Genomic DNA, 72,089 nt, shown 5'->3' with positions numbered 1-72,089 from the left:
ATTTACTACTTAAAGCTACAGTGCCTGTAATTGTGGACTTCAGTTATCGTTTACTACTTAAAGCTACAGTGCCTGTAAATTGGAATTAAAGTCTTTACCTTTTACTTTCTTTAATAAATATTCAAACTATACGAAATCTGCAGTTGTGTTCCTTCATAACAAATGTTTAGACGTGACAGAATAATCCAGCCATTGTAATGGATCCAGCAGATTTCGATTCTACTATAGCTACGCTGAATCAAAGAGTTAATGCACTAGCCCAAAGTGTGCAAGACCTGCAAGTTACTAATGAAAGACTTCTCACTTATATCAGAGATTTACAAACTCATACTCCTCATACTACTCTGCACTCGGCTAGTGATCCTGCTGTGTGTAACCCTGAAAAGTTCTATGGAGATCGTTCCAGATACAGGGAGTTCCTCAACTCTTGCAAACTTTTAATTGCTTTGAAACCTAGATCCTATCCTACAGAAAGAACTAAAGTTTGTTCGGTTATTTCCTTTCTAAGAGGTGAACCTATGTCATGGGCTCATTCCTTTCTGGAAAACGATGACCCCATTTTAGATTCACTGGATGAATTTTTTGAAGCCATGTCTCTTCTCTATGAAGATCCTAACAAACAAGCTACAGCTGATTTAACAATCAGAACACTACAGCAAAGAAATAGACCCGTTGAAGATTACATTGCTGAATTCAAAAGATGGGCTATAGAAACGCAATGGAATGACATCACATTGCGCAACCAATTTCGAATTGGTTTATCGGAAGCTGTAAAAGATGAATTATCTAGAACAGAACTCCCTACTAATTTGAACGCTCTAATTCGCCTATCAATCAGCATTGACAGAAGATTAAGAGAAAGAAATGCCGAAAAAGCCCTTTCACATTCAAAAGACCGCAAACCTTTCACTCCCTCAAAAGCTCCAGATAAGACTTCCATACCAAGTGAACCTATGGAAATAGGGATAATAAGAAGTCCCCTCACTCCTGAAGAGAAAAATCGAAGACGTCAATTAAACCTATGCATGTATTGTGCCTCTCAAGTTCATTTAGTCTCTGATTGTCCTTCATTGAAACGGATAAAAGGCAGAAGGCAGTCTCATGCCTCTTCCATCCTAAGTGTACTTCCCTCTACAGCAAATACTCAAATGTCCCCTATCGTTCTTGTATTACAGTGGGACAATAAAAGAATTATAACCAAGGCTGTTATCGATTCCGGTGCAAATGGAGTATTCATCGACTCAGCCTTTGTAACAAAGAATAAAATTCCTCGTGTTCGTAAACGAACTTCTGTACCTGTTAAAGTGATTGATGGGTCCCTCATCTCATCGGGACCAATACTTCATGAATCCATCCCTCTAAAAGTAACCATCAATCATACTCATACGGAAAGTCTTATATTTGATGTTGTCTCATCACCATTATTTCCTATTATATTAGGGATCAACTGGTTAAGGAACCACAACCCTCAAATCTCATGGTTTCCCTTCTCTCTTGCATTTGATTCTGATTATTGCAAGAAAACATGCTTGCAACGTATTCCAATTCTCCAGTCTACGAAAGAACCAGCTAAAACCTCATGTTGTTCTGACACCGAACTGGAGTCTCCTCCTCCTACAGTCATTGGAATCCTATCTTCTCTTATCGACGACGTTAAAGGTCTCAGTGAAGACGCTCTTGAACTTCCTAAATCAAGTAAATTATCCAAGAAAAACGGTCTCTACTATTTTAAAGACCGGATTTATGTACCTCCCTCTTTCAGAATTAAAGTACTTGAAATTATTCATGATTCTCCTCTGGCAGGTCATCCAGGTATGAAAAAGACCCTTGAATTGTCTAAAAGATACTATTGGTGGCCTCGTCAAGACCAAACTATTGAATCTTATGTCAATTCCTGTTCTGTATGCCAAAGATCCAAACATCTGTCCTTGCTAAAGCCTTATCATCCTGACCCTTTCCAAAGAAATGTCACTACTTCTCCTGATCCCATATTGGTCCAGGGTGAAGAAGAATACGAAATTCAAAGTATACTGGATTCAAGGATCCATCGTGGCTCCTTACAATACCTCATCAGATGGAAAGGATATGGTGTTGATGAAGATACATGGGAAAACTCCTCTGTTGTTCATGCTAATAAATTAATTTCCAAATTTCACAAGCATAACCCTTCTAAGCCAACTCAATAGCACCCAGAGGTTGCTCATTAGAGAGGGGGTACTGTAATGCCTTAACTATGGTATCCTCTTACTTCCTGGTTCCACGGAGCCTAGCCACACCCCTGTATGACACGGTCTGCCTATTTAATCTGACTGCACCAGCTGATCAGGGCTGGATTATTGAACTACGTTCCTTACTCACAACCCGGCTACAACTTCGTTGTGAAAGCCTCTGCTACCAGACCGGACTGAAAGACTCTGCAAAGTTCCCTTCACCTCTCCTCATCCACGACTAAAGATTAAACACTCTTCATACGCCTCTGAGGAGATCTTGGGAACCAGTGTTCTATTTGCCGGAAGCTAAGTAAAACCAATGTGATAAGAGTGCATCTAAAAGCTGTTATTACCTGTCTCCAAAAGTCCTTCGGTAAAAACAATCCCGTTACAGCTAACTTAACTCATACTTCATATCAGTTATCTGCATCTGTCTTGCTTCAGTTAAAGTATGGAACAGCTATTGTAATTACTTATCACCTAAACCGTTAACTCTACTAAGAGACTCCTTATTGATTCAGTGTCTGCAATTTACTATCGTTTACTCCTTAAAGCTACAGTGCCTGTAATTGTGGACTTCAGTTATCGTTTACTGCTTAAAGCTACAGTGCCTGTAACTGTGGACTTCAGTTATCATTTACTACTTAAAGCTACAGTGCCTGTAATTGTGGACTTCAGTTATCGTTTACTACTTAAAGCTACAGTGCCTGTAAATTGGAATTAAAGTCTTTACCTTTTACTTTCTTTAATAAATATTCAAACTATACGAAATCTGCAGTTGTGTTCCTTCATAACAAATGTTTAGACGTGACACATTCAGGGATTTGGCCATGGCGCTATATTCAGGGACAAAGCATCTATAGTACCTTTGTTTGTATTTTTACATATCCTGCTGACAAGATACGCACTGGCCTATACTCCCATCATATACCTGAAGTGGGGGAATAATACCACTGCAAGCGCTTTATACTAGAGCTGGTTTTAAGCTCTATCACATGTGAGTAGGCCAATTTGGATTTCCTTTTGCCTAAGCTTTTACTATATTTTAAACATATTGCACTACTGGAACTTTTCTCTTCTTTTTTATGTCCCTGGACTTCAACTATCTGGAAGACATACTCACCTGGAGATAAAGGCAAACTCTTATAGACTTACCTATACGTTTATACCTCATTTTGGACTTTTTAGCTTGTTCGTTTTATGCATATATGATCTTATATAATTTTACTGACCACATAAAATGCTCCCTATGGTCTGGTCGTTGCTTACCACATCCTACACGATGGCCCAGATACTGCACCTCCGCCATAACAATATGACACTTATCTGGCTTCAAGGTTAAACCAGCTCCCCTAATCCAATCTAATACGATCCCTACATGTTCTAAGTGTGCCTCCCAGGTGTCGCTATAGATCGCGATATCATCCAGGTATGCACACGCACAATCCTGGAAACCATCTAGGAGGCGATCCACCATCTGTTGGAAGGTGGCTGCGGCGTTCTTCCTCCTGAAGAGCATAACCCTGAAGTGGTATAGGCCGAACGGGGTGACGAAGGCCGATATCTGGATGGCCTCCTCGGCTAGGGGAATCTGCCAATAGCCTTTACATAAATCTACGGTGGTCAGATACTTTCCCCTAGCTATACGGTCCAGCAATTCATCTACTCGGGGCATTGGGTAGGCGTCTGTGACCGTCTTATCATTGAGTCGCCTGTAGTCCACGCAGAACCGGGTTGTACCGTCCAGTTTTGGCACAAGTACTACAGGCGAAACTCAAGGACTTTCAGAATGCTCAATGACCCCTAAGCGAAACACCTCTGTTATCTCTTTCTGAATTGCTTCCCGGACTGCCTCAGGAATGCGGTAGGGGGGATGTCTCGAGGGGGCATGGCCCGGGGTCTCTACCTTATTGTTCATTAAGTGGGTATACCCTGGCTCCTGTGAGAATGTGGCCTGTTTGGCTTCCAGCAGGGCAATCGGTTGGGCTCGCTCTTGCTGTCCCAGTTGATCCCCCAACTGGACCAACTCTACAGCCCCTTCTCTATGGTCACTCCCTAGCAAGTCGGGTAAGGGTAGGGCATCGGGGTCCTCTGGCACACACAGCCACCACTTCTTCTCTATCTTTGTACTCCTTGAGCATGTTGACGTGAAACGTTCGTTTCACATCTTCATTTTCACAGCTGGCTACCGTGTGGTCAGAGTTGTGGCAACTGACATTTAATGTGGATAAGTGCAAGATAATGCATCTTGGACGTAAAAACCCAAGGGCAGAGTACAGAATATTTGATAGAGTCCTAACCTCAACATCTGAGGAAAGGGATTTAGGGGTGATTATTTCTGATGACTTAAAGGTAGGCAGACAATGTAATAGAGCAGCAGGAAATGCTAGCAGAATGCTTGGTTGTATAGGGAGAGGTATTAGCAGTAGAAAGAGGGAAGTGCTCATGCCATTGTACAGAACACTGGTGAGACCTCACTTGGAGTACTGTACACAGTACTGGAGACCCTATCTTCAAAAGGATATTGATACCTTGGAGAGAGTTCAAAGAAGGGCTACTAAACTGGTTCATGGATTGCAGGATAAAACTTACCAGGAAAGGTTAAAGGATCTTAACATGTATAGCTTGGAGGAAAGACGAGACAGGGGGGATATGATAGAAACATTTAAATACATAAAGGGAATCAACACAGTAAAGGAGGAGACTATATTTAAAAGAAGAAAAACTACCACAACAAGAGGACATAGTCTTAAATTAGAGGGACAAAGGTTTAAAAATAATATCAGGAAGTATTACTTTACTGAGAGGGTAGTGGATGCATGGAATAGCCTTCCAGCTGAAGTGGTAGAGGTTAACACAGTAAAGGAGTTTAAGCATGCGTGGGATAGGCATAAGGCTATCCTAACTATAAGATAAGCCCAAGGACTAATGAAAGTATTTAGAAAACTGGGCAGACTAGATGGGCCGAATGGTTCTTATCTGCCGTCACATTCTATGTTTCTATGTTTCTATGTTCTATGTCTATGTTTCTATGTGTCACTTACCTGCCCAATAATCGTGTACGGTCCCTGCCAGGCCACCTGTAGTTTGTCTTGTCAGACCGGCTTGAGTACCTTTTGTCCGACCTAAAAACTGCAGTGCCTGGCCTTCCGGTCGCACCAGACCCGCTGGCGCTGCTGGGCCGTCTGGAGGCTCTTGCGCACCGTCTGAGCCAATGCCTCCATTCGGTCCCTCAACTCCAGCAAGTAGGGCACAATCGTGGCCCCTGCCGCCCCTGTGACCCCCCCCCCAGTGCTCCCGGATAAGGTCTAAGGGCCCCCCTCACTGGCCTCCCGTATAGCAATTCAAAGGGTGAGAACCCAGTGTATTCCTGCAGCACCTCTCTATAAGCAAAGAGGAGGTGAGGCAGGAATCACTCCTATTCTCTGCAAGTGGCCATGAACGTCTTCAGCATCTGCTTCAGAGTCCCATTGAACCGCTCGCACAGACCGTTAGTCTGGAGGTGATATGGGGAGCTCACCAGGGGTTTTACCAGGGCATCCACCACTGCCTCAGCCTCAATGTTAGATACAGCCACAGTCTCTAGGTATCGGGTGGCATAGTCTACTACGGTAAGGATATAGCGTTTACCGGAGCAAATCGGTTGGGCCAGGGGTACTATCAGGTCCACTGCTACCCAGCTAAAGGGTTCTTCGATTATGGGCATAGGGACCATTTTAGCTTTAGGGTGGTCTCCCCTCTTACCCACCTTACCCACCTGTTGGCACACTTCGCAAGTTTGGCAAAATCGTTGCACATCATTGGATACTGCAGGCCAAAAAAAGTTCTAGGTTACCCGGGAAGATGATGTCCGCTGAATTCCCAAATGCCCAGCTAAAGGCAGATCGTGCCCCACTCATCAATTCCAGACAGTATTTTGACCCGGTACAACCTGCTACCCTCCCACACAAACCGTTCCCCCTCCAATCCCCCCTGATCTAAAAAGGCTTTCTCTCTATACTTCTGCAATGTGGTTTCTCCCACTACTTCCTTCCCAAAATCCTCAGGGGTATCCCAGGGTGGGGGCTCTATTGTCAAGGTCAGGAAAGTGAATCTTACCTGGGTCTCTGGTGAATTTGAGCGATTCTCTACAGCGTGACTTTGGGCCCGGGTGGCCACGGCTTGAACTTCCTGGCTGGTGGTGGGTATAAATGCTAGAGGCCCCAAATCATTGCCGAGCAATACATCGGCAGGTAGATCCTTCATGACTCCAACATTTACAGTACCAGACCCTGCACCCCAATCCAAGTGAACTTGAGCAGTAGGGAGCCTATAAATCGCCCCCCCCCCCCACCCTCGGCTACCCAAACTGCGACCGACTTTTCGGATCTCTTGTTATTGCTGATTAGGTGTCTCTGATCCAGCGTGATGGTGGCCCTGGTGTCTCAGAGGCCTTGAACAGTCTGGCCATTAACCATTACTAATTAGCGGTGATGCTGCCGGTTGTCTGTTCTGGCCACCTGCATGGGGACAGCCTCATGAAGGAACCCAAGTGGGGACAGGGTAGTCAATGCAGTGGACAGCCGCCTGTGGGTCCGGATCCCCTTGCCGGTTCCAATTGGGTCAGAGTGACCCTGCGGTAGTGTCGCACTTGCTTGCATCAGTAACAGCGGGGCCCCATCGTCTGTTGTGGTCGATATATCGCTGGAGTGGGTCAAGGAGGGGGTTGATAGCTCCCCCCTGTGGTCGTGCGGGGGACTGAATTCGGGGAGGTTGAGGTCTATATTGAGGCCATTCCGGCTTGCGAGCATCAGTGTATTTATCTGCAAGCCTAGTTTCCTCTGGTAAGGTGAGGGGATTACGGTCAGACTTAGAGAGCATGTGTATAACATCAGAAGAGGCTATGAAAAACATTCTCTATCTAGCCACTTCAAAATACACCACAATAGTGATCCAACACTACTCGCATATTGTTGTATTCAGAAAGTGGAAGTATCATGGAGGGGAGGAGAACTAAGCCAAATTCTAACATATCGAGAAATTTTTTGGATTTATAGTCTGAAAACCCTGGCACCTTTGGGTTTGAATGTGGAAGTGGAACTAGCAAATATATTGTGATACAATAGTCATTTTCCCCAACAAAAATGCTAGGGTGCGCAGAATAATGAAGATGAGATCCTGGAGTACCAGTAGTAAAGCTCCTTTTACAATTATAATATCTTTGAACGTCCATACAGTAGTGGGAGTTTTAGATATGAATGCCACCGGATGTGAGGTTTTTTTTTTTTGGATTGAGCACTATTAGACCAGGTTCTTGCTCCTTGATACGGGAGGTACCTGTCAATGTGCCTTCTTTATGTTACAGCAACAGGTTCTTGTGTTTTTATTCTGTTTGAATTTTGATTTGGATTCTGAGTTTATTTTGTTATTTTTTCACATATTCCACTTAGAAAGTATCCTGGACATATAACAGAAAAAGAAAGTGTGGTGGAATCTCGGTAAAAATAAATTTAGTAGGCCGAGATTACCACGTGGCATGTGTACGTGCATATGCTGACGTATCGATCAGTTGGTTGCACGAGGCAAGATACGATCAGTAGTGTACGGAGCATGTGCAAGAATACAGGATGTAGTATTCCCCTCCTCCATTGTGCTGGACAGGCCATGCGGTCAAGCAGGAAGTTAATTCTTATCTGTATTGATTGGTCAAGAGAATGTGCGGGTGGAGCTTAATATGGGAGGAGTTAGGTGCCTATATAAGGAGCCTGCACTATTGTCCGGGGCTCAGAACTTGCTGTATTTTGGTGACGTTAGTCCCTCTGAGTCCCGATCGGTGATCCAATAAAGAATCTCTTCCTTCCTGAAGAAACCTGTGTCCATCTCTCTGTGCTTCGCTTCCGTCAGTTTCTCCGGTATCATTTGGTGCATTGGCCGGGAAGCTCATCGTTCAACGGTAGCTGAGAGGCAGAGGCGTGAGAAGGTCTATTTTTGCCCACGTTCTCTACGGCTGCACCCCTGAACTTCTGCGTGGACCTCCCTTCGTCTCGGCGCCACTGGTCTGTTGTCCAGGAGATCATCGCCTCTACGTAAGAAGTGCTGGGGTGTCCCCGTCGATGAGTGTGAACTCAGGTTCAGGAACGAGGAGGTAAGACAACTGCTGTTTTAGACGGCAGACCCACTAGGGGTATACCGATTGTGCGGTAGGCCCATAAGGGGTTATTTGTGTATGGAATCTGCCCCCTCTGTCGGAGGGAAGGAGCGAAGGCGCACCGCTCAATCGAACGCTCTTTAGTCAGACCGTTTGATTTGGTTAGTCAGGCGGGGTCCTGTGTAAATAGCCCTAGCCGGACACCGGTGTCTTGTCTAGACTAGCGTTCTAGGGTGTATATTACGTTCGCTAGGTCGGAGGGACCGGGAGACTAAGCGGCGCCTGTGTAAATTCGGTTCGCTAGCTCTCAACCTATCTTGGCTAAGTGGGAAGGCGTGTAAATTTGGAACCCACTAGATTTTTGATAGTAATCGACTAAGAGGCGCCTGTGTAAATTCGGTCCTCTAGCTCGCTATATGTGGTGCTTGGGCAGTGTGGCTAACCAAAACGGGTGTACATAGTTTTAGGTAGTCCATTCAAGGTACTGGCCAATAGTTTAGTTGGGAATTGTAAATGTGTTAAAGATTGTTAGTAAAGTGTATATCTTGTTAGATAGCGCGAGCTCAGCCGTCTAGCGAGAGTGTTAATAGTGTGTTACTGTATTATAGTGCACGGTACCATAACCCTGTATATTTACTGACACTGTATATAAGTACTAATAATTGTCGTCCATTGCATGTTTAACACCATAACCACTAATAATTGTATTGTGACCTTAAATTGTGCTTTGACCTATGCTAACCGTACTGTAACCGCTATTTGTAAAAGACGATGTTACTGGGGTGTGTTATAGACGGGTAATTCGTATATAGAGAATTATAGCGTGGGTGACTGTATAGTTTCGCCAAAGGGCATAATATTGATTATCTAGTGACTGGTGTAACAGCTGTGTGTGTACGGGAATTCCCTGAGTGTTTATTGTGTTATTGTGTACGTTTCACTTGGTAACCGTACCACGTGGTGCTGTTGCCAGAGGAAACGGGTGTGACTGTTGAATAGTACGCGTGCATAGTATTCGTTGTCAACGACGTTCCATTGATAAGTATGGGCGCGTCACAGTCAACGATTCCGGATCCCTTAGGTTGTATAGTGAAGAATTTTAAAAAGGGATTCAAAACATGTGATTTTGGGGTTAAAATGTCTCCTGTACGTTTGGTCACTTTGTGTACTAGGGAGTGGCCTACTTTGGTTGCGGCATGGCCGCCACGTGGCAGTTTGGATCCAACTCTGGTACAGCGCTTACACGTGGCTGTATCGGGTAGGCCTGAACTTTACGGGCAGTTTCCTTATATTGATTGTTGGAGACAGGCCGTAAATGACTCGCCAAAATGGATCCAGACGTGCCACGAGGAGCAATGTCGCCTCATGGTGGCTAGGACTTGTTTGTCCACTAGGACTGGTGTTAGGCCCATTTTGGACACGCCCCCTGAGTCCGAGATCCCTTTGCCGCCCCCTTACTTTCCTTTAAGAGGAAGTGACGCAAATGCAGGAAGTCCTGCAACCCTTCCCTCATTGCCCTCATCCACTTCCGCTTCCTCCTCCAGTACAGAATCCACCCCCTCTCGTACTAAATCTCCCCTTCCGGAATCAGAGCCAACCCCCATTAGATCTGAATATCCTGATTTGGCGCCACTTCAGACTTCCGGTCAAGCTTCTTCTAGCTCGGCTCGAAGTGTTTTATTTACTACCTTTTCCCAAAATCAAGCTCCCACATCCTCATGCCCTATTTCTCCCCGACTGGAACCCATAACTGACGCCCCTCCACGTAGCCCCATACTAACCCGACAACTGACCGGTACCCAACAATTAAAACATTATCAGATGCCTCTTCGTCTGAATCCCGGGTCAGCCTATATTGATGCCGCAGGTCAAATGGCACATGCTGACCCAGTCTTCGTATATGTCCCGTTCACGACAACCGATCTCCTGAATTGGAAGACCCACAATTCCTCGTATACTGAGAAACCACAAGCTATGACTGATCTGTTCACCTCAATAGTTCAGACACATAACCCGACATGGGCTGATTGCCAGCAGTTATTAATGACTTTGTTTAACAATTAGGAAAGGACAAGAATTAATCAAGCGGCCATTAAAGCGCTAGAGGATAGAGCCCGTGCTTTGAATCAAGCCAATCCAGCAGCATGGGCCGCAACACATTATCCTAACACCGATCCCGATTGGAATGTAAATGGTGCTGATATGGTTCAACTCAGAGCCTATAGAGACGCTATAATTGCTGGCATGAAAGCCGGAGGAAAGAAAGCCATTAATATGTCGAAGACAGTTGAGGTGATTCAGAAAAGTGATGAAGCGCCCAGTGTCTTTTATGACCGATTATTGGAGGCATACCGCTTGTATACCCCCTTTAATCCGGAAGACGCAGATAATTCCCGAATGGTGAACTCCGCCTTTGTCAGCCAAGCTTACGGAGATATTAAGCGCAAGCTACAGAAGTTAGAAGGGTTTGCAGGAATGTCTATCACCCAACTAATGGAGGTAGCGAATAAAGTGTATATGAATAGGGAAACAGAAAGTAAGAAAGAGGAAGAGCGCAAGATGCGTAAAAAGGCTGATATGCTAGCGGTAGCGATCGCAGGCGTAGATAGACGGGGCCCAGATAGAGGCGATAGTAGATGGAATAGGGAGCCTTTGAGTAGGAATCAGTGCGCGTATTGCAAGGAAGAAGGACATTGGAGGAACGAGTGTCCACAAAGAGAGCAGTACGAGAGAGACCAACCCAGGGCAGGTTACTGAAACTTTAGAGGCAGAGCGAGAGGTAGAGGAGGCCCCGGAGGGAGTAATGGTAATAGAGGGAGCAATGGGAACAGAGGAAGTGTTAGGGAAGATAGGTATTTCCCAGCAGCGCAAAGGTCCCGCGATAGAGAAGGTAGGGACTTTGTAGGATTGGCTGACACGGTCATGGAGGACTATTGATACCGACCGAGCTCCATCCCCCTTGGTCGAGCGGAGCCTATGGTCGATGTATCAATAGGGGGAAAAAGGAGTGCGTTCATGATCGACACTGGTGCTGAACATTCAGTGGTGACTAATCTAGTTGCTCCTCCATCTGGAAGGACTATTACTGTAATAGGAGCAACTGGAAGAAGTGCTGAAAAACCGGTTCTTAAAAGTCGACTCTGTACATTGGGAGGCCACGTAGTAAAACATCAATTCCTTGATATGCCTGAATGTCCAGTCCAATTGCTGGGACGTGATATGCTATCTAAATTACAAGCGCAGATTACGTTCCTACCAAATGGAACAACATCCTTAAAATTTAATGGACCTTCAGGTATTATGACATTATCCGTACCAAAGGAAGAAGAGTGGCGACTTTATACAGCGTTGACTAGCCAAAACCCTAGGAGTGATGAGTCCTTATTCAACATACCAGGAGTTTGGGCAGAGAACAACCCACCAGGACTGGCCCGCAATATTCCACCTATTAAAATTGAACTAAAACTTGGGGTTTATCCAGTGAGCCTAAGACAATATCACATCCCGCAGAAGGCTAAGAAGAACATACAATCTTATCTGGATAAGTTCATACGGTATGGTATCCTAAAATTCTGTACTTCCCCCTGGAACACCCCATTGCTGCCTGTTCAAAAGCCCGGTACAGATGAGTATCGACCTGTGCAGGACTTGAGAGCAGTCAATGATGCGGTTGTTAGTATACACCCAGTTGTACCCAATCCATATAACCTGCTTGCTTTAATTCCGGGCGGGGCTACTTACTTTACAGTCTTAGACCTCAAAGATGCCTTCTTTTGCCTCCGAATTGCCGCAGAAAGTCAATGTATTTTCGCTTTCCAATGGGAGAACGCTGTAACGGGCTCAAAACGCCAAATGACCTGGACAAGACTGCCCCAAGGGTTTAAAAATTCACCTACCCTATTTGGTTCAGCTCTAAGTCAAGATCTACTGGATTTCGGGTCCATCCCAGGAGAGTGTGTATTGTTACAGTATGTAGATGACTTGTTGATAGCAGCAGTTACAAAGGAAATATGTCAGCAAGCAACGCACGATCTACTACACATTCTCTGGAAGGCAGGATACAAGGTGTCTAGAAAGAAGGCTCAGTTGTGTTTGCCAACTGTCAAATATCTGGGATTCCATATCTCTGAAGGTCAAAGAATTATGGGGCCAGAGAGAAAAGAAGCTGTGTGCCAAATACCGATACCCAAGAATAGAAGACAAGTGCGAGAATTCTTGGGGGCAGCAGGCTTCTGTAGGATATGGATTCCCAGCTACGCGATACTGGCAAAACCTCTGTATGCAGCTATCAAAGGTACAGAGCACGACCCCTTCTTATGGACTCAAGAACAGCAAACGGCATTTGAAGATGTGAAGAAGGCTTTGATGAGTGCCCCAGCATTAGGTCTACCTGATCACACACGACCATTCTACCTGTATGTACATGAGCAAAGAAGAATGGCTGTGGGAGTATTGACACAGTATTTGGGATCATGGCAAAGACCTGTTGCCTACATGTCTAAGCAACTGGATGCAGTGGCCAGCGGACTTCCACCTTGTCTAAGAGCAGTAGCTGCAGCCGCCCTGCTAGTAGCTGAAGCCGATAAACTCACTCTGGGTCAAGAACTTTATGTACGAGTCCCACATGCAGTACAGACGTTGTTGGATTACAAAGGAAATCATTGGTTTAGTAACAGCCGTATGACTAAGTATCAAGCAATGTTGTGTGAAAACCCAAGAGTGCATTTAGAGACTGTAAACACCTTAAATCCAGCTACCCTTTTGCCACAACCTACTGAAAGTCAACATGATTGTTTGGAAGTAATGGATGAAGTATTTTCAAGTAGACCAGATCTTCGTGATTTTCCCATCCAGAACCCCGATGTTCAATATTATACCGACGGCAGTAGTTATGTGAAAGAAGGGATCCGCTATGCAGGATATGCAGTAACAACAATAGACAAGGTGATAGAAGCTCGGCCACTGGCGAAAGGAACATCAGCACAAAAGGCAGAATTGATAGCACTGACACGAGCGTTACAATTGGCTGAAGGTTTAAGAGTGAACATCTACACGGACTCCAAGTATGCGTTTTTAACCACTCATGCCCACGGAGCTTTGTATAAAGAAAGAGGACTATTGAATTCAGAAGGCAAAGAAATCAAGTACGCAGCTGAAATCCTACAACTATTGGAAGCAGTGTGGGAGCCGAAAGAAGTCGGTATTATACATTGTCGAGCGCATCTGAGAGGAGATGGTGATGTAACTAAAGGAAATCGGATGGCAGACAGTACAGCTAAGCGTGCCGCTGAATCGGGAAGACAGGAATATGTGGGGCATATAGCTGCCCTTATACCAACTCCACTGTCTCAATGGACTCCAATTTATACAGCTCAAGAAGAGGAGTGGTTAAAGACTGAACCTGGAAAGTATTTGGAGAACAAATGGTATCAGTTAGAAGATGGAAGAATAGTCATTCCAGCATCACTAGCGGTAGAAATTGTCCAAAACTATCACAACGGGACACATTCTGGGAGAGACAGCACAGAAGAATCTCTCAGAAAACATTTCTACATACCAAGATTGTCCAACTTGACTCAGGCCATTGTACGAAGATGTGTAACGTGTGCTAAAAATAATGCAAGGCAAGGACCAGTAAAGCCACCAGGAGTCCAGTTTATGGGGGGACTCCCCATGTCCGATTTACAAATTGACTATACAGTGATGCCTAAATCGGGTGGACATCGTTACCTGCTGGTAATTGTGTGCACCTATTCAGGCTGGGTAGAAGCATGTCCTACTCGTACAGAGAAAGCAGGAGAAGTTGTGAGATTCCTGCTACGAGAAATAATACCCCGATATGGACTACCCTGCTCTATAGGATCGGACAATGGTCCAGCTTTTGTTCACCAGTGCCTACAGCAACTGACTCATATGCTTGGTATAAAGTGGAGGCTTCATACGGCATATAGACCCCAGAGTTCTGGTAAGGTAGAGAGAATGAATAGAACTATTAAGAATCAGTTGGCTAAAATGTGTCAGGAAACCCAACTTAAGTGGAACGTTCTCTTACCCATAGCTCTATTGCGAATCCGCAGTACCCCTACCAGAAGGATGGGCCTCTCTCCTTTTGAAATCATGTATGGGCGACCACCTCCCGTACTTGGTAACTTAAGGGGGGACTTGAGTCAGTTGGGAGAAGGAATTACCCGGCAGCAGGTTGTAGAGTTGGGTAAGACTATGGAGGAGGTACAGAAATGGGTACAAGATAGATTACCTGTGAATATTTATCCCCCAGTTCATAGTTACCACCCAGGAGACCAAGTGTGGATTAAAGAGTGGAATAATGTACCGTTAGGGCCCAAGTGGAGAGGTCCTTATGTTGTTCTTTTGTCTACCCCTACAGCGATAAAAGTAGCCGAAGTGACTCCGTGGATACATCACTCCAGGGTTAAACCAGCAGCAGTTGATTCTTGGCAAGTTACAGCAGATCCAGAGAATCCCTGCAAGATCCGGTTAAAACGCACGACTCAGTCGGAGTAACAAGGAACTTTGTGGATTACAAAATTTTATCGTTACAGAGATTTGGTGAAGTGAGTGTTTAGACGGCCATAATAAAGCCTGTCCGCTCACCGACGTATAGTGTATAAGCCAGGAAAGTCTCGAAGGGACTCCTGTGAAGACGAGCAGAACTCCATTCCCTGCAGCCCTTACATCCTGGAAGCTGAGGTGCCTTCGCACGGACGAAGACTGAGGATGACGGCGAAAGATGTGTTTTTGATAATGTTTATTTATGTGTATTTTTATATTCAGGAAGGTAGAGGTACCGACACTCCTAGCTGTGAGGTATGCATTAAGACTACAAGAACAGGTAACCATATTTCCCAAACCCTAATTTGGCATTCACAATACGAGTGTAAAGGAGATGTATCAAGATGTAGATACCTTAATATAGAATATAGTGTGTGCCATTTAGGAATAGGAGAACCTAAGTGCTTCAGTCCGGAGTATCAACCTCGTACAATTTGGTTGACTCTCAGGAATGGAGATCCTCAGGGGACCCTAATTAACAAGACAGTATTAGAATCCGTATATTCTTCGGGTGTTCTGCTATTTGATGCATGTAAGGCGATATCAAGTGGTAGAAAGCCGTGGAATGTATGTGGGGATCTTAGATGGGAGAGGACGTATGGGTCTAACGATAAATATATTTGTCCCAGTAGTAAAAATAAATATGTGAGTCCTAGATGCCCAAATAGAGATTATAACTTTTGCCCATATTGGTCTTGTGTGGGGTGGGCAACTTGGAGACAGACAGTAGACAAGGACATGATAGTGACTAAGTTGCCTACCAGCCCATATTGTAAGTCTATGGAATGCAATCCAGTCCATATACTTATAAATAACCCCGACAAGTTCTTAGACAAGTATGGTAATTTATTTGGGTTTCAAATATATGGGACGGGTTTAGATCCTGGGACAGTATTGTTTATAGAGATAGAGACTGATACGGTATCCTCCCAAACTCATCAAGTATACCATTCCTTTTATGAAGAGATGAGTATAGATAATAAGATCCCCCATAATGCTAAAAACCTGTTTATTGATTTAGCCGAAAGTATTGCCGGTAGTCTTAATGTTACCAACTGCTATGTGTGTGGAGGTACTAACATGGGAGACCAATGGCCTTGGGAAGCAAAGGAGGTAATGTCCGGTTCTGAGGCAGTTGACCAATTAATATCTACACAAGCTGATTATCATATGAGTGTTAGAGGTAAATCTGAGTGGAGATTAAAGACCTCCATCATAGGTTATGTTTGCATAGCAAGGAAAGGAATGATGTATAATACTTCTGTAGGAGAATTAACTTGTCTAGGGCAAAAAGCTTATGATGATGATACAAAGAATACAACTTGGTGGTCGGCTTCAAATGTCTCAGAACCATCTAACCCGTTTGCTAGATACGCCAATTTAAAGGATGTGTGGTTTGATCTATCCATCACATCTACCTGGAGAGCCCCAGCAAATTTGTACTGGATCTGTGGTAAGAAAGCCTATTCGGAGTTGCCACAAGACTGGGAAGGGGCATGTGTGTTGGGTATGCTCAAACCATCCTTCTTCTTGTTACCTATTGAAACAGGTGAGACTTTAGGTGTTAAAGTATATGATGTGAATCATAGGAAGAAAAGGGGACCCATAGAGATAGGCGCCTGGGAAGATAATGAATGGCCTCCCCAGCGTATTATAGATTATTATGGGCCAGCCACGTGGGCAGAAGATGGTACCTTTGGTTATAGAACCCCTATTTATATGCTCAACCGTATTATAAGATTACAGGCGGTGGTTGAGATCATTACTAACGAGACATCACAAGCGCTCAATCTTCTAGCGAAGCATAATACCAGGATGAGGACAGCAGTCTACCAAAATAGATTAGCCTTGGATTACCTTTTGGCAGTAGAGGGAGGTGTATGTGGGAAGTTTAACCTGAGCAATTGCTGTCTTCAAATAGATGACGAAGGGCAAGCAATAGCTGAGCTTACTAGCCATATGGTTAAACTAGCGCATGTGCCTACTCAGGTATGGAAAGGGTATAATCCAAGTAGTTGGTTTGGTAGCTGGTATGAGTGGTTTGGAGGGCTTAAGGCAGTGGTAGGTGGAGTCCTACTGGTTTTAATGTTGTGTCTACTCCTGCCGTGTCTTATACCCTTAGTGGTTAGGTCTGTGCAAAGCCTGATAGGAAATATAGCAGAGAGGAAGGCTGCTGCACAGATAATGGCAATTTATAAATATAAGGCTCTAGATCAGGGAGAACCAATGCAGGAAGATGAGTGTTGAAGATTCACATCATAAGATAAGTCTGGTCTGGTTCAAGGTAACTTGCGGTGTATGCAAACTAAGGTTATGTGATGCCTCAAGTAATTGTGAAATATCAAGAGGCATCAAATGTGGTGGAATCTCGGTAAAAATAAATTTAGTAGGCCGAGATAACCACGTGGCATGTGTACGTGCATATGCTGACGTATCGATCAGTTGGTTGCACGAGGCAAGATACGATCAGTAGTGTACGGAGCATGTGCAAGAATACAGGATGTAGTATTCCCCTCCTCCATTGTGCTGGACAGGCCATGCGGTCAAGCAGGAAGTTAATTCTTATCTGTATTGATTGGTCAAGAGAATGTGCGGGTGGAGCTTAATATGGGAGGAGTTAGGTGCCTATATAAGGAGCCTGCACTATTGTCCGGGGCTCAGAACTTGCTGTATTTTGGTGACGTTAGTCCCTCTGAGTCCCGATCGGTGATCCAATAAAGAATCTCTTCCTTCCTGAAGAAACCTGTGTCCATCTCTCTGTGCTTCGCTTCCATCAGTTTCTCCGGTATCAAAAGCACACCTTATATTGGGAGTGGTTTCCTTATATTGAAATTGTTTCCAAATCTTCCTTAAGAAACCTCTAATAAGAAACAAATATCTTGCAATTAATTCTTGTTTGTCCAACTATCAGTAGATTGCACCAGATCCCCACTAGAGGGGTATTTATACCGATTATACATTTTTATAAAGCAAACATTATAAGTTTAGGACAACAAACACATGTTTGAATGCTTCTTCTGGTATATAAAGCATATTCTTTCTAAAGCAAACAAAGAAAGGAGGCACAATCCCTGGGATCGCCACGGTATTAAGTAAGTGTATTCGCTGGTGAAAGCACCGCTTAGTTTTCTACCTTTTATTAAATCTCAATAGAGACTAGCAATAATAGAACAGGACGCTGGATTAAATGGTTATTTTAATATTAAGCAGATGTGGTGGCTCCTCTCATATTCCTGCTCGCTAAGGACGTTTAAAAATGCAGTGAAATTGTAGTTACAGTTGTTTCAACAGAATGTGGACGGATACGATCCGACAAACTTTGTTGCATTTTTAATGTAAGTAAATAAAAGCACTTGTAGAGATATCTCAGTATATACAGCATGGATAGGCTAGTGTACTGAACAAATTGACTAACACTCACGACTGTGTTAATCTGTTGTGATTTTAATGCAAGTAAAATGGAAAGCGTTTATAGAGACAATTTAGCACCTATAGTAATGATAAGCTAAAGCACTGAATTAAAGGGACACTATAATCACCTGAACAACTTCAGCTTAATGAGGTTGTTCAGGTGAGTGCTACAGCTCCCTGCAGCCTTTTTCTTGTAAGCTACAGTGTTTACATTGGAAGCTTGAAACACCTCCAGTTGCAGTCAATCAGACGGCCACCAGAGGGACTTCCGAGTTCAGAAGCCCTAAAAAGGCCTCATTCATGTCTGACGTATTCACGCATAGGTGAATACTTCAGACGTGCTATCAGCACACAAAGCACTGTGAAGTGCTTTGTGTGCTGAGGCTGTCAGCACTGCGTGGGAGTGGCTTCAGCTGACAGGTCTGAAAAGGCTGAAGACCGAGGAGGGAAGATTCAAACAGTAAGTAAATTTATTTAGTGAGTGTGGCTGGGTGACTGAGGGTGAGTGGGTGAGGATGGATGGATGATGGGAGTGGATGTATTTGGATGATGGGAGTGGATGGATGATATGGATGATGGGAGTGGATGGATTTGGGGATGGATATGGATGATGGGAGTTGATGGATGATGGGAGTGGATGGATTTGAATGATGGGAGTTGATGGATGATGGAGTGGATGGATTTGGATGATGGGAGTGGATGGATGATGGGAGTGGATGGATGATATGGATGATGGGAGTGGATGGATTTGGGGATGGATATGGATGATGGGAGTGGATGGATGGTGGGAGTGGATGTATGATGGGGTGGATGGATTTGGGGATGGATTTGGATGATGGGAGTGGATGGATGATATGGATGATGGGAGTGGATGGATGATATGGGTGATGTGAGTGGATGGATTTGGGGATGTATATGGATGAAAGGAATAGATAGAAATAGATAGATATAGATAGATAGAAAGAAATAGATAGAAATAATTAGATAGAAAGAAATAGAAATAATTAGAAAGAAAGAGATAGATATAGATAGATAGAAAGAATTAGATAGATAGAAATCATTAGATATATATATATATATAGATAGAAAGAAAGAATAAGATAGATAGAAAGGAATAGATAGAAATAGATAGATATAGATAGAAAGAATTAGATAGATAGAAAGGAATAGATAGAAATAGAAAGAATTAGATAGAAAGAGATATAAAGAGATATATAGAAATAGATAGATATAGATAGATAGAAAGAATTAGATAGATAGAACTAGATAGAAAGATTTAGATAAATAGAACTAGATAAATAGAAAGAATTAGATAGATATAGATAGATAGAAAGAATTAGATAGATAGAAAGGAATAGATAGATCTAAATAATTAGATAGATAGAGATAGATAGAAAAAATTAGATAGATAGAAAGGAATAGATAGATAGAAATAATTAGATAGAAAGGAATAGATAGATAGAAAGGAATAGATAGAAATAGATAGATAGAAATACATAGAAATACATAGAATTAGATAGATAGAGATAGATAAAAAATAATTAGATAGATAGAAATAGATAGATAGAGATAGATATAGATAGAAAGAATTAGATAGATAGAAATAATTAGATAGAAAGAATTAGATAGATAGAAATAGATAGAAAGAATTATATAGATATAGATTGAAAGGAATAGATAGAAATAGATAGATAGAAATAGATAGATAGAAAGGAATATATATAAATAGATAGAAATAATTAGATAGATAGATAGAAAGGAATATATAGAAATAGAAAGAATTAGATAGAAAGAAATAGATATAGATAGATAGAAAGAATTAGATATATAGAAAGGAATACATAGAAAGGAATTGATAGATAGAAATAGATAGAATTAGATAGATAGATAGATAGATAGATAGATATAGATAGAAAGAATTAGATAGAAAGAGATAGATGGAAAGAGATAGATAGAAAGAGATAGAAGTAGATAGATAGAATTAGATAGATAGAAATAGATATAAATAGATATAAATAATTGGATAGATAGAAATAGATTTAGATAGATAGAAAGGAATAGATATAATTAGATAGATATATATAGATAGAAATGAATAGATAGATATAGATAGATAGAAAGAATTAGATAGATAGAAAGGAGTAGATAGAAATAGATAGATAGAAAGAATTAGATAGATAGAAAGGAGTAGATAGAAATAGATAGATAGAATTAGATAGATAGAAATAGATATAAATAGATATAAATAATTGGATAGATAGAAATAGATTTAGATAGATAGAAAGGCATAGATAGAATTAGATAGATAGAATTAGATAGATATATATATAGATAGAAATGAATAGATAGATATAGATAGATAGATAGAAAGAATTAGATAGATAGAAAGGAATAGATAGAAATATATAGATAGAAAGAATTAGATAGCTAGAAAGGAGTAGATAGAAATAGATAGATAGAATTAGATAGATATAGATAGAAAGGATTAGATAGAAAAATATAGATAGAAAGATATAGATAAATAAAAAGAAGTAGAAATAGAGTGTGTATGTGTTTAACAATATTTATTTAAAGTGTGTGTGTATGTTTAACAATATGTCTGTTTGCATGCAAAGTTTGGAGTAGGAAAGTTGCCGTAGGAGGGGGGCGGGCACACAGTGAGCTGAGCTGTCACTCAGCTCAGCTCGCGAACGCGCATTCCGCGGTATAGCGCTGAGTGTCTTCATAGGGCGGCATTCAATGCCACTCTATGAAGAACGCGATTGGTGCAGCGCGAAGCCGCGCATGCGCACCACATCGCGATGACTCTTCTCTGAGTGAAGCGTCTGATTGAGCGTCTGATGAAGCATCTGATTGAGCCCTGCGATTTCGTCATTTTGACGAAAAACGGGGCGTGGCCTTGCGGGGAGCTCGGCGCTGGAACGGAGGTAAGTTTTTTTATATAAAAACGCTTCGAAAATTATTTTGAATAAATGAAAGTTCATATAAAAGCAAGAAGGAAGGCTGGGGGACCTGTCTTTCTTGCTTTTATATGTTGGCTATAGAGTCCCTTTAACTTGTATGGACTATCTTAATTGGCGAACACACTGCATAATTGTCCAAATTACTTTAGGGGGTCTAGAAAGTATGTAATAAGATAACTTGCACAAATACTATCAACACAAAGATACAGACATCTATTATATTGTCTGAATGTGTAAATGTATGTAAATTATTGTTTTAAAAGTACTAAATATATTGTTTTAAAAGTACTAAAAATATACTGTGGAATAGTTTTAATGATACCCTTTTTAATATGATATCCTTCCTGTGTATTAATTGTAATATTAACGGTCCAAGGATTTTGATGTTCAACAAACTATTAGTTTAGCTATTAGTACACATATCATTGTTTTAGGCTACCATTTTTACAATGTGAGTATATGCCTTTAAGAACTTTGAAATCTGCTTACCCGGTAAAATATAAAACCGCTAAGCAAAGGCCGTGGCACCTATCTTGAGAAAGCCCTCAGAAGAAGGGCGAAACGCGTTGAAGGTGCCTACATCTGAGATCTGCAGCGTTGTTTGCTCTGAAAAGGTCCCAGCAGCTAGTGGGATTCATCCCCAGTGTTTCTCCGTTTGTAAATTGCTAGACAGCCTGCCTTTTTGCACGAGACAGAAGCTGTTGCTTCTGGAGAACCGGGCATCCCCTCTGCTATCCTGAGAGAATCAGCTGCTACCTCAGCCGATATCGTGGTCCTTAGTGATAAGTACCACATTTTTATTTTGTAAGAGTTCCATATTTGGGGGGGATTTTTTTTGTACTGGAGCAATAAACGTAATAGTATTACACTATATTCTGTTTCTTTTACTTTAAAGGTAAACCCAGCACATAATTTGGTCCCATATTGCGATAATAGTACTTGGACTATTTTCTCCCCAAAGAGACCTTCATTGACTTTTATACTCTTTGAACATTATTGGAAAATTTGATATTGTTTGATTTTCATTTGTTTACCCTTATACAATTTTAAAGGGGAATATTCACTAAGCGCTGACAATATTTATTTGCAACTTAGTAGATATACCCCCCTTTTTTTTTTCTTCATTAGTTGATGATATTTATACAGTGTACGGCTTTACAGTATACTCTTTATTTAATGAGATACCCTTTTTACCCGTTAATAAAAAAGTGTCTGCACACTGGGTCCAAACCATGTGAGGCATGGGATGATGAACTCACTATTTGTCATCCCATGCTTTAAGGGCTGCCCTACCTTGAGGTAAAAATCTTTTTACCATCAAGTAACCCAATCCTTTGATTGCTTGATGGTTTACTCTACCTTAATTCCGCTCTATATCCCGAGGGGGAAGCCTGTCTGTGATGGGATGGAAAATACGCCCCACCTCTATAGCACTTAGTAACTATATCGGAATGTAAGCACACCTAATTTTGCCATGTAAGCACACCTTGCTAATACCAGGTGTAGTTGGGAGGAAAGGTTTAGACCGCCCACAATTTACTCCCTTATTCACGCTATTGGTTAGTTTCTTAGCGAGGGAGGAGTTTCACTTTCCTCTTCTCCCTTATAACAGACACGGTTCAGATGCCTACCAGCTCTTGAGAAAGGTGGATATTCTCACCGAAATGTGCGTTGAGCTCTTTGCTGATGCACTATTATGTTTTTAACTTTATGTGGAGGCTAACAGACACTGACAGACATACTGACACACATGCAGACACATATACTGACACACATACACAGAAATATGCTGTCAGACATACTGACACACATACATAAGACATACTTATTTTTGTGCATAAGTATAGACGTCTACCTTAGAGTTGCCATGCTTAACATACAGGAGACAGAGAATGGTCAGGGACAAACCAAAGTCATGGAAACCAAAAAAATCAGGAATAGCTAGGTACAATAGCTGAGTCAAGAAGTACAGACAGGAGAATAGTCCGTAATAGCCAAGATCACGACCAGAAATATAATATGCATATATATTCATATAATGTGCTATTGGAAACAAAAATTGAGTGGCCTCTTGACCCCAGAATGGCAGTCAGATTTATCCTAGGTTGAAGAAGCTATTACCCTGCAGTTGAAAATCTTATTGTATATTCTTTTTTTGCAAGTACGCATAGTTGTTGTTTAAACATCTTTACAGACATGAAGTTATGTAGACCGATGACACAGGTCAGAAGATGATGCTGCAGAGTTAAAGGGTGCAGTCAAATTCTGGGGGGCGATTCTGGCACCCCAACATCTCAAAACTTCATCAGCCGCCACTGCTATTTACTAAAAGAGGATCTATAAGTGCCACTGTTATAATTTTTCTACAAACTGTTATGCTTTTTCATTAGCCAGGCTCGCAACACCTCTTATTATGAGAAGTCTGGCTAATCATCCACCACTGAACCGTAAGAGTAGGCATTCAAAGTTTAGAAGGCAGGATCCATAGCTCAGAGTTATTAGATTGTAAAATCCTAGGTTACATGACTGAACATTTGTAGAATGACATTGGCAGGAACGTTTACAGTAACAAAATAACTAGCATTACATAACAAAAAAACATACATGCTAATCTCTCTTGTCTTTCTACGAACTTTAACAATTTGTTCTTGCCCTGTTTTTCTAATGTTTAGATTGGTAAGAATCGGAAGATTCCAAATAACTGCCAGATTTGCTGTAACTAGATAAATATTTAACTGTGCTACTGGCTGCATACACTCTCAAGGGAATTAATTGTCTTGGCTTGCATGTCACTAGTAAACAGCCTTTGGAGGTGTGTTAGGGAGGACCAATAGTATTAAGAATTTAGTCTAATAAATAAAGGTGGAGAAGTTACAAACGTCACACATTGGTCAGATTTCACTTGCTCCATAATAACCCACATTGAACATTAACCCATAAAAAAACTCATCCTATTGTGGATGGTAGATTATTTTCCTATTTTTAATATTAATCTCCATGAGATTTTTTTAAAAAAAAATTCAGAGAGAAGTAGCATTATTGTTATTTACTTTAAAGGAAGTGGGATATGTATTGAGAAAAGAGTTATTGTTAAATGAAACGATCTTAGGTCAGGGCTTGACAAACTTGTTTGGAATCCAGGAGCCAGCTAAAACAGTAAGGAGCCATTTTTTTTTTTAACTAACAAAGCTTTATTTTCAACGACAAAAATACAATTCTTAAAGGAACACTAAAGTCACCACAACCACTACAGCTTAAAAGGCAGTGTTTACATTGCTGCCTAGTTACACCTTTAGTGACAGTCACTAGAGGTGCTCTCTATTCCAGTGCAGCACAGTATGCAGCACCTCATCGCTTTGCATGGAGGCTCTGAATGTTTCCCATAGAAATGCATTGAGGCCCGCGCAATAGCCTTCCAACATTGGATTGGTTGATAGCATCAAGACTGATTATTTGAAGCCATGGAGGCTAATACAGATGTAATGACACCAACAGGGCATGGGAAAAGTTCACATTTTACTTAAATTTCCTTAGGATTAGAGGCAGTGCACAACAACTGGGATTTTCTTCAAATCTGGATCGGAAAAGGCAGACTGGCAACCAAACCTTTAAACCTCTGTAGACTCCTCCTCCTTTAGGTATAATACAGCACATAATCCCCCAAACCCCGGAAATACAAAAGCCAAATAACTGCAAAAATAATTTTAATAAATAGGGTGGGAAATACGTGCACTGTCTTTAATCCTAAAAAAAGATGAATTTATGGTAAGTAAAATTTTTACATTTGCCTCCAGATTAGAGGCAGTGCACAACAACAGGGATGAACAAGCAATCCCCTAAGGGCGGGAAAACATCACATCACGTTACGTCCAAAAACAGAATCCTCAGAGGTCTGTACGTCAAGATGATAATGCTTAGAGAAGGTATGTAGAGAAGACCAAGTTGCTGCATTGCATATCTGGGAACAAGAAGCAGGTTTTGGCAGATAGGGAGAACAATTTCCTGATTTATATAAGCTGAAGTACCCACTTTAGGAAGAAAGAAGGATGATGTTTCAGGACCACTTTATCCAAGTGAAAACGGTGGAGAAAAGGCCTTTTCTCTACATTTCCCCTACATTTTCACCCAGATGTTTTGCGGAAGTCACTGCAACCAAAAACACAATTTTCAAAGTGAGAGTCTTCAGACTGACAGAATCCAGGGGTTCAAATGGTACTGCACTCAAAGCAGCAAGGACAATATTCCTGGATGGTAGGAATAAGTCTATAAACCACTCTAGAAAACCTGGAGATCAGAGCATCTGAAGCCAAGTCTCAAATACAAAAAAACTTATAGCTGAGATCTGGACTTTAAGTGTAGCAGGACGAAGAGCTTTAGAAGACCCCAGTTGAAGAAACTTTAAAATCTGAGGAACAGAGGCAGAAAGGGAATGAACACCCATACTATTACACCACGAGCAGAATTTCTTCCAGATTCTAGTGGAGTCTTTTTTTTAGCTGCTGGCACGAAATCAATTACTTCAGGACCAAGTCCACTCGATCTTAGGATCTTGAGTTCAGATACCAGGCAGTTAGGTGGAAGGTTTCGGCCTACACGGAGTCCTTTATCAAGCTGAAAGAAAGAACCACCAGCACCTTACACACATAATAATCTGTAAAGAATTTTTATTTAAAACTTCCAACATCGGAAGAATTCGTTCAGATATCAGACGTTTACAAAACACATTGTTGGATAGGTTAAATAGTATGGAAAACCAACTTCTTTGAGGCCAGAATGGGGGAATTGCAATCATCCTTGATCTGTTCTTGATGATTTTTTTGCAGAATACGAGGGATGAGGATAACCAGAGGGAAGATGTATGCCAGTGGAAAATCCCACTGAATGGACATAACATCCAGGAAGTCGGGCGTGTCTGTCAAATTGATGGACACAAATCTTTCCGTCTTCTTGTTTTCCCTTGAAGCCATGAGATCTATCACAGGAATTCCGAACTTTGCCACAATTTCTTGAAAAATTAGAGGAGAAAGAGACCAATCTCCCTATTTCAGATGGTTCCTGCTGAGTGCGTCCGCAAGTGTATTTCTTTCTCTCGTTATGTGGACTGCAGATATTGACAAACGGTGTAGTTCTGACCAATTCATTATGTTGGTGCATAACTGTTCCAGAGGAACTGAACATGTCCCTCCTTGCCGGTTCACTTAAGCTAAAGCAGTTGAATTTCCAACCTTATCTGCGTGTGATGACTCACCAGATGTCTTTTGAGAGAAGTGCCAGGGCTTTTAGTTTCCTGAAGTTTGGAGACTTCCTGGAATTTTGAAGATTCCAAGTGCCTTTTGTCACCTTTAGATCCATGTGAGCACCCAAACCCATACTTGATGCATCTGTTGTTACAAAAAAATATTTTTTTTTAATTTGAAAGATAGACCTTCTGAAAGGAAACATGATGTCATCCACCAATGGAAGCTTTGTAGAGCCGTGGAGCTTAGACTCATGGACTCCTCTAGGGAGGAAGTTTTTCTGTCCCAGGAAGAGAGGATGTTTTTCTCTAATGGTCTCATACGTGCCTTGACCCAGTTTACGGCCGGAATTGCAGCAGTGAAGAGACCTAAACCCTGTTCCAAATTATGATGCAAATGATATTTTTTTAATTTACCTAAATAATTGATGTAAATAACAGTCAGCATAATTCTCATGTCATCATCTATTAAGAGTACAATTCAAATTTTATTAAACAAACCTCCTAATGATAACAGTATTTTTTTTAAACATAAAAAACTTACAATGCACTGTTCCAAATTATTACTCACATTAAGTTTCAAAACACTTTATAGATTGTAAAGAATTGAAAATTGTCATTTGTTGTGTTTGCAACATATTTACTGAAATAAAAAGCTATTTCAATCAAACTTATAACAACATTTTAACTTTTTAAACATTTTAACAGGTCACGTTACATTTTAACATAGGACCCCTTATTTGATAGCAGCTTCACAAGTCTTGCATCCATTGAACTTGTGAGTTTTTGGACAGTTTCTGCTTGAATGTGTTTGCAAGATGTCAGAATAGCCTCCCAGAGCTGCTGTTTGGATGTAAACCGCCTCCCACCCTCATAGATCTTTTGCTTGAGGATGCTCCGAAGGTTCTCAATAGGTTTGAGGTCAGGGGAGGATGGAGGCCACACCGTGACTTTCTCTCCTTTTATCCCCATAGCAATCATTGATGCAGAGGGATTCTTTGCAGCATGAGATGGTGCATTGTCATGCATGAAGATGATTTTATTATGAAAAGCATAGTTCTTCCTTCTGTACCAGGGAAGAAAGTGGTCAGTCAGAAACTCCACATACTTTGCAGAGGTCATCTTTACACCTTCGGGGACCCTAAATGGGCCGACCAGCTCTCTTCCCATGATTCCGGCCCAAAAAACGACTCCACCACCGCCTTGCTGACGTCGCAGCCTTGTTGGAACAGTGTGGCCATCCACCAACCATCCACTACTCCATCCATCTGGACCATCCAGTACTCCATCCATCTGGACCATGAGTGCACGGCACTCATCAGTGAACAGGACTGTTTGAAAATTAGTCTTCATGTATTTTTCTGCCCAATGCAGCCATTTCTGCTTGTGAGCATTGGTTAGTGGTGGCTGAATAGAAGGTTTATGCACAGTTGCAAGACTGTGGAGGACTCTACACCTTGATGTCCGTGGGACTCCAGAGGCACCAGCAGCTTCAAATATCTGTTTGCTGCTATGTAATGGTATTTTAGCAGTTGCTCTCTTGATCCAATGCATGGATCTGGCAGAAATTTTCCTCAATGTGCCTTTATCTGCACGAACCCGTCTGTGCTCTGAATCAGCCACAAATCTCTTAATAGTGCAATGATCACTCTTAAGTTTTCGTGAAATATCTAATGTTTTCAAACCTCGTCCAAGGCATTGAACTATTTGACTTTTTTCGGCAGAGATCCTTTTTCTTCCCCATAGTGCATGAAAATGGTACTATGCTTAATAATGTGGAACACCCTCCTTTAGTAGTTTTTCCTTAAATTGGGCTTACCAGGCAATTTAATTATCACAGGTGTCCGAGTTTGTTTTCAGTGATCAAAAGAACCCTGAGACACAATGTCATCCTTGAGTTAAACTGAAAAACAAAATATTTAATCTTTGTGACACTTAAATATAATTTGCATAATAATTTGGAGCAGGGTGTATGTCAACAAACGTTTGCTGCAAGCTATTCTGGAATTATGTCATGAAGGACAAAACTTCAGCCTTTTTTGTTTAATCTAGAGCCTCTTTAGTGTTAAGTGTTTTTTTCTTATAACCATCTGGAGGGGAACAGGTGTAGACCGGGAGGGTCTACACCTGTTCGATTTCCAGATGGAATGCAACGCAACATTCGTCATTTCCATTACCTGGCTCAGATGTTTGGCGGCATAAAAGACGGGGGAATGCAGGCACCCGGCTTGCGTTCCACTCCAAGTATGGAGAGAGTGGGCCCTGCATCTCCCTGGGATGAAGGATAGAGCCCTCCCGGTCTATGCCAGCTCACCTTATCCTGAAGTAAGTTGCCAACCTACCCTGCCAAAAGCAGGTGATTTGACACACACATACTCACTGACAGACACACACATACAAACACTTACTGACAGACACACACACACACCCACTAAAAGACACATGCTCACTGACAGACACACTGATACTGGCACACTCACATACATTTTCACATACACTCACAAATTATTTTTATAGTAACTGTTTTTTTTTTGTTTTTTTATTTAAGCCAACCCAGCCTTTCCGCCTTTGGGAGAGCTGGAATGTATCCTTTGCTTTGGGTCCAGTGTTGCTGCTGTCCTACCCCTGCTCTTCATACTCTGCTCCCTCATATGCTGTTTAGTGATGCCGGTGCTAGAATTACATCATATCTCGCAGCATCACAAACAAAAAGTGCAGTGGTAGAAGAAGTGGAAGAGGACAGCAGCAACACTGCCCGCCTCCATTCTCCCTCAGCTGCCTCCTCCCTCAGCAGGCCGCCCACCTTGGATGAACGGGCTAACAAATACTCAGGCGCCAGGACAAAATTCCTAGTTGCCATGGTGACCTGGCACCTGGGATTTGTAGAGCCCTGTTTAGATACTTTAACAGATGTTGCATTCATTTATATTCTACAAATTCTACTTCATAAAAATTAAAGTTTCAAATTAATTCTGAAACGATAAATGTTGCTTCCCAACATTTTAATATTTCATTTAAAGGAACACCTGTATTCTTAATGCGTTAGTGTCCCTGTCCCTATTTAAAACAGGTCCCCTCTCCCCGTTTGCTATATAAAAAAATAAAATGAAGGTTTAGCTTTTTTTTCTTCTTTTTTTTTACTTACTTCATCCCGCAATGTTATGGAGGAGGCATGGCATCCTCCATCAGAGCATGGTCCAATGAAACGCTCATCTTAGATGCGCATGCTCCGTGAGTACCGCTAGAACCAGATTAAGATTGCCCAGGGCCCTAGACAGGATAGCAGATATGGGCCCCTTTGCAGAACATCGGGCACATTTATGTTAGTGTGGTATGTGTGTGCAGGAGGCTTAGTGTTTTATGTGAGAGTGTATGTATTGGCTAAATGTTGTGTATGTGTGTGAAGGGGTGCATGATAAATTTATCTGAGATACATTTATACACTCTCCAAATGAATGCAGAGCTGTATAATAATCTAGCACTGCATATTATTGCAGCATATTATAGTTGCTTCACATTAGTGTGGAGTTGTATATGCACTGCAATGCATATTACATGTCAGGGTACCTGAAGTCTCTACCTCTGAGAGAGGTAGAGACTTAGAAGTTTATCCGTCCAGAAGGGCTGTTTCCTCCGTACCTCGCGGTCCCCCCGGTCATTTACATGCCGGCCGCGAGGGATCCACTTCCTTTTGTAACACGACGCCCAGCAGTCGACGTCATGACGCCAACCCGGACCGACCTGTCACTCAATTGTCTGGAGACTAATCAGGACTCGTCGGAGGCGTGTTTACTCCCCTGAGCCAGGGTATTTAACAGTGCTTCTTCCATTTGCTCATTGCCCTGTCGTGGTTCTAGCCTGTCTAGTCACCCAGCGCTCTTGTATTCCAGTTATCCTTTTGGTTCCGACCCGGCTTGTTTGTATTACTCTGCTTATCTCTATTACCTTTTGACTCGGCTTGTTCCTCACTTACCTGTCTTCTCGTTCCCTCGACCTCGGCTTGCCTTTGACCATTCTCTATATCTCCGTACGTTAGTCCGGCCATTCTAAGGTCCGGTATACGTACCTTTCTACTGTCTGTACTCTGCGTGTTGGATCCCTGTCCCGATCCTGACATTACGACAGGGCCAATGGATCCTGCAAGTACAAACAGTCAGCTTGGTCCTTCCGATCCTAGGTTTGAAGCCATGGAACACAGAATGGATCAGATGGCCCTAGCACTACAGGCGTTATTATCTCGTGCTAATAACCCACCAGAGGAGACGCGTACTACTTCTATTTCCCCTGTGAGTTCAGGCCTAGAGGTAGCCACTGTAGGGGCCTCTTCCCGTATTACGCCACCAGTACGTTATGGTGGTTCACCTGAGAAGTGTCGTGGTTTTTTAAACCAGATCAGTATCCACTTGAATTACAACCTCGCTCCTATCCTACAGATAGGGCGAAGGCTGGATTTATTATCACCTTACTCATTGAGAGAGCTCTGAGATGGGCCAACCCATTATGGGAGAATGATAACCCGTTAGTATATAATTATAATGCCTTTGTAGCTGCCTTTAGAAGAACTTTTGACCCCCCTGGTAGAAAGGTCAATGCAGCTAGATTACTTTTGCGCCTGAGACAAGAGAACCGAACACTTGTGGATTATGCACTAGAGTTCAGGTCTTTGGCGGCAGAAGTTAAGTGGAATGAGCAGGCTTATATAGATGTATTTTTGAACGGGCTATCAGATGTAATCCTTGACGAGGTTGCTACTAGAGAGCTTCCTGAAAGTTTGGAGGATTTAATTTCGTTCATATCTCGTATTGATGAGCGTTTAAGAGAGAGACAGAACACTCGAGAGAGGAACTTTAGACCTTCCTTTAAATTAGCTCCCGCATTTCAAAGTCCTGATTCCACTACCTCACTGTTTCCTGAACCTATGCAGATAGGCAATACTCGCCTCTCTGAAGAGGAGAGACAGTACAGGAGAAGGGAGGGATTGTGTATGTATTGTGGAGTCAGAGGTCACTTACGCCTGAATTGTCCTAATCGCTCGGGAAACGCCCGCACCTAAGTTTCTCTAGAGGACAGGCCTTGGGTGTTTCTATTTTGTCCTCTACTCATAACTATAAAGATCACAGGCTTCTGCTACCAGTTTCTTTAACTTGGGAGAAGGGAGTACTAAAGACCATGGCTATGATAGATTCCGGAGCTGCCGAGAATTTTATCGACCAGGCCTTTGCTACTAAACACACTATCCCATCCCAGTTAAGGGATACACCCTTGGCCGTTGAGGCCATAGATGGTAGACCTTTACTTGAGCCTGTTATCTTTCGTGAAACCATACCCGTTAACTTAACTGTTGGTATCTTACACGAGGAAAACTTATCGCTTATGCTTATTTCGTCCCCTTCTGTTCCCATAGTCCTGGGTTACCCATGGTTAAAGAGACATAACCCTATTATTGATTGGGAGTTAGGGGAGATACTCTCATGGGGTCAGGGTTGCCAGGAGAGGTGTTTACGGAGGGTTTCTCCATTGGGTGTAATTAACACACCAGGTAGTTCTACCCAGTCTACAGATTTACAGATACCGCCTCTGTACCTGGATTTAAAAGCAGTATTCGACAAAAGGAATGCTGATACTCTACCTCCACACAGGACTTTTGACTGTAAAATTAATCTGCTACCTGGTACCATGCCTCCGAGGGGTAATGTATATCCTCTATCCACCAAAGAGAATTCAGTTCTAGAGGAGTATATTCGGGAGAATCTAGACAAAGGATTCATTAGGAGATCTTCTTCTCCTGCCGGGGCTGTTTTTTTTTTTGTTAAAAAGAAGGATGGTTCCCTAAGACCTTGCATTGATTACCGAGGTTTGAATAAAATAACCATCAGAAATGCCTATCCGAGGGGGCGGGGCCTGACCACGGAGCTGAGAGGACGTTAGCCTCCTGAGCTCCTGCACCAAGCTTTCAAACTAACAGTCTCACACGACCCAAACGACGACTAATTGTGCCATAAAGGCCAGCAAAAGTGAGGGGACATCGAAAGGAGCGAAATGACACCCCTTAAGCGACAATCCGAGACCTACTCACCCGACAAGCGCTTGAGGCCTACCCACGTGGCGTGCGCAGGAGAGGCGGCCGCTCTCCCACCGCCACAACTAACAGCCTCGGAGCATACGGGCCCTTGTCCCCCCCCCTATGGACCGGCGGGGGTCATCCCGGTCCACCTGCCTACTGGGAGCACTCACCTACGGGTCGCTCGAGAGAGTGGCTCCGAACAACGGGACGCATATGGCCTAGCCAAGATGGCCGACAGCGGTGCAGCCCACCAGGAGCAACACAGCACAAGCGACTGGGCAGCGACCTTTCGGGCCAAATTTGACGCCGTATGCCGGCGTTTCTGGGAGCGACTGGAAGAGAAGAGTCGACTCCCTGCTCCGGCACCGACTAAACCGGCGGCTCCACAACCTGCGCCCCCTCCCAGTCAGCTGTGTTACCCGGACGCATCCACAACACCGCGGAAGCGGGCAAACGCTGGGACTGCGGCTCGGAGGAGACCTCATCGACCACAAGGTCGCTTGCATAAGCAGCCCCAACCAGCTATGACGGGCGAACAGCACAGAGGGCACTGCCAGCCGGCAACGCAGAGACCACCCTGCAGAACCCAAGCAAAGGCCTACCAGACACTCCGGAGAACTCCTCACAGACCCGCTACAACAAGGCGCCTGAGACGCGACAGAGCAGCCATAACCCTCCACCTCTCCACCCCATGTGCCGATCTACCGCAGCAGCCCAGAGGATATACCGGTGAGGTGCTGACACATAAATCTCAGGACACTGCTCCGGTTCCTGCCTTGACAGATTACAGCACACCACACCAGCAGATCGCCACTATGGGCATTGGCTGACCCCGGGCGGCAAAGTGGACTTCCCCACATTATAATACCTAAGTACTGGGGACGGCTCCTGTACTGCTACTTATCCATGATATGCATGCTCTATATATGTTACAGGCAGCCAAGCTATTACTATGCATACTATAACATTAAAGGTACACATTGTTAGTAAACTCTTGAATGCCAGTTCAGGTACCGACTGTAGGAAGTCTACCTCGATTGCATAGCTTAAAGTATGATTTAAGTAACTAAGCCTGATAATCTTACATGTCTTTTCTCTATGCTAGTAACTTAGGTTAAATCCCACTCTGATGGAATAACTATATAGTTAAGCTTGAAACTTGTGCTAGCACTCAGTAACTAATCTAAAGCAACAGTTATACTTAACCTGCCATACTATGTGTACTGCAGTGAAGTTTAATCAGTTATTACTCTATACAAAAATTGTGCAGAATATTCCACATGCCAACCAACTGTTAAATATCTGTTTGCATGCTTGTCATAGCTTTTGGGGCATGATGAGCCCACATGTTATATTTTAATGCACACCAAAAATAAAGAATTCAAAAAAAAAGAAATGCCTATCCGATCCCCTTGATTACCGAGCTGTTTGATCGCCTAAAGGGCTCTAAAATTTTCACCAAGTTGGATCTCAGAGGGGCATATAACTTGGTGAGAATCCAGCAAGGACACGAGTGGATGACAGCGTTCAATACCCGTTATGGGCATTATGAATACACGGTCATGCCTTTTGGTCTTTGTAACGCACCGGCAGTATTTCAGGATTTGATTAATGAAGTTCTCAGGGAATTTCAACATGATTGTGTTATTGTGTACCTGGACGACATACTCATACACTCTAGAGAGATTGAGACCCACCACAGACAAGTCAGAAAGGTATTACACAAACTTCTTCAACATGGGTTATACTGCAAATTGGAGAAATGTAGTTTTGACCAGTCTCAGATAGACTTTCTTGGTTACGTGATTTCTGGGGAAGGCTTTAAGATCGATCCCGACAAACTCCAGTCTATTTTAGATTGGCCATTGCCTAAGGGACTCAAGGCTATTCAGAGGTTTATTGGTTTCTCCAATTATTATAGGCGCTTCATTAAGGGATACTCTTCTATTATTGCGCCTATTACCAATATGACCAGACAGGGGGCTGACACTAAGACTTGGTCTACTGAAGCTCTCGTTGCTTTCAAGACTCTCAAGGAACTTTTTGCCTCTGCTCCAATTTTAGTCCACCCTGATACGACTCTGCCGTTCCTACTCGAGGTCGATGCCTCTGAGACAGGCGTAGGTGCTGTTCTGTCACAAAGGTTGGGTGTGGACAAACCACTACACCCTTGTGGTTTTTTTTCCAAGAAACTGTCTGGCTCTGAGAGAAGGTATGACATCGGTGATAGGGAATTATTAGCGGTCATTATGGCTTTAAAGGAGTGGAGACATTTATTGGAGGGGACCTTACATCCTGTTACCATTTTAACGGATCACAAGAACTTGTCCTATATTGGGGAGGCTAAGCGACTGTCCGCCAGACAAGCTCGTTGGTCCTTATTCCTGACTCACTTCAACTATGTACTTACTTATAGACCTGGTTCTAAGAACTCTAAAGCCGATGCTTTGTCTCGCCAATATGAACCTTCTACTATATCTGAACCTGTTCTTTCCTCTATAGTTCCGAAATGCAATATTATCGCTAACACGAATCTCAGGATTCACTCTCCGTTACTTGCCGAGATCTTAAAACTGCAACATCTAGCTCCTAAACAGACTCCCGGGGGTCGACATTTCGTTCCTCCTGCTCTTCAACTGGAACTGTTACAATGTTTCCACAACAGCAAGGTGGCTGGACATCCTGGCATTCGCAAGACGTGCGCTTTGATCTCCAAAGACTTCTGGTGGCCTGCTTTACGTAGGGATATCAAAGATTTCATCGGTGCGTGTGAGGTTTGTACTAAGACCAAGCAACCTCATACGCTTCCATGTGGATTTCTGCATCCCTTAGAGGTTCCAGAAAAGCCCTGGTCCTGCTTGGCTATGGACTTTATTGTCGATTTACCTATATCTAAAAAACAGACTGTTATCCTCACCGTGGTTGACAGATTCACCAAGATGGCTCACTTCGTTCCTCTGCCTAAACTTCCATCTTCTCCCGAGTTGGCAGAGATATTCGCAAGGGAGATTTTTCGTTTACATGGGATACCCTCCCAAATTGTATCTGACAGAGGTTCCCAATTTGTTTCCCGTTTTTGGAGATCCTTCTGCTCTCAACTGGGTATCAAATTGAATTTCTCTTCCGCCTATCATCCTCAGTCTAACGGAGCTGCTGAACGCACCAACCAAAAGATTGAACAATATTTACGTTGTTTTGTTTCCGAACACCAGAACGATTGGGTCGGTTTGATTCCTTGGGCGGAGTTCGCGCACAACAATCTCGTTTGTGATTCTACTCATTCAAGCCCCTTCTTCATGAATTATGGCTTTCATCCATCCATTCTTCCCTCGGTTTCTCCTTCCCAAGGGGTACCGTCGGTTGATGTTCATGTTGCCAATTTGAGGAAGTTGTGGGATCAGACTCGACAAATTCTTCTGCACAATTCTATGCTGGTTAAGAAACACGCTGATAAACGTAGAAGGTCGGCTCCAGTTTTTGTTCCAGGCGATAGAGTATGGCTAAGTACTAGAAACATTCGTTTAAAAGTGCCTTCCATGAAGTTCGCTCCTCGTTATATTGGACCTTACAGGGTTCTGACTAGAATTAACCCAGTTGCGTATCGTCTAGCTCTCCCATCTGCCTTACGCATCCCTAACTCCTTTCATGTTTCATTGCTGAAACCGCTAGTCTGCAACAGATTTTCCTCCATGGTATCCTCTCCTCGCTCTGTTCAGGTGGAGGGTCAGGAGGAGTATGAAGTCAACTCTATCATCGACTCTCGAATATCCCGGGGGAGAGTACAATATCTGGTCGACTGGAAAGGATATGGTCCTGAGGAGAGGAGTTGGGTACCTCAAGAGGATGTTCATGCTCCTCGCCTCCGCAGGGCGTTTCACTCCCGCTTCCCATCTCGTCCCGGTTCCTTCCGCCCGGTGGGCGTATCTGAGAGGGGGGGTACTGTCAGGGTACCTGAAGTCTCTACCTCTGAGAGAGGTAGAGACTTAGAAGTTTATCCGTCCAGAAGGGCTGTTTCCTCCGTACCTCGCGGTCCCCCCGGTCATTTACACGCCGGCCGCGAGGGATCCACTTCCTTTTGTAACACGACGCCCAGCAGTCGACGTCATGACGCCAACCCGGACCGACCTGTCACTCAATTGTCTGGAGACTAATCAGGACTCGTCGGAGGCGTGTTTACTCCCCTGAGCCAGGGTATTTAACAGTGCTTCTTCCATTTGCTCATTGCCCTGTCGTGGTTCTAGCCTGTCTAGTCACCCAGCGCTCTTGTATTCCAGTTATCCTTTTGGTTCCGACCCGGCTTGTTTGTATTACTCTGCTTATCTCTATTACCCTTTGACTCGGCTTGTTCCTCGCTTACCTGTCTTCTCGTTCCCTCGACCTCGGCTTGCCTTTGACCATTCTCTATATCTCCGTACGTTAGTCCGGCCATTCTAAGGTCCGGTATACGTACCTTTCTACTGTCTGTACTCTACGTGTTGGATCCCTGTCCCGATCCTGACATTACACCACTATACTTATATATTCAAACCAAATATCATTTCTTTAAAATTGCTTCATTTACATCATTATGTCAAATATTCTCTTCCAATGAATTGCCCATATACCCAACCAATTGTCGTTTGTTCCCTTGATTATTTACATCCCAACCATCCATTTATATCCCACATTATTTCCACATTACCCAGTTAAGCCCTAATTCCCAGATTAGAATAACTCCTTAGCTTGCAATTCAAACATCACTGTGCAAACATTTCCATGTCACTTTGCCCTACACACAGAACCAAACTCAGAGATAAGGACAAACCTTCATGCAGACACTGCACTCACACAGAGGCTTACATTCACAGATACACTAACCTTTATACATACTCATGTTTTTTTTTTTTTTTTGGAAAATCTTTTATTGTTGTTTTTGTTTTGTTAAGTAAAGATTCATTAGAGACAGTGTTATGGACACGCAGGTCCAGGGTTCGGTTAGACACATTCAGCATTTACAATCATTATTCCATGCACCCTTAGGCGATGTATTATACATGTCGATACAGTTGGTTTGTTGATATGCATTCAATGTTCCGTGTCACAATCGTCAGTTTTTAGGTGTGGTCTATGCTTTGCCGGGTTGCGGCTTACTGCTGCCTTTGTCTGTGTTGGTCGTTAGTCACGGACTGTATTCGGGGGCTGGTTCTATGTCGTCTGGTTAGCTTCCATTGTGTGTCAAGAAGCGGTTACAGTTGCTTATTGAGGCCTGTATTTATGTGCTATGCATAGCTTATCAGTTTCTGTCGACCAATGTCCTAAGCTATCAGAGTTTATGTTAGCCTGTCCAGTCGTCAGTTTGTCGTATATGTGTGGTATGTGTTTTTGTGTACGAGGTCGGGCTATATATATTTGCCGGGATCTTCCGGCTCATCGGTTGTGTAGGTAAAGAAAACGAGAGGGGGATCGGGGTGTAAGTATATGGGAGGGTACGGTGGTGGAGAAGAGGAGAAGAGAGCAAAAGGGGAAAGGGAGGGAGGGGTGGGGGGGGGAGGGGGTATAGTCAGATTCTCCTAGCCTTGCGCCCCCGCCGTCTCAAATGGTCGGGACCCAGGCCCGGGAGTCGGGCCACCTCTCGAAACCGTCCCCCTCGCCCGTTGCGAGCTCTGTTGTCGTCCACCTAAAGGCCTCTGGAGGTGTATATGAACCAGGGTGTCCAGGCCTCTGCATGTTTGGTGGCTCTGCCAAGGAGTGATGCGTGTATCGCTTCTGCTCCCTGGATGTCTTCTACTTTGCGTATCCATTCTTCCCTTTGCGGTGTTTCTGTTTTTTTCCAGTATGCGGGTATGAGCGTCTTGGCCGCATTCAATAGATGTCGTAAGATCGATTTTTTTATATCTGGATATTGGCATCGGCGATATGTGGAGCAGAGCTAGTTCAGGTGTCCAGTCAATCCCTTCTCCCAGGATCTCATGTATCTCCACTCTAATCATCTCCCAATAAGGGGTGATCATGTTGCATTCCCACCATATGTGGATCGCCGTGCCCTGTTCAGTCAGGCATCTCCAGCACAGTGGTGAGGTGGATGGGTATATTTTATGGAGGAGCGAGGGTGTTCTATACCATGAGGCCAGCAGTTTATAATTTGTTTCCTGAAATTGTGAACTGATGGTGCTTTTATAGTGCCAGAGCAATGCTTTGTCCCATTGTTGTCGTGTGAGTGGTTTAGCTAGGAGCTTCTCCCAGTTGCAATGGAACGTGTCGTGTTCAGTGAGGTGTCCAATTAGAAGATGTTGGTATAGTGTGGAGATCGTTTTGTCGAGTTCGACGGCATTCGTGCAGCATTCCTTGAACCACGTGAGTTCTCGGTTCAGACGGCCTCTATAGCAGAGCGTGCTGTGGAAATGTTTTATTTGAAGGTATCAGAGCATTAGTTGTAAAGAGCATGGTCTGCTGTTCAGCAGCGAGTCCAAGGAGCGGTTCTCTCCATTTTGAAGTACCGTACGTATAGGTACATGTCCTTGTTCTTCCCAAAATGGTCCAGTCTGTGTGGGAATTCCTTCCCCTATTTTGCGATTATAGGTAATAGGCAGTAATGGGCTCGGCGTTGGTGATATGTGTTTTTGTTCCCTTAGAGGTCTCCAGCCACGTAGGGTCTGGGCTATTGGGCCTTCCTCCTCCCCTCGTGCCAGCATGCCTGGACCCTGTGTATCCCATATGGTGGAGTATAGGGCTGCGCTGTTCCCTTCGGTGTTCAAGGGACATACTCATGTTCACACAGACACTCACCATGCAGAAACCCTCACAGATCCACCATTACAAACACAAATTATAAACACAAATATCCAATGCCACACTCATATAACAGTACATACTAACAGATAAACACATACATGTATACTCAAATACACACTGCTACACAAAACACACAGATACATACTGCCATATACAGAGGCGGCTCTCTAATTAGGCGGTTTAGGCGGCCGCCTAAGGCCTCGCGCTGGCTGGGGCCTCGCGGCCGCCTAAACCGCCTGTTGGCAGAGTGTGTCAGGTCCTCGGTCACTGACCGAGGACCTGACACTAGGAGGGGGCCCGGCGGCTTGCCCGGTATGCCGCCGGGTGCGAGGCCCCTCCTGGCTGCCCGGCCACCATCGCAGACACTGGTCTGCAGCTCCGCAGTGTGCAGAGCTGCAGACCATGTGACTCGCGAGAATCGGACAATCAGAGCGTCTCTGAAATCTCGCGAGACTACACGGTCTGCAGCTCTGAGGAGCTGCAGACTGGGAGCAGTGGCCACCGGACCACCAGGGAGCCCACTGGACCACCAGGGAAATCAAGGTAGGCTCACCATAACCCCCACAACACTCAGCCTCAACCCCCCAGTCACCATCACCACACTCAGCCTTACCCCCAGCCTCACCATCCCCCCTCCACCTCCCACCACTCTCAGCCTCACCACCCCTAGCCCCCACCACCCTCACCATCACCACCCCTAGCCCCCACCACCCTCACCACCACCCCCAGCCCCCCTCACCACCACCCCCAGCCCCCCTCAGCCTCACCCCCACCCCCCTCAGCCTCACCCCCACCACCCTCAGCCTCACCCCCACCACCCTCAGCCTCACTACCCCTAGCCCCCACCACCCTCAGCCTCACCCCCACCCCCCTCAGCCTCACCCCCACCACCCTCAGCATCACCCCCACCCCCCTCAGCATCACCCCCCTCAGTCTCACCCCCAGCCCCCCTCAGCCTCACCCCCAGCCCCCTCAGCCTCACCCCCACCCCCCTCAGCATCACGCTAGTGAGGCTGAGCGTGGTGACGCTCAGCCTCACTACCCCTAGCCCCCACCACCCTCAGCCTCACCCCCCACCCCCTGAGCCTCACCACCCCTAGCCCCCACCACCCTCACCACCACCCCCCACCACCCTCAGCATCAGCAAACAGATACATATAAATACACCTACACATACTGATACCGGAGAAACTGACGGAAGCCAAGCACAGAGAGATGGACACAGGTTTCTTCAGGAAGGAAGAGATTCTTTATTGGATCACCGATCGGGACTCAGAGGGACTAGCGTCACCAAAATACAGCAAAGTCTGAGTACTGAATACATAGAGTACATTCCTTATATAGCACTGTAGCTCCTCCCACAATTAACTACACCCACACATACCCTTAACCTATTTAATAAATAGAGTCTAAACTCATCCATCCGGTCTAACCACGTGGCTCATCTGATACAAAGGAGAGGGACGCGTAATTCCAGTTCTTACATTCCTGCACCTGGTCAGTACAGTGATAACAGTATCTTAGCTACGTGTAATTAACTAACTGATACTACAAACACATATACATACATATGCCTTGTGGCAATCTTAGCCTGCTAAACTTGTATTTTACTGGAATTACATCACATTCCCCCCTTTGATGCCTCTGATATTTCACAATTACTTGAGGCATCACTTAACCTTGGTTTGCATATACCTCAGGTTACCATGAACCAGACCAGACTTATCTTATGATGTGAATCTTTTAACACTCATCTTCCTGCATTGGTTCTCCTTGATCTAGAGCCTTATACTTATATATCGCCATTATCTGTGCAGCAGCCTTCCTCTCTGCTATACTTCCTATCAGGCTTTGCACAGACCTAACTACTAAGGGTATAAGACACGGTAGGAGTAGACACAACAGTAAAATCAGTAGGACTCCACCTACCACTGCCTTAAGCCCTCCAAACCACTCATACCAGCTACCAAACCAACTACTTGGATTGTACCCTTTCCATACCTGAGTAGGCACATGCACTAGTTTAACCATATGGCTAGTAAGCTCAGCTATTGCTTGCCCTTCGTCATCTATTTGAAGACAGCAATTGCTCAGGTTAAACTTCCCACATACACCTCCCTCTACTGCCAAAAGGTAATCCAAGGCTAATCTATTTTGGTACACTGCTGTCCTCATCCTGGTATTATGCTTCGCTAGAAGATTGAGTGCTTGTGAGGTCTCATTAGTAATAATCTCAACCACCGCCTGTAATCTTATAATACGGTTGAGCATATAAATTGGGGTTCTATAACCAAAGGTACCATCTTCTGCCCACGTGGCTGGCCCATAATAATCTATGATACGCTGGGGAGGCCATTCATTATCTTCCCAGGTGCCTATCTCTAAGGGTCCCCTTTTCTTCCTATGATTCACATCATACACTTTAACACCTAAAGTCTCACCTGTTTCAATCGGTAACAAGAAGAAGGATGGTTTGAGCATACCCAACACACATGCCCCTTCCCAGTCCTGTGGCAACTCCGAATAGGCTTTCTTACCACAGATCCAGTACAAATTTGCTGGGGCTCTCCAGGTAGATGTGATGGATAAATCAAACCACACATCCTTTAAACTGGCATATCTAGCAAACGGGTTAGATGGTTCTGAGACATTTGAAGCCGACCACCAAGTTGTATTTTTAGTATCATCATCATAAGCTTTTTGCCCTAGACAAGTTAATTCTCCTACAGAAGTATTATACATTATTCCTTTCCTTGCTATGCAAACATAACCTATGATGGAGGTCTTTAATCTCCACTCAGATTTACCTCTAACACTCAAATGATAATCGGCTTGTGTAGATATTAGTTGGTCAACTGCCTCAGAACCGGACATTACCTCCTTTGCTTCCCAAGGCCATTGGTCTCCCATGTTAGTACCTCCACACACATAGCAGTTGGTAACATTAAGACTACCGGCAATACTCTCAGCTAGGTCAATGAACAGGTTTTTAGCGTTATGGGGGATCTTATTATCTATACTCATCTCTTCATAAAAGGAATGGTATACTTGATGAGTCTGGGAGGATACCGTATCAGTCTCTATTCCTATAAACAATAATGTCCCAGGATCTAAACCCGTCCCGTATATCTGAAACCCAAATAAATTTCCATACTTATCTAGGAACTTGTCGGGGTTATTAATAAGTATATGGACTGGGTTGCATTCCATAGACTTACAATAAGGGCTAGTCGGCAACTTAGTCACTATCATGTCTTTATCTACTGTCTGTCCCCAAGTCGCCCACCCCACACAAGACCAATATGGGCAAAAGTTATAGTCTTTATTTGGGCATCTAGGACTCACATATTTATTTTTACTACTGGGACAAATATATTTATCATTAGACCCATACGTCCTCTCCCATCTAAGATCCCCACATACATTCCACGGTTTTCTACCACTTGATATCGCCTTACATGCATCAAATAGCAGAACACCCGAAGAATGTACGGATTCTAACACCGTCTTATTAATTAGGGTCCCCTGAGGATCTCCATTCCTGAGAGTCAACCAAATTGTACGAGGTTGATACTCTGGACTGAAGCACTTAGGTTCTCCTACTCCTAAATGGCACACACTATAGTCTATATTTAGGTATCTACATCTTGATACCTCTCCTTTACATTCGTATTGTGAATGCCAAATTAGGGTTTGGGAAATATGGTTACCTGTTCTCGTAGTCTTAATGCATACCTCACAGCTAGGAGTGTCGGTACCTCTACCTTCCTGAATATAAAAACACATATAAATAAACACAATCAAAAGCACATCTTTCGCCGTCATCCTCAGTCTTCGTCCGTGCGATGGAACCTCAGCTTCCAGGATGTGAGGGCTGCAGGGAATGGAGTTCTGCTCGTCTTCACAGGTGTCCCTTCGAGACTTTCCTGGCTTATACACTATGTGTTGGTAAGCGGACAGGCTTTATTATGGCCTTCTCACTCACACCTGTAACAATAAAATTTGTAATCCACAATAATTCCTCGTTACTCCGACTGAGTAGTGCGTTTCAACCGGATCTTGCAGGGATTCTCTGGATCTGCTGTAATTTGCCAAGAATCGACTGCTGCTGGTTTAACCCTGGAGTGATGTATCCACGGAGTTACTTCGGCTACTTTTATCGCTGTAGGGGTAGACAAAAGAACAACATAAGGACCTCTCCACTTGGGCCCTAACGGTACATTATTCCACTCTTTAATCCACACTTGGTCTCCTGGATGATAACTATGAACAGGGGGATAAATATTCACAGGTAATCTATCTTGTACCCATTTCTGTACCTCCTCCATAGTCTTACCCAACTCTACAACCTGCTGCCGGGTAATTCCTTCTCCCAACTGACTCAAGTCCCCCCTTAAGTTACCAAGTACGGGAGGTGGTCGCCCATACATGATTTCAAAAGGAGAGAGGCCCATCCTTCTGGTAGGGGTACTGCGGATTCGCAATAAAGCTATGGGTAAGAGAACGTTCCACTTAAGTTGGGTTTCCTGACACATTTTAGCCAACTGGTTCTTTATAGTTCTATTCATTCTCTCTACCTTACCAGAACTCTGGGGTCTATATGCAGTATGAAGCCTCCACTTTATACCAAGCATATGAGTCAGTTGTTGTAGGCACTGATGAACAAAAGCTGGACCATTGTCCGATCCTATAGAACAGGGTAGTCCATATCGGGGTATTATTTCTCGTAGCAGGAATCTTACAACTTCTCCTGCTTTCTCTGTACGAGTAGGACATGCTTCTACCCAGCCTGAATAGGTGCACACAATTACCAACAGGTAACGATGTCCACCCGATTTAGGCATTACTGTAAAGTCTATTTGTAGATCGGACATGGGGAGTCCCCCCATAAACTGGACTCCTGGTGGCTTTACTGGTCCTTGTCTTGCATTATTCTTAGCACACGTTACACATCTGCGTACAATGGCCTGAGTCAAGTTGGACAATCTTGGTATGTAGAAATGTTTCCTGAGAGATTCTTCAGTACTGTCTCTCCCAGAATGTGTCCCGTTGTGATAATTTTGGACAATTTCTACCGCTAGTGATGCTGGTATGACTATTCTTCCATCTTCTAGCTGATACCACTTGTTCTCCAAATACTTTCCCGGTTCAGTCTTTAACCACTCCTCTTCTTGAGCTGTATAAACTGGAGTCCATTGGGACAGTGGAGTTGGTATAAGAGCAGCTATATGCCCCACATACTCCTGTCTTCCTGATTCAGCAGCACGCTTAGCTGCACTATCTGCCATCCGATTTCCCTTGGTTACATCACCATCTCCTCTCAGATGCGCTCGACAATGTATGATACCGACTTCTTTCGGCTCCCACACTGCTTCCAATAGTTGTAGGATTTCAGCTGCGTACTTGATTTCTTTGCCTTCTGAATTCAGTAGTCCTCTTTCTTTATACAAAGCTCCGTGGGCATGAGTGGTTAAAAACGCATACTTAGAGTCCGTATAGATATTTACTCTTAAACCTTCAGCCAATTGTAACGCTCGTGTTAGTGCTATTAATTCTGCCTTTTGTGCTGATGTTCCTTTCGCCAGTGGCCGAGCTTCTATCACCTTGTCTATTGTTGTCACTGCATATCCTGCATAGCGGATCCCTTCTTTCACATAACTACTGCCGTCGGTGTAATATTGAACATCGGGGTTCTGGATGGGAAAATCACGAAGATCTGGTCTACTTGAAAATACTTCATCCATTACTTCCAAACAATCATGTTGACTTTCAGTAGGTTGCGGCAAAAGGGTAGCTGGATTTAAGGTGTTTACAGTCTCTAAATGCACTCTTGGGTTTTCACACAACATTGCTTGATACTTGGTCATACGGCTGTTACTAAACCAATGATTTCCTTTGTAATCCAACAACGTCTGTACTGCATGTGGGACTCGTACATAAAGTTCTTGACCCAGAGTGAGTTTATCGGCTTCAGCTACTAGCAGGGCGGCTGCAGCTACGGCTCTTAGACAAGGTGGAAGTCCGCTGGCCACTGCATCCAGTTGCTTAGACATGTAGGCAACAGGTCTTTGCCATGATCCCAAGTACTGTGTCAATACTCCCACAGCCATTCTTCTTTGCTCGTGTACATATAAGTAGAATGGTCGTGTGTGATCAGGTAGACCTAATGCTGGGGCACTCATCAAAGCCTTCTTCACATCTTCAAATGCCGTTTGCTGTTCTTGGGTCCATAAGAAGGGGTCGTGCTCTGTACCTTTGATGGCTGCGTACAGAGGTTTTGCCAGTATCGCATAGCTGGGAATCCATATCCTACAGAAGCCTGCTGCCCCCAAGAATTCTCGCACTTGTCTTCTATTCTTGGGTATTGGTATTTGGCAGACAGCTTCTTTTCTCTCTGGCCCCATAATCCTTTGACCTTCAGAGATATGGAATCCCAGATACTTGACAGTTGGCAAACACAACTGAGCCTTCTTCCTGGACACCTTGTATCCTGCCTTCCAGAGAATATGTAGTAGATCGTGCGTTGCTTGCTGACATTTTTCTTTTGTAACTGCTGCTATCAACAAGTCATCTACATATTGTAACAATACACATTCTCCTGGGATAGACTCGAAATCCAGTAGATCTTGACTTAGAGCTGAACCAAATAGGGTAGGTGAATTTTTAAACCCTTGGGGCAGTCTTGTCCAAGTCATTTGGCGTTTTGAGCCCGTTACAGCGTTCTCCCATTGGAAAGCGAAAATACATTGGCTTTCTGCGGCAATTCGGAGGCAAAAGAAGGCATCTTTGAGATCTAAGACTGTGAAGTAAGTAGCCCCGCCCGGAATTAAAGCAAGCAGGTTATATGGATTGGGTACAACTGGATGTATGCTAACAACCGCATCATTGACTGCTCTTAAGTCCTGTACAGGTCGATACTCATCTGTACCGGGCTTTTGAACAGGCAGCAATGGGGTGTTCCAGGGGGAAGTACAGAATTTTAGGATACCATACCGTATGAACTTATCCAGATAGGATTGGATGTTCTTCTTAGCCTTCTGCGGAATGTGATATTGTCTTAGGCTCACTGGATAAACCCCATGTTTCAGTTCAATTTTTATTGGTGGAATATTGCGGGCCAGTCCTGGTGGGTTGTTCTCTGCCCAAACTCCTGGTATGTTAAACAATGTCTCATCACTCCTAGGGTTTTGGCTAGTCAACACTGTATAAAGTCGCCACTCTTCTTCCTTTGGTACGGATAAAGTCATAATACCTGAAGGTCCATTAAACTTTAAGGATGTTGTTCCATTTGGTAGGAACGTAATCTGCGCTTGTAATTTTGATAGCATATCACGTCCCAGCAATTGGACTGGACATTCAGGCATATAAAGGAATTGGTGTTTTACTACGTGGCCTCCCAATGTACAGAGTCGACTTTTAAGAACCGGTTTTTCAGCACTTCTTCCAGTTGCTCCTATCACAGTAATAGTCCTTCCAGATGGAGGAGCAACTAGATTAGTCACCACTGAATGTTCAGCACCAGTGTCGATCATGAACGCACTCCTTTTCCCCCCTATTGATACATCGACCATAGGCTCCGCTCGACCAAGGGGGATGGAGCCCGGTCGGTATCAATAGTCCTCCATGACAGTGTCAGCCAATCCTACAAAGTCCCTACCTTCTCTATCGCGGGACCTTTGCGCTGCTGGAATATACCTGTCTTCCCTAACACTTCCTCTGTTCCCATTACTCCCTCTATAACCATTACTCCCTCCGGGGCCTCCTCTACCTCTCGCTCTACCTCTAAAGTTTCCGTAGCCTGCCCTGGGTTGGTCTCTCTCGTACTGCTCTCTTTGCGGACATTCGTTCCTCCAATGCCCTTCTTCCTTGCAATACGCGCATTGATCCCTACTCAAAGGCTCCCTACTCCATCTATTATTGCCTCTATCTGGGCCCCGTTTATCTACGCCTGCGATCGCTACCGCTAGCATATCAGCCTTTTTACGCATCTTGCGCTCTTCCTCTTTCTTACTTTCTGTATCCCTGTTCATATAGACCTTATTTGCTACCTCCATTAGTTGGGTGATGGACATACCTGCAAACCCTTCTAACTTTTGTAGCTTGCGCTTAATATCTCCGTATGCTTGGCTGACAAAGGCGGAGTTAACCATTCGGGAATTGTCTGCGTCTTCCGGATTAAAGGGGGTATACAAGCGGTATGCCTCCAATAATCGGTCATAAAAGACACTGGGCGCTTCATCGCTTTTCTGGATCACCTCAACTGTCTTCGACATGTTAATGGCTTTCTTTCCTCCGGCTTTCATGCCAGCAATTATAGCGTCTCTATAGGCTCTGAGTTGAACCATATCAGCACCATTTACGTTCCAATCGGGATCGGTGTTGGGATAGTGTGTCGCGGCCCATGCTGCTGGATTGGCTTGGTTCAAAGCACGGGCTCTATCCTCTAATGCTTTAATGGCTGCTTGATTTATTCTTGTCCTTTCCTCATTGTTAAATAAAGTCATTAGTAACTGCTGGCAATCAGCCCATGTCGGATTATGCGTCTGTACTATTGAGGTGAACAGATCAGTCATAGCTTGTGGTTTCTCAGTATACGAGGAATTATGGGTCTTCCAGTTTAAAAGATCGGTTGTGGTAAATGGGACATATACGAAGACTGGGTCAGCGTGTGCCATTTGACCTGCGGCATCGATATAAGCTGACCCGGGATTCAGACGAAGAGGCATCTGATAGTGCTTTAATTGTTGGGCACCAGTCAACTGTCGGGTTTGGATGGGGCTACGTAGAGAGGCGTCAGTCATGGGTTCCGGTCGGGGAGAGATAGGGTATGGGGATGTGGGAGGTCGGTTTTGGGAAAAGGTCGTAAATAAAACACTTCGAGCCGAGCTAGATGAAGCTTGACCGGAAGTCTGAAGTGGCGCCAAATCAGGATATTCGTTTCTAATGGGGGTGGATTCTGGTTCCGGAAGGGGAGATTTAGTACGAGGGGGGGTGGATCCTGTACTGGAGGAGGAAGCGGAAGTGGATGAGGGTAATGAGGGGAGGGGTGCAGGACTTCCTGCGTTTGCGTCACTTCTTCTTAACGGAAAGTAAGGGGGCGGCAAAGGGATCTCGGACTCAGGGGGCGTGTCCAAAATGGGCCTAACACCAGTCCTAGTGGACGAGCAAGTCCTAGCTACCATGAGGCGACACTGCTCCTCGTGGCATGTCTGGAGCCATTTTGGCGAGTCATTTACGGCCTGTCTCCAACAGTCAATATAAGGAAACTGGCCGTAAAGTTCAGGCCTACCCGATACAGCCACGTGTAAGCGCTGTACCAGAGTTGGATCCAAACTGCCACGTGGCGGCCATGCCGCAACCAAAGTAGGCCACTCCCTAGTACACAAAGTGACCAAACGTACAGGAGACATCTTTACCCCAAAATCACAAACTTTGAATCCCTTTTTAAAATTCTTAACCATACATCCTAAGGGATCCGGAATCGTTGACTGCGACGCACCCATACTTAACAATGGAACGTCGTCGACAACGAATACTATACACGCGTACTATTCAACAGTCACACCCGTTTCCTCTGGCAACAGCACCACGTGGTACGGTTACCAAGTGAAACGTACACAATAACAATAAACACTCAGGGAATTCCCGTACACACACAGCTGTTACACCAGTCACTATATAATCAATATTATGCCCTTTGGCGTAACTATACAGTCACCCACGCTATAATTCTCTATATACGAATTACCCGTCTATAACACACCCCAGTAACATCGTCTTTTACAAATAGCGGTTACAGTACGGTTAGCATAGGTCAAAGCACAAGTTAAGGTCACAATACAATTATTAGTGGTTATGGTGTTAAACATGCAATGGACGACAATGATTAGTACTTATTATATAATGTCAGTAAATATACAGGGTTATGGTACCGTGCACTATAATACAGCAACACACTATTAACACTCTCGCTAGACGGCTGAGCTCGCGCTATCTAACAAGATATACACTTTACTAAAACAATCGTTAACACATTTACAATTCCCAACTAAACTATTGGCCAGTACCTTGAATGGACTACCTAAAACTATATACACCCGTTTTGGTTAGCCACACTGCCCAATCACCACATATATAGCGAGCTAGAGAACCGAATTTACACAGGCGCCTCTTAGTCGCACTATCAAAAGTCTAGTGGGTTCCAAATTTACACGCCTTCCCACTTAGCCCAGATAGGATGAGAACTAGCGAACCGAATTTACACAGGCGCCGCTTAGTCTCCCGGTCCCTCCGACCTAGCGAACGTAATATACACCCTAGAACGCTAGTCTAGACAAGACACCGGTGTCCGGCTAGGGCTATTTACACCAGGACCCCGCCTGACTAACCAAATCAAACGGTCTGACTAAAGAGCGTTCGATCGAGCGGTGCGCCTTCGCTCCTTCCCTCCGACAGAGGGGGCAGATACACAGATTCAAAACCCCTTTGGGCCTACCGCACAATCGGTATACCCCTAGTGGGTCCTGCCGTCTAAAACAGCAGTTGTCTTACCTCCTCGTTCCTGAACCTGAGTTCACACTCATCGACGGGGACACCCCAGCACTTCTCACGTAGAGGCCGATGATCTCCTGGACAACAGACCAGTGGCGCCGAGACGAAGGGAGGTCCACGCAGAAGTTCAGGGGTGCAGCCGTAGAGAACGTGGGCAAAGATAGACCGTCTCACGCCTCTGCCTCTCAGCTACCGTTGAACGATGAGCTTCCCGGCCAATGCACCAAATGATACCGGAGAAACTGACGGAAGCCAAGCACAGAGAGATGGACACAGGTTTCTTCAGGAAGGAAGAGATTCTTTATTGGATCACCGATCGGGACTCAGAGGGACTAGCGTCACCAAAATACAGCAAAGTCTGAGTACTGAATACATAGAGTACATTCCTTATATAGCACTGTAGCTCCTCCCACAATTAACTACACCCACACATACCCTTAACCTATTTAATAAATAGAGTCTAAACTCATCCATCCGGTCTAACCACGTGGCTCATCTGATACAAAGGAGAGGGACGCGTAATTCCAGTTCTTACATTCCTGCACCTGGTCAGTACAGTGATAACAGTATCTTAGCTACGTGTAATTAACTAACTGATACTACAAACACATATACATACATATGCCTTGTGGCAATCTTAGCCTGCTAAACTTGTATTTTACTGGAATTACATCACAATACACACACTGACACATACACACAGCGACATACACACACTGACATATACATAAACCAACATATATACACACACCCTAACACACACAAACATTGATACATGCACACACCATGACCCAGATACACACACTGACTTAAAAACACACACCCTGTCACACAGATGCACATACACAGATGCAGACCCTGACACCAGGGCCGTCTTTAACGTGGGGCAAACGGGGCAGCTGCCCCGGGCCCAGTTCCTCCTGGGGGGCCCCAGAGCAGCTGCCCCGTGGGCCCCGTGATTTGCGCTGCCCCCATGGACCGGGCAGTGTGGCTGCACAGAGCCACACCGGCCCACACACTAAGGAGGCCCCCCGAGTGGCCCATGCACTAAGGGCCACCCGGGGAGCATGTGTGAGCAGGGGCCCGGTCGGGCGCTGTGACGCTTAAACAGCGCGACCGGGCCCCTTCCTGTACCGGCTGGGAGGAAGTGATGTCACTTCCTCCCGACGGAGATCACAGCCGCGCGGGAGGAGAATGGCAGGAAGAGGGGAGTTCCAGAGGAGAACTCCCATCTGCCTCAGCCTGCCACTGGTCCAGGGAAACCACCCTCCAGAAAAAGGTAAGAACCTGGAGGGTGGCTAAATGTATGCTTGTGTGTAAGTATGTCTGTGTGTGTCAGTATGTGTGTGTCAGCAGGCCTGTGTGTGTGTCAGTATGTATGTCTATCTGTGTATGTATGTGTGTGTGTGTATGTCAGTAGGCCTGTGTGTGTCAGTATGCCTGTGTGTGTATGTATGTGTGTGTGTGTGTGTCAATACGTCTGTCAGTGTATGTGTCTGTGTGTGTAAGTATATCAGTCAGTGTATGTGTCTGTGTGTGTCAGTATATCTGTCAGTGTATGTGTCTGTGTGTGTATGTATCTGAGAATGTTTAATGTCTGTCTGTGTGTATGTGCCAGTACGTCTGTCTGTGTATGTCAGTATGCCTGTGTGTGTGTCAGTGTGTCTGTGTGTATGTCAGTATGCCTGTGTGTGTGTCAATACGTGTGTATGTGTCTGTGTGTGTCAGTATATCTGTCAGTGTATGTGTTTGTGTGTGTGTCAGTATATCAGTCAGTGTATGTGTCTTTGTGTGTATGTATGTCTGTGTGTGTGTCAGTATGTCTGCCAGTATATATATATGTGTGTCAGTATGTATCTGTGAATGTTTTAATGTCTGTCTGTGTCTGTATGTGACAGTACGTCTGTCAGTGTGATTGCGCATTGGGTGTAATTGGGGGGGGAGGGATGGGAAGGGCAAGGCCCAGGGGGCCCAAGAAAATGCATTGCCCAGGGTCCTAATCATATTATAGATGGCCCTGCCTGACACACAGATATGTGCACTGTCACGGGTGGCGGTCTGGAGACCGGGACCCAGCAGGCCTTATGATGGTAGGAGTCACACTGTGAAACATAAACATTCAGGGTCTGGTGCAGCATAACTACACGCCCTCTGGTGTTGAGCACCAAGATTTGTGCGGACATATACCAGGGCCCAGAAGCATATTCTGCGGATCCCAGGAACTTGATAATATGCAGATATGTATCCAGTACTAGAATCAAGGCAAGACTAGAAAAGGCACCAAACAAGAAACGACTAGAAGAACCCAGAACTGGAGCAGGACAGAAAGCAGAACCCAGAACATGTACACAAGACATGAGGGAAACAAGAACAGGACATGGACGAGGCAGGACAGGACTGTACATGAACTGGGAATACAAGACAAGAGATACAAGGCAAAACAAAAGGAGAGATAAATAATTACTATATATGTAATAAACATTGGAGATTTAGACATACATAAATGGCCAAGATGTATACAGCACACCACTGTGCCAAAGTACTCCAATTACGGTGGGTCCTAAACTGCCTAGACACTGCCTAGACACATATGCATGACACACAGTAATACCTGCAAGAAAAGGAGCAGAGGAATGAGACCACTGCTTGCAGGGACACACTGAAACAAAAAGGATAAATGGCAAAGGAATGGGTGTGGCAACATACAACAAATATTTAAAGGAATCCAGGAGACTGGGAATTCCAGGTACAGAATAATGGAATGAACCCAGAAAAACCCAGCATAAAGAAAACAGACATAGAATAGATAACCAGAAAAAACAAGAAAAACTAAACAAGAATTGTAAGAAGAGTACTGGATACCAGAAGCCATGGCCAGAAATGATCTGCAGACAGGAACAGGATGTGACATGCACACACACAGACACACAGATGTGTGCACAGACACACACACACACTCACACAAAAACACACTGACATATACACACACAGATGCGCACCCTGATACACAAACACACTAACACACACAGAAGCACTCTGACATAAATACACACACACTCACTCAGACACACAAACACTCAGACACACACTCATATACACAAACACACCCTGACACACACTAACACATACAAACACCCTGACACACACATATACATACACACCCCCTAAAACACACACACTCATATACACACACACACACACACACACAATATGTTTTACATCTCCAGCCTTGGAATTCTGCTGGCTGGTAGGAGCGAGGGGTCTGGAGCAGCCTTGGAATGCTCCTCTCCCCTCATGCTGTGGATGCCTCCTCTTCCTCCTACACGAAGCTAGGAGGAAGTTACAGGCTGTCACTTTCTCCCAGCCAGCCAATGTTACAGGGGCCCGGTCGCGGTCTTAAAGGACCGTAGCACCCGAACGGACCCCTGTTCAGCAATAATGTGTCCCCAGTGCTATAATCACAGCACCGTGGAAACATTCCGCAGCACCCCTGTGTGCACGTTGCTGAGGTAGAAGATACCCCTTTCCTCTACATGGTTTGATAGGGAGTTGCATGCTGGATGTTGTGGGGAATGAGCAGCGAGCAGCTTCTTGTCAGACCAGTTAGAGGAAGAGGTATGACAAGCAACAGACAGGGTGAGAGACACAAAGGGGGGTTTACAAATTCAAGAGGGTAAGAGATATAAGGGATTAGGAGACATAGGGAAAATAGGTGCGGGGGGGGGGGAGGTAAGGGAATGAGGAGCAAATTTCATGGAAGGAACCTTCAAGTGGATGTTTCTGGTACTCAGCCATACCCTATCACCCGGGGAAAACACCAGAGCCACCCGTCTGCGTTTGTCAGCGTGTCGTTTGGACACCGTGGAATTATGAAGAAGAATTCGTCGAGTCTGATCCCACAACTTCCTCAGATTGGCAACATGAACATCAACCGACGGTATCCCTTGGGAAGGGGAAACCGACGGAAGAACGGAAGGATGAAAGCCATAATTCATGAAAAAGAACGAGTAGAATCGCAAACGAGATTGTTGTGCGCAAACTCCGCCCAAGGAATCAGACCGACCCAATCGTCCTGGTGTTCAGAAACAAAACAACGCAAAAATTGTTCAACCTTTTGGTTGGTGCGTTCGGCAGCTCCGTTGGACTGGGGATGATAGGCAGAAGAAAAATTCAATTTGATGCCAAATTGAGAACAGAAGGACCTCCAAAACCGGGAAACAAATTGGGGCCCTCTATCAGAAACAATTTCAGAAGGAATACCATGTAAACGAAAAATCTCCCTCGCGAAAATCTCAGCCAATTCGGGAGAAGAGGGCAATTTAGGCAGGGGTACAAAATGAGCCATTTTAGTAAACCTGTCAATCACCGTGAGGATAACAGTATGTTTCTTAGAAACAGGCAAATCGACAATGAAGTCCATAGCCAAACAAGACCATGGTTTCTCGGGAATTTCTATGGGGTGCAAAAGCCCACATGGAAGCGTATGAGGTTGTTTAGTCCTCATACAGACATCACATGCCCCGACGAAGTCCTTAACATCCTTACGTAGCGAAGGCCACCAGAAATCTTTATAAATCAGAGAACACGACTTGCGTATGCCAGGGTGTCCGGCAAATTTACTGTTATGAAAACACTGCATCAGTTCCAGTTGGAGTTCAGGAGGAACGAAGTACCGATCCCCAGGAACAAGTCTGGGAGCCAGATGCTGTAATTTCTTGATCTCAGCAAGCAACGGGGAGTGAATCTTGATGCTCGTGTTGGCAACAATATTACACTTGGGAACTATAGAAGAAAAAACCATATCAGACATAGTAGAAGGTTCATGTTGGCGGGACAATGCATCAGCCTTAGAGTTCTTAGAACCCGGTCTATAAGTGAGCACGTAGTTGAAATGAGTAAGGAACAAAGACCAACGAGCCTGCCTGGCGGACAAGCGCTTGGCTTCCCCTATATATGACAAATTCTTGTGATCCGTCAAAATAGTAACCGGGTGTAAAGTCCCTTCCAACAAATGTCTCCACTCCTTTAAAGCCATAATGACCGCTAATAGTTCCCTGTCACCAATATCATATCTGCTTTCAGGCCCAGACAATTTCTTGGAAAAAAAAACACATGGGTGCAGCGGTTTATTCAAACCTAGCCTTTGGGACAAGATAGCGCCTATACCTGTCTCTGAGGCGTCTACCTCGAGTAAAAAAGGCAAAGAGGTGTCAGGATGAACTAATATCGGTGCTGAGGCAAACTGTTCCTTGAGAGTTCTGAAAGCAACAAGCGCCTCAGGAGACCAGGTCTTGGTATCAGCACCCTGTCTAGTCATATTGGTAATAGGAGCAATAATAGACGAGTACCCCTTAATGAAGCGCCTATAATAATTGGAGAATCCGATAAACCTCTGAATGGCCTTGAGTCCCTTGGGCAATGGCCAATCTAAGATTGATTGGAGTTTAACCGGGTCCATCCTAAACCCGTCTCCAGAAATAACGTAACCAAGAAAGTTTATCTGAGATTGGTCAAAGCTACACTTCTCCAATTTGCAGTACAAACCATGTTGTAGAAACTTACACAATACCCTTCTGACTTGTTTGTGGTGAGTCTCAGGCTCTCTAGAGTGTATTAGTATATCATCCAAATAAACTATAACACATTCATGTTGAAATTCCCTGAGAACCTCATTAATTAGGTCCTGGAATACAGCAGGAGCATTGCAAAGCCCGAAGGGCATTACCGTATACTCATAGTGGCCATACCGGGTATTGAAAGCCGTTTTCCATTCATCACCCTGCTGAATTCTCACCAAGTTATAAGCTCCCCTCAGATCTAACTTGGTAAAAATCTTGGAGCCTTTCAGACGATCAAATAGCTCAGTAATCAAGGGAATAGGATAAGCATTTCTGATCGTTATCTTATTCAAGCCCCGATAATCAATGCAAGGCCGTAGAGTGCCGTCTTTCTTATCTACAAAAAAGAAACCGGCCCCGGCTGGAGAAGAGGATCTCCTAATAAATCCCTTGTCTAGGTTCTCCCGTATGTATTCCTCTAAGACTAAGTTCTCCTTAGTGGATAGAGGATATACAGTACCCCTCGGAGGCATAGTACCAGGCAGGAGTCGAATCTTACAGTCAAAGGACCTGTGTGGGGGTAAAGTATCAGCCCTCTTTTTATCAAAGACTGCCTTTAAATCCAGGTACTGAGATGGTATCCGTAAATCTGTGGACTGGTTAGAGTTACTTGGTGCGTCAACTACGCAAACCGGCGAGATTTTCTGTAAACAACCTCTCTGGCAACCCTGACCCCAGGAGACTATCTCACCTTGTTCCCAATCAATAATAGGGTTATGCTTCTAAAGCCAGGGATACCCCAAGACTATTGGAACTGAAGGAGATGAGATAAGCATGAGAGATATTCCCTCCTCGTGTAGAGTACCAATGGTTAACTTAACTGGTATAGTCTCACGAAAAATAACAGGGTCTGATAATGGTCTACCATCTATGGCCTCAACGGCCAAGGGTGTATCCCTTAGCTGAGATGGGATAGAGTGGTTCGTGACAAAGGCTTGGTCAATAAAGCTTTCAGCTGCTCCGGAATCTATTAATGCCATAGCATTAAGTACTCCCTTTTCCCAAGCTAAAGAAACAGGTAACAGAAGCCTATGATCCTTGTAATCATATGTAGAGGACAAGATAGAAACACCCAAGGCCTGTCCTCTTGAGAAACTTAGGTGCGAGCGTTTCCCGGACGGTTAGGGCAATTTAGGCGTAGGTGACCTCTTACTCCACAATACATACACAGACTCTCCCTTCTCCTGTATTGTTTTTCACTTTCTGAGAGACGAGTGTTACCTATTTGCATAGGTTCTGGGAGAGCTAGAGTTGTAGATTCAGAATTCTGAAATGCGGGAGCTAGTCTTAAGGAAGGTCTATGAGTTCTATCTCGAGTGTTCTGCCTCTGTCTCATGCGTTCATCTATTCGAGAAATAAATTAAATTAATTCTTCCAAATTTTCAGGAAGATCTCTTGTGGCAACCTCGTCTAAGATCTCATCTGATAATCCGTTCAGAAATACGTCCATATAGGCCTGTTCATTCCACTTGACCTCTGCCGCCAAGGATCTGAACTCTAACGCATAATCCACAAGGGTTAGGCTATGCTGTCTAAGACGTAATAGTAGTCTAGCTGCACTGGCCTTTCTTCCTGGAGGGTCAAAAGTCCTCCTAAAAGTAGTGACAAATGCATTATAATTATAGACTACTGGATTATCATTTTCCCACAGAGGGTTAGCCCATCTAAGAGCTTTGTCAATGAGTAACGAGATTAGGAATCCAACCTTCGCCCTGTCTGTAGGGTAGGCGCGGGGTTGTAATTCAAAATGAATCCCTATCTGGTTTAGGAAACCTCGACAGGTATCCGGAGAACCGCCATAGCGTAAAGGGGAAGTAACACGGGAAGAGGCTCCCACTGTGGCTACCTCTAGACCTGTATTAACAAGAGAAATGGGTGGTGTACGCATCTCCTCTGATCGATTACTAGGTTTGGATAGCAATGCTTGCAGCGCCAGAGCCATCTGGTCCATTCTATGGTCCATGGCTTCAAATCTCGAGTCAGGAGAACCAATCTGAGCGTTTGTACCTGCAAGATCCATTGGCCCTGTCGTAATGTCAGGATCGGGACAGGGATCCAACACGCAGAATACAAACAGGAGCTAGGTACGTATACCGGACCTTAGAATGGCCGGACTAACGTAAGGAGAAAGCAAAGAATGGTCAGAGACAAGCCGAGGTCGAGGGAACGAGAGAACAGGTAAGTGAGAGACGAGCCAAGGTCAAAGGACACGAGAGTTAAGCAGGAACGAAAGTACAAGCCGAGTCAGAACCAAAAAGACAAACAGTAATAAGAGCACTGAGTGACCAGACAAGCTAGAACCACGACAGGGCAATGAACCATTACACACATCCCTATTTTATACCTTGGCTCTTTAATTGATGACTCCGCCCTTGCCGAGCCCTGATTCGTTGTTCGGAACTAGATTGACAGGTCGGGACGTGATTGCCATCATGACGTCGGCTCCTGAGCGCCGCGTCATAAAAGGAAGCGGGGCTATCGCGGCCGGCGTGTAAACGGCTATGAGAGCTGTGAGGATTGGGTGAATCAGCCCCCCTGAGAGGACGGCCGTTTGAAAGTCTATCCTCCTCCGAGGTAGAGACTTCAGGTACCCTGACAAACTTAGGAGGGAATGGAATGTGGTTTCAGTTCTTGCACATGCTCAATACATTGATGACAGTTTCCTGACTATGTGTAACTAACTAACAGATACATGTGCTTGTATATGCCATGTGGAGATTTCTAAATTTATGGCCTAGCTGAGATCCCCTCACACTATCACTTGCTAATTCTTTATTTATGAAAAGAAGTCAGTGATAATAGTGTTGTATACACTTGCAACTTTTGTTTATATATGCTGCAGTGGAGGCTCGTGTATGTGCAACGCCCCAGCTGTCTTTTTTTGCAATAAAAAAAATAATTAAACTATATGATTTTTTTTCTGCTAGATTTTTTGTGTGTAAACTTACAGCTTTGATATGTCTCTCTTTTATCAAACATTTGTTGTTTATGTCCTTTTAATTATTACTACTGCAGTCCCCCTATCTCCTTATTATGCCCCTGTTTTGCTGCTAGGGAGGGTAAAAAATGATCAGACACATGGTCACGTGCAAAAAAAATCTGGTTACCTCCTATGAGAAGTTGTGTTAATCATCCTCATTGGCTGTCTGACAGCCACCTGTTACTCCTAATGTCACCTTTCCAGGCAGTAAAAATGATGCCCTAAAATACAGGTCTTCCTATTTGTCTGTGCGCTAGCACAAGGGGGTGGAGTTTAGAGCAATCAACTTCCTCGGATGCTGTCTCCATTTTGACTCCATGTCTGCTGCATTGTTTAAGCCTGGTGCTGTGAAAAGTAAAGAGACCGTATCTGACTGATCTCTCCTGACTCCATCCTTTAAGTACATATGGGACCTTTCTCCCCTGAAGTCTCTGATGAGCCTCCCCTGGCTCCATGCTTTCGTCCCTTCTTCCCTCACTCTCTCCTCTGTTAACTACTCACCACTGCATTCTCATCCATGAAGTAACTGGCTAAGTATATTAAGAAATATAATGTACTTGAAACTGATTGTTACTGGTAATGTATAAGGGTCATGAAGCATTCAAATATATATATTTTGAAATAAAATAATAAAATATAAAACACAAACATTGTCCACTAGGTGACAATGTAAGTAATAACATTAATGTATTATTGATAGAATATGGATATTAAGATATGACGTAGAGAATGTCCAACAGGTTTGTAACAGTAAAGGTTACAGAGAGCGGTGGGGTGAAATAAAGATGCCACTAATATACTGTATAAAATACATTAATGCCACTGATACACTGTATAAAAAGGTTAGCACACATTATAGGTGGTTTTCACTATTTATCCAATGCTTTCATTTTTAGAGAAATTGCAATTCCATGTTAAGTTATGAATGCCAACATGGATGCATATTGACAGTTTGCTACAAACTAAATGCAAAGAGGTCAGTACTAAAATATTTACGTAGTAGGTAAGACGGTGACAGGGACATTGTCGTATCATGACAACTTAATTGTGCTGAAGTTATTTCAGTGCCCAGAATGGTCCTTTAATGTAAATTTGGGTCAGTTAAAGCATAAATTTGAATGTGCACTTTGGCGTGAAGCCACATTTGGCTAAATATTAATATCACTTTGGAGAATTAAACTCAATATCACTTGAAAGTGTTATATTTTTTTTACATCCTATATCCATGGCATAAGTTGTTAAAGTGAACAAAGGTCCTTAACCCCTTAAGGACACGACATGTGTGACATGGCATGATTCCCTTTTATTCCAGAGGTTTGGTCCTTAAGGGGTTAAGATCGGCACATTTCTCCAAATTCCCTGCCCAATAATCAATAGAAAAGCTAAACCTTAAAATAAATGTTATGGTCCCCAATCAATCCATGCATGTGTAAGTGTATTATGCCATTTACCTAGCAATCAAATTGAGCTTTGTTATATTTAAAGAGGGACTCCAGGATGTAATTGATCAATTATCATTGCCTATGCATTGTATAAATGATGCATTAAAAATACATGCAAATATTTTTTTCAAAAAGTAGTAAAATAGTTAATGACTGTTAAAGTTTCTCTTTTTTTTTTTCAAATCCCTAGAAGTCTCTGATCTTTGGAATCCGAACTGTTGGTCATGTTTAACCCAAATGAGCAAGGGTTAAAGTGTAGTTCATGCACTATTTGTTTGTAGAGATAAGACATGTCAGCCATTAAACCCTGTGAACTCCTAACCGGTCGCATGCAGGAGAGGCTCTGGGGAAACCCGGCCTTTTAAGCTACTTACAGCGGAATTTCACACACAAAACGAGCCCACAAGACACCCATAGCTGTGGGAGCAGCGTCAGAACCTGAGATCGGGAGTTCTGATCCTCAGAAGGGGGCGCGGAGCTTTGAGGGCTGCGGCCTACCCGGGAGGGGAGCGTGGTGGACGGCCGCTGCTGCGTCTCCCTCCCCTGCTGCCACAAGCTGACTGCCAGAGTTGCTTGCCGGCCCTGTTCCCCCCCCCCCTTTGGACCGGTGGGGTCATCCTGGTCCCCACTGAGGGGAGCCTGAGACAGACAGAGGCTGAGGCGCACGGAACCCTCGAACTGCCTCACAAAATGGCGGCGGCAGACAGCTCAACATTACCTGCAGCACGGAGCCCCTTTGAATCGCGGTTACATCATCTGCCCTGCCGGAGGGCCTCAAGCAAATGAATACCGCAGACATATTCACCGCGATCTGGGAGAGTGAGACCCCCAGCCCGCAATGGTTAGGTGGGGCCAAGTGCAGAAGGCGCAAAATGAAATTGTGCTGCAGCATGTAACAGCCAAACGGACCTACAAGACTACAAGCGCTGTACCCCCAAGACCACCAAGCCTGACATGGGGAGACTTACCACACACAGATGAGCACCTGCGAAGCTAAACTGCCGTGGTGAGGGATCGGTGGGGAAGGAGTCATACATGCCTGCATAAAGACTCTCACAACACCACAGGACACTGACTAAATAAGAGAAGCTGTAGTTTTACATCAGCTACCTAAGGGACACCTAAAAGATGCTCTAACATATAACATATACCATAGACATACAACTATATTATATTACTATGCACTCAGCCCCGGTGGCCGCCCGCCTACCCGTTCCGACAGTGGTAAAATCGAAGTTTAACTGTGTAATTTTCATGAAAGCCCATATTTACTTAAGCTAAAATTTATATCTACTAACATAAACATGTAGATCCCATCGATGCATACTTTACAATTGTTCATGTTAACAATTTTTTGGCAAGGTACTAGAAGGCCTGTAATCTTGCCTTCTTGCCACACAGGCTAAGCCAGAATCTGCTGACGAAAAGCTGCTTTTCTTACAAGAAAAAGTGATTCCTAAGTCTAGATGTAACACAGGGCACAGCTTTACTCACCTATCTATACTATTGAAGCAAAGTACAATTATTCACCTTGTTATAATTTACCTGTCACTCACCACATCTTGTTTAAGCATTTTTCTTTAATCTCGGTGCAAATCGTTAGACGTGAATGTACTGCATGATTTACTCTTTACCTAAAAATGTGCTAAAACCTAAATGTCATAATTGTGTAACGTTGTCATATCACCAATCTTGCATATGCTATTGTGGCATTGTGAGATGATTATGTTCACTCAAGCACACAAAAATAAAGAATTAAAAAAAAAAAAACCCTGTGAACTCAATCCCTGACCCAATTAGAGTTTGCATACGGTTCAACACCATAAACCTATAGATCTTTGGAAAAGAACAATCACTTAAAGTTGCCCATGTCCACCCCTTGATGCTTATAGCCATTGACAGCCCTAGAAGAAAGGACTATATTGCCAGAATAATATATGATTCAACACACTTTGTAGAGAATCAATTAGGAAGAAAAGACAGTGGTGTTTCATCAAGCTTTAGCTTGGTTAGGCTTAATGCAAAAGGTCCTTCAAAAAGGCAAGAGAAAGTCATAAACAGGGAGGGCCTGAATCAAAATAACTAAGGCTACACAGGAATGAAACGAACACGACATGTCAGGATAAAAGAGAGCAGCAAAAATTATGACTAGCCATATGTGGATACCAAAGAAACACAAATAATATGCTTATAGTGGAGCTGCAATCCTAAAACACAAAATCTCAGCTAGAATCCACTGAAGCTGGAAGAAAGCGCTGGTCAGTGATTATAGCCCATTTTCCCAGTAACTGGACGACACACAGTTCTGGGAGTCAACTGATATTTATTCGGCCACACAGCTTTTTATGCATGGAAGCACTGAACGTTCCAAATAGAGATACATTGATTCAGAGATGTCAGTGTTTACATTGCTGCCTTGTGACGCCTCTATTGGCAGTCACTCAGATGGCCACTAGAGGTCCTTCCTTTTTTTAATTATTATTTTTTTGTACATAAAAGAATACAGTCAGACTTGCAATGCCACGATAGCTATAGCAAGTGTGATAAGATACATAGTTAGACATGGAAGAGATATTGCATTGGAAACTATGCTGAATTTTGTGTTATAACAAACAAATACACGTTTAAAGGCAATAATTGTGGCCACCAAGGAGCTCCTACAGTGGTTTAGTGGGGGTCAAGTGATAACTTGAGTTATGAAGTGAAACACTAGGAGACATGAAATTGAGCACAAAACGTGGGTGTCAAACATAAAAAGTAAAAAGATTGCATTGCATGTTCATCTCTGGAGGCAGGGGTACCTGACACAATTCTAAAAATAGTGTAGTTCTCACAATCCATGTCAACCTATACCTCCAAGGGCCAAACACAGCCCTGCAGCGGAGGGGCGGGGGGGAGGAGCGGTGGGGAGGGGGAAGCTGTAGTAAACTGGAGCCTTGAAGCAAAATTCCTTGTCATAATGGCGGCCTGACATCTAGGATTTGTCAAGACCTGCACTAACTAGGGTAACTCAATCGTTATGTAAAACAGAATTTACCATTTGGAGCAAATAAAACTATAGAAACTGCAACACCATTTGCTTTATTATTTCACAAACACAGCCATTTTTATAGCTTTTTTTAGTGCTGCAAAAAAAATAAAAAAATAAGCAATCCAATTGAGCTGGAGGATTCCACAATGGCCAAAATTCTAATAGTACAGATATTCTTTATCTATGCCTCTGCCACCTTGAATTTCCCTCAGTGATAAGTTGGCATGGTAATTAATGAACAATGATTGGTTGGTTTTACAATCACTGAGACAACTGGAGGGAAATTGAAGACATTTCACTGTGTGGAGCTCTTCAGCCAACCTGCTAGAGGAAATGGATTATATTTTGATTCTGTGATAAAGCATGTGTACATTCTTGTGCAGCAATGATACGATGTTATGACTCAGTGCACACACACAAAGGTTTTTCTAACAATTTTTCAAGGCTGTTTAAACAATTATCTCATATGAAAAATATAGGAATTTTTAAACCATATGACCAATTGCCAACCATGTTTAAAACAAGTACATGGTAGTTGATGCAGTGTGTATGTAGTGGATGAAGTTTGTGTAGTGGATGTAATGTGTGTGTAGTGGATGCCGTGTCTGTATAGTGGATGCAGTGTCTGTAGTGAATGCAATGTGTGTGTAGTAGATACAGTGTATGTGTAGTGGATGCAGTGTGTGTGTGTGTGTGTCTAAATATGTGGTGTAGGGTTATGTAGCTTATCTACTCTGTGGGCTTAAAGCATTTTTAAAGAAAAAAATAAAATAATGTTTTATAATTATTATTAGATTTTTTAATAAATATTAAAAAAAAAAATCATTTTAATTTTATTTCCCTGCGGTCAGGGTGGTCCTGTGGCTTTGTACAGTCTACCAGAAGCTTGCACATTAAAGAGGGTCAGCTTGGACCCAGCACACGCTATCTGCTATTTCCAGCAGGTCCTCTATCCAACTCTCGCAAGCCTGGCATGCTGTGTGGAGCATTGCCGTGGTAACCCACATTAACGATTTGAGCGATAATTGGAGATATGACCTGCTGAAAACAACATTTCCAAATATCAGCTGCATTTTAAATTTTATTGCTGCAAAAATATGTGTTGTGTACTGTATCACTGCCTCTCTGCTCCAAGCAACTCTCCTACATTTAACTTTTCCTGATCTGTATTATGGAGCGCCTTTGTGTGGTGCAATATATTCGCTTGTCTGCTGCCATATAAAAAATGATAACTATGCACCAAGGTGGGTGCAAATATACTTTTCTGGAGCAGTAGAGACATGCCTGCAATGTTTGTACACAACTCAGCTTCTAACATTTATTCAAACTGTTAAATCATGGTGTCTCCTAGACTGCTAACTTTGTAAATAGAACAGACACACAGAAAGCAAGAGACAGATCAGTGTCACACGTTTCATCTATTTTTTTTTTTCTCTTGGTTTTCCTCAACCTCACTTTTCCACTTGACCCATATGTTTTCTGGTAATCTGCCTTGGTTTACAGTAGAATGATCAAATGTGAAAACTGCCAGTTAAGCTACACACCCAACTCTACAATGCCTTTCAGAATGCTAAATAAACCGTGACCTTTTACATGCACAGTGCCTTAGAATTTAATTCTTTCCCAACTGCTTTATATCTTCAGCTCAGTTATTCATAATTCATGCCTATTTCTAGTATATTCCCACTCCATCTGTAACAGAGTGATAGACCGACTGACTATTTTGTTGTGTTTCCAGTAACATGTTGTAATAACGGCTGGGGGTAAAGTCCTATTAGGGCACCATTAGTCCAAGGTCTCAACCTGGTGACGAAAGTGGCTGTTAAGACCAAGATCCAGCTGGTGTCCCCAGTCCAATGTGTTCCTGCCACAATGTTCTGGTCACAGTGCTACTTCCACTGTGTTTGTGCCAAGTCTGCCTGTGCTTACTATGTTTGCGTCATACTTTGTTTCCTGTTCTGTTTCGTTTGTTAGAGGTAGGCAAGCACCAACATTAGTTTAGGGGCTATGAACATTTGAAAGTGAATCATAGGACTGCAGACAGGACTAAGTTTCTCATAACTAGAAATGTTCTAAATACTTTCATTAGTCCCTGGCCTTATCTTAAGTCTAGGATATCATTATGCCTATCCCACGTATGCTTAAACTCCTTCACTGTGTTAACCTCTGCCACTTCAACTGGAAGGCTATTTCATGGTCCACTACCCTCTCAGCAAAGTAATACTTCCTGAAGTTATTTTTAAACCTCTGCCCCTCTAATTTAAGACTATGTTGTGGTTACCATGGTTTTTACCATGGTTTTATGGTGCAACTGTGCAAATGTGGTGTTTGTAACTCTGTTAATACCCTTACCCATGTAACAAAGAGGGCAGCCATGATAAAAGCATCCATGGAATTCAAAGGCTTACCATTGACCAGAGCGTAACCATCCAAAAAGTAATTACCAACAACATTTTCACCACCATGTAAGGCGTGTTGTATGGTTACGCTCTGATCAATGGTAAACCTACAGCCTTTGAATTCCATGGATGATTTTATCATGGCTGCCCTCTTACATGGGTAAGGGTATTAACAGAGTTACAAACACCACATTTGCACAGTTGCACCATAAAACCATGGTAAAAACACATTTTTTAAAATGTTGTGGTTATGATGTGTGTGTGATGTGGGAGCACGATTGGATAAACATGTTAGAAACTGACAGGGGGCTACAGCTATTTGTCCTTGAAAAAGATTTTCCTCAGCCTTTGAATCCTCGTGATGCTCTTTACGGAGGTCGTACAAAGGCTATTAAATTGTATCACAAAACGGCCCCTGGTGAGCGCATACACTATTATGATTTCACCAGTCTGTACCCGTATGTAAATAAAACAAAAAGATACTCCACGGGTCATCCAGAAATCATTTATAATAACTTTGAGTCTTTTAACAAATATTTTGGAATTGCAAAAGTAAAAATTTACCCTCCTAGAGGCTTATTTTTCCCAGTACTGCCTGTTAAAATGAATGGTAAGCTCATGTTCCCCCTGTGTCATACTTGCTGTTCAAATAATCAAATGAGTCCTTGCACACATACAGATGAGGAACGCTCTTTGACAGGCACATGGTGTACTAATGAAATACAAATGTCTTTGGATAAAGGCTACATATTAGTCAAAATCTTTGAAATTTGGCATTTTCCTATATCCACCGACACATTGTTTGAACAGTACATCAAGGTTCATCTCAGAGATAAGCAGGAGGCATCAGGTTATCCTAATTGGTGTACCACTGATGAAAACAAAAACAAGTATGTTCATGACTATTATGTCAAAGAGGGGGTTGTGTTAAGACCTGCAAGGATAGAGGTAAACCCTGCAAAAATACAAATTGCAAAATTATTTCTAAATTCTTTATGGGGTAAATTTGGACAGAAACCTAATTTGCAAACCACTAGTCTGGTGTCTGACCCTGATGAACTTTTTGGCTATGTATTTTTACCGCAATATGAAGTATCATCTTTAGATTTCATAGATGACTCCACAGCCATGCTTAGCTGGAAAAATGCAAAAGGTTTGGAAGGCATGGCTCGTAACACTAATATTTTTATTGCGTGCTTTACCACAGCCTATGCCCGACTTGACCTGTATAATATCCTAGACCGTCTAAAGGAAAGATGTTTGTACCATGACACTGACTCAGTTATTTTTGTTAGCAAAGACGTAGACTGGAACCCACCGTTAGGTGACTATCTAGGTGAACTAACTAGTAAGTTACCGACTGACACATACATCACAGAGTTTGTGTCTGCAGGGCCTAAAACTTACGGTTACAAGTTGACGACTGACAAAACAACTCTAAAGGTGAAAGGTATAACACTGAATGCTAGCAACATGATGCTGATTAACTTTGACAGTTTGAAAGACCTGGTACTGGACTATCCACAACACCCAGGGCCTGATGACCGGAAACGTATTATAATACAACAAACGGGGATCGTCAGAAACAAATTGTGTTGGCAAATAGAAACACGACCACTGCGCAAAACACAGCAGTGTGTATACACTAAAAGACTATTGACAGACAACTTTACAACCCATCCATTTGGATACTAATTACACCCAATGGACACACGCCTGCAACATCCTTTTTCGTGTATCTTATTAGGACCTTCTAGCTCAGGAAAAAGTTTTTTGTTAAACAACTTTTACATCATGCTAACAATCTTTTGTCGCAGAACCCTGATAACATTGTTTGGTTTTATGCTTGTTGGCAGGGTCTTTATGATGATTTATTGTGTACAATCCCTAATATTCGTTTTATAGAAGGTTTACCCATGACATTTAACGATGATGATTTGTTTCCTCCTACTAAAGTAAATCTGACTATTGTGGATGACCTTATGGAAGCAGCTAGTGAGAGCTGTGAACTTGGGAAAGCATTCACCAAGTACGTTCATCACAGGAATCTCAGTATCATGTACCTGGTCCAAAATGTATTCTCTCAAGGTAAAAAAAGCAGAACAATAACTTTAAACACTAACTATATGGTACTTTTTAAAAACCCTAGAGATAAGCTGCAAATTAACACTCTCGCACGCCAAATGTATCCTGGAAAATCACAATTCTTTTTAGAATCTTTTGAAGATGCCACTAGTAGATCATATGGCTACTTACTTGTAGATTTGAAACCAACAACCCCTGAAGAGTACCGTTTAAGAACAGGTCTTTTCCCACCAGCCCTACAGGCGGTATACATATCTAAAAAAAACAGCTAAAAAGAGATAGAATGTATGTGTGTTTAATTTTCTACAGTATCTCATCGACTGTAAACATGTATTGGGATGTATTAAAAACTTTAATCAAAGCATCTCCGGCGCAGAGAAAAGCCATTTTATGCTCAGCGTCCCATGATTTAGTCACAGCCATATGTGAAATCGCGCTCAATACCCTCAAAGGAAGAATACCTTTATCACCTCATCAAATTGAAAAACGTAGAAAGAAGTGGCGAAAAAATATAAAATCATTGTGTGATAAGAAACTATCTATTGTTAAGAAGAAACAGATGGATAAACAGTCTGGTGGGTTTATTGGTTCTCTGCTGGATTTTGCTATACCACTTCTTACCGGTCTTCTCTCTAACCGATAATGGAATATGCTGAAAAAATGTATTTGGTTCCGAAAAAAGAGTTGGATCTAATACAAAAGAACACTTAGCAATCTGCCACTGCTCATGAGTCTGTAACACAAAGGCTTGATGCGGATATTATGTCTCTACTTCAAAGTAGAAATATGCCAACAGCTGAGAAGATATCACGGTACACCACAATACTGCAAAAATATTTACTACATGCAAAGCAGAGTGACCGGGAAAAGCTGAACTTAACATTTTTATTACCACCGGGAGATTCCACACCTATGGACACGTGTTCGCGGCCATCTTACGTGCGAACAGCGGTGTTTGCCAGCAATCGTCTGGAACTGAAAAAAGAAGTTGCAAACAGGCGAACACCGCTGAGACCTCCAGGATAGCATAACTTCGTGCTGGACCTATTGAACGGCGCACCGTTCGGTAGGACGATTACTCTTTGCATGGGGAGTACAGCGACCCCCGGGATAACTATGGATGGCAATGGGTTCGTGGAGAGACCGACCGCAAGGCCAAAACATGTGGAACTATTTTCGGCTAGAAAGTCTGTGCGGTCGGTCAAAACTTTGGAAACCCATAGCTCCTGAACCGTTCCTCCGAACGAGACAGTTTTCGGATATGTTGAACGAGGTCTATCCAGCGGTGCAGGATTTAAAGGCGTACCCCCTGGTTTTGGGGTACATCCAGAACTTGGTTGAAAATATGTATAGTATAATTGTTTTAACTGTTTATCTGAGGGGAGGGGATGTGTGGGTTGTACGAAATAGGTGATTGGTGATTTTATGCCTCCCCCTGGGAGTGTCCTGTTTGTATGTGACCACAATAAAAAGCAGGCTGGGCATCCCAGTCCTCAGTTCTTGTTTGACCCTCAAATCGCAGCCTTGACTCGTTTTGTGGGCAGAAGGGTATCCTAGCTGTGCTATAGCTAGTGGGATTATTCTACATTTACAGGACTCGTATGGAATACTATGGAAAGCAGCTTCTCCCCTCTTCAGCAATAGGAATCCAGACTACTAAGCGGTCCAGCTCTCAGCAAGACTAAGGGTAACCGTAACAAGTGTCAAAAGCCTTACTGAAATCTAGGTAAGCAATGTCTACTGCACCACCCTGATCTATTATTTTAGTTACCCAATCAAAAAAATCAATACGATTAGTTTGGCAAGATCTCCCTGAAGTAAACCCATGTTGTCTCTGATTGTGAAATCCATGTGATTTTCGATGTTCAACATTCCTATTCTTTAACATGGTTTCCATCACTTTTCCTAATACTGAATTAAGGCTTACTGGCCTACAGTTGCCGACTCCTCTACTACCTATCTTGTGAATGGGCACAACATTAGCTCATTTCTAATCTTTTGGGACTACTCCTGTTAACACTGATTGGTTAAATAAATCCATTAATGGTTTTACTAGTACACCACCAGTATTTTTATAACTTTGGGTGTATCCCATCAGGCCCCATTGACTTATTTGTCTTTACTTTTGACAGATGAAATAGTCTTACCAAAGCGTTATTGTTACAGGAAATGTTGAAGGGGTAATGACTGGGCCTTGGCAGAGAAGGTGGCTACAAAGAGCGTATTATGTTTCTTAGACCAAATAGGTCTGGCAAGTATTATTGGTATTGATATAGTGCCAACTAATTCCGCAGCGCTTTACATTATTATGAAAGGGGGGAAATTTACAATAAATGAGACAATTACACAGAGACACAGGAACAAGAGATAGATGAGGGCCCAAAACGAGCGCATAGTCTAGAGGAGGTGGGGTACAAATACAAAACAGGGCAACAAGGGTGACAGCCACCAAACAAGGTGGAAAAATAGCAGAACTGGAGGTGAGAGTAGAGTGTGGCTCTGTAACATATTCCTTCTCACCTTGTGGTATTTTGTCAGGGTATTTATATCGGCAGACATTTTGTGCTATGATAGAAATTAAAGTGTATATTGCCTAAATCATTCTGAACAGAGCAGACTCCATTTTGTTATCCTCAAGCTAACAAAAGACACCAGATTTCTATCCTTTCTGTAAAACTAACCACTTTGCCAGAGCTAAGGAATGCTTAGTATATACAAACCTGTTGATAAGAAATGAGAACGGGGGATGGACAGACTGTCTAAATGCTAATGGAATATAATCAATTCTAAACCCAGACATTTGTGACAGAGAAGATTAAATAATTTAATTTTACTTTCGATATTGTATAACGTCCCATTGTAAGTTTAGGGGTCATACTTAGTTATAACTGTCATATTAGAAATTATAGCAGAATTTGCCAGACACATAGTCTGAAGAAAGCCCAAAGAAACTCTTTGATCTGACAGTAAACTTAAATTATAAATAACCATAAAGATAAGCTAAATGACGTCAAAATAGCCACCAGGAAAAGTTAACTCTTTCCTGGATAGGAATGTTTAGTGGGACGAGACTGCCCTCTATAGACCAAATACTTAAATTGCTATCTGGAAGGTAACCACACCTCCAGTTTCCTATTGGTCTATCACCTAGTGACGAACAGAGAATTTTTCCCTTTAAAAGTTAAGACAAAGGGAAGAGAGAGGAGAGGTATGCAGAGGAAGCAGTTGGAAGCAGGCTAAGTCAGGAGACAGAGAAAGAGACCCATGACATTCAAATTCCTGAGAATACCTGAGAACATCTGATGAGAACATCTCTTTAACTGGTAATTATACTGGTTTCATTTAACTAATCTAAATTAATTAACATTTTCTAATAGCATGATATATGACTGGATAAAGCACGATCAGATTTCGATATTTAGAAATCTTAGTTACTAAAGAATATATAGTTATAATATTCTATTCTGCAGATAGAAAGGAATAATTATATATATCAATGTGACATATCACATGTTAGCATATCGTGATATTTATCCAGGTGTATTAATTTGCCCTAAAATAAGATAAAATATCTATTTAGGCAAGTTAAAATTCTGCTTATAGAACATGGTAGATTACTCTTATTGGATGGTTCCAGGAAATGACTAATGAGCTGATATAAATGTTATTTTATTTAAAATCACACGAGAATAGGTCTTAATTACCTAGGAGGTCTAGCCAGCATTGAAAGGGTTATTCTAACTGTTAGCTAAAGTTTTTATGGCCTTATGCTGCAAGCTGTGTGAAAGAAAGTGTCTCTGTGAAGTACAGTCATAAATCTTGTTTGACAATTGGCTGTGTTAGCCATTGGGAGATGTTTTTACATTACCATATTGTATTGCATACTATGTTATACTGAATATTCATTGATTATTATCACGCATGTTACATATTATTATTATTAATTTGTTACAATAAATTGTATCTATTTTTATAACAAATTGTGATTTTATTTATATGGAATACATTTTACTTACACAATAACGATCTTTGGGATCTGAGATTTGAAATAGTGGGGAATTCTCAACTGTTTACTATTATTATCCCATAAATATCCCCACAATTTGTGCCCAGTGGCCGCGAGTCTGTATAACTGACTCCTGCAACATGTTCATGGACACCGGCCGCTGCGGCCAATCCATTGTGGGCGAGTAATAGGAGTATTGCACACAATTACCAGGAATTCCTTGCAGAACTTAAATTAACGTTTGAACCATTAGGCAGGGAAGATGATGCCTCCAGGTCATGACCTTCAGACTCACTACAAACAGGTCAAACAAGTATTGCAAACTTTACTTAACAATCAACTTTATTGCAAACTGGAAAATGCATTTTTTATCAGACTGAAGTACAATTTCTGGGGTATAACATTTCTGCTTCTGGTTTTCAGATGGACCCTTTAGAAACTAGAGTCTGTTGTACATTGGCCTTTGCCCAATGGACTAAAAGCAATTCAAATGTTTATTGGGTTTGCCAATTACTACAGAAGATTTATTAAACGGTTCTCTTCTGTGATAGCCCCCATCCTGAATATGACACGCAAGGGGCTAATAGTATGATATGGTCTAAGGACACTATAGAGGCTTTTGAAC

The sequence above is a fragment of the Pelobates fuscus genome, chromosome 10 (assembly GCF_036172605.1).
Source record: "Pelobates fuscus isolate aPelFus1 chromosome 10, aPelFus1.pri, whole genome shotgun sequence".
Classification (NCBI taxonomy): domain Eukaryota; kingdom Metazoa; phylum Chordata; class Amphibia; order Anura; family Pelobatidae; genus Pelobates; species Pelobates fuscus.
The sequence above is the reverse complement of the archived record's forward strand: the minus strand, read 5'-3'. Positions refer to the sequence as shown.